This window comes from Brienomyrus brachyistius, chromosome 3 (genome assembly GCF_023856365.1).
Source record: "Brienomyrus brachyistius isolate T26 chromosome 3, BBRACH_0.4, whole genome shotgun sequence".
NCBI lineage: Eukaryota > Metazoa > Chordata > Actinopteri > Osteoglossiformes > Mormyridae > Brienomyrus > Brienomyrus brachyistius.
Genome location: NC_064535.1, coordinates 34,277,352 through 34,330,432, shown reverse-complemented (window position 1 = coordinate 34,330,432; position 53,081 = coordinate 34,277,352). Strand labels below are relative to the sequence as shown.

The 53,081-nt window shown below is 50.6% G+C and overlaps 1 protein-coding gene across 2 annotated transcripts; it reads right to left on the bottom strand.

Annotated features, from left to right (window-relative positions):
- Window positions 1–1,704: 1,704 nt before the first annotated feature.
- LOC125738028 (metabotropic glutamate receptor 3-like) lies at window positions 1,705–28,245 on the bottom strand. Of its 2 annotated transcripts, none has more exons than XM_049006504.1 (7): window positions 28,035–28,245; window positions 18,234–18,822; window positions 15,020–15,872; window positions 4,481–5,544; window positions 2,989–3,163; window positions 2,834–2,866; window positions 1,705–2,332 (listed from the first exon to the last, which is right to left on the bottom strand). In XM_049006504.1, exons 2-7 carry the CDS (start codon window positions 18,696–18,698, stop codon window positions 2,256–2,258), a joined length of 2,667 nt encoding a protein of 888 aa, XP_048862461.1. In that variant the 5' UTR covers window positions 18,699–18,822; window positions 28,035–28,245; the 3' UTR covers window positions 1,705–2,255. The 2 variants fall into 2 exon arrangements, with proteins under 2 accessions (XP_048862461.1, XP_048862462.1); XM_049006505.1 differs by lacking the exon at window positions 28,035–28,245 and adding an exon at window positions 27,260–27,486.
- Window positions 28,246–53,081: the final 24,836 nt, after the last annotated feature.

Below are 53,081 nucleotides of genomic sequence, written 5' to 3'. Positions count from 1 at the left end.
GGGGGCAGACTGACTCTGTCCATAGGGGGCGGCATGGGGACTGAAGAGTAATGGCGAGTGTTTGATGTCACCCCAGCATATCCTGTGCCCTCTCATCTTAAGGTGGCGCCCTTGGCTCTCTGCCCTGTGTTTTCAGTATCGCTGACACATAGTGTCAGTGTGTTAACACCATGTCATTGCTGGGGCGTCTGTTATGGCAGCTCTGCTGTTTCACTTTTTGCCACCCAGATGAACGGTCTGTAACGGTCTGTAACGTGCAGTAATTGTTGTGGCTATTGGTCTGATGCAACCTCCTTGCATGTGCAATGCTAGTGTCACAAACGTCTCCGAGAGACTGCCCAACACATGGGGTCTGTCACTGTCTCCACTACAGGCGTAAGGAAGGAAGAGGACAAAAGGAAACAGGAGTGGGAATCAGTTTATTGATGGACTCTCTTATTGCCCACAAAAGGTCACAGCTATTGCTTAGAACTTAGAGCTAACCCGGTTCGGCCTGAAACCGCTGTGTCCCACACCTCCTTTCCGCAGTCCTAGAATGGATAAGAAGTTCACAAAATGAAATATATTTCTGAGACACACCTTCCTGGAATGCATAAAATACAAGCAACCCCCCCCCCCCCACTTCAGCTGGGCTACAGACGTGTCTGACAGAAGTTTGTGAGAAGTATCTATTCACCTCAGGCTGGAATAGTACAGTTCGTACTCTGAAAAGCTCAGTACTCCAGCCTGCCCCCGGGGGGAGTTCAAAGAGACCGCGGTCCAAATAAACATTTCACACAGCCGACGCGCGCTGCATATCTCCTGGCTACAGAGCGGCCAAGTTGAGCAGAGCGGGCAGATAAACCCGAGAGCATGGGGGTGCAGTACCTGCGACGAGCAGCTGGAGTCTGACGCGACGCGTTGGACACGCTTTACATAATCCACCGCATCCTGCCTGGCGCCTCCCCACTACTCTGACTCCTCAGCTCCTAACATCTCTCCCTCTCTCACGGGGCTACAAAGCCTCACACCTCCTGTTGACTACACCCACTGACAGACACTAGATTCAGAGTGTGTGATGGGTAGTGTGTGGTTCAGTGGGTCAAGACTCTGTACCTGTGATCACAAGATTGCTGGCTCAAATCCCAAAGTGGGCCCCTGAGCAAGGCCCTTAACCCCAATAGATCCAGGGACGGGCTGACCCTGCTCTCTCAAAAAAAGTATGCTGCTTTCGATAAAAGTGACTACTAAATGAATGCTGATTGACACCTCCACTACTGCTATCCATAAAAAACAGGCAGCAAACGTGCTTTAAATTAATGTGTGATGATACGAGACTCTGCCTGAAGAACGCGAATCAGCTGGAAGACATGACAAGCACGAGATTGACGGGCGGCGTCCACATCCACTTGGGCTCCACTTCCTGCCTCTCCTGCCCTCCCTGAGGCTTGCTGTACAAAGTCTCCCGCAGGTTATTTATATCTGCTGCCCACTGTAGTCATCAGAGCATCATGAGTGGTTTCTGCTCAGAGATGAGCCGTCCTGCGTTACAAGCATAGAGCCGTCCATTGAACCCCAGGAAGACTCACGGGTACCGGTGTGGGTGACATGAGCCAAACAGGGGTCACCTACAGGTCTGATCATTCAAACATGCACCACCCATCCAAAAACACGGCCCCTGCATAAAACTACGAAAACACGAGTTAAGGCACAAAAAGCCATCGATAGACAGGGTTACGTTTTACTAATCATAGACTAATCAACACGACAGCGGAGGCATGACCCAGATGGGCGTAGTCTGTTCTTAAAGAAGACATGGATGTTAATAACACCGATTAGTAGGTTTTTATACACTGTGACACCTCCTGTAATATCGCTGACTTGTGCTGTTAAAACCATCAGTAACATTTAATGTACATGGCTTATTTACAATGACGTAGAAATGCGTACTGAATTAATTAAAAACAAAACAAACGGACACATTGTCTTCCCCGTAATGCTGACATGGCCCTTTAGTTATCCTTGAGTCCGAACTTATCAATGGCCACATTACAATGGGGGTTAGGGTTATTTACAAAGCATAAGAAAACTATCAAAAACAAATTCCCAGAAAAACAGACTATAAAGACTTTTCTTCTCTCTACAATGACCTCAGTTTATATGTACAGCCCTTAAAAATCGTGTGAAGCATCCTTCCTGCATGAGAGCAGCGGGGGCGACGCACAGCAGCCACCGGGCCACTAACAGTCTGGGAGCTGTGATCTGACGGTCGGCGCTCACAGGGATGAGGTGGTCGAGTCCACGATCTCCCTCCCGTTGCACACAGCGGGAACGAAGCGAGCGTTCACAGAGGCTGGAGGGAAAGGGAGGAGTTCGCATTGAGATCCTCAAATCTGCTCCAGCACCTGGGGAAGGTCAGAGATGCCACCTCATGTGGCCTGGCTAAGATTCATTGGTGAGGAGCAGTGATGGGGTTCCCCATAACTCATACCACACATGTGTGTTGGGACCCTGCGGTTTGGGGCACCCTGTTGGCCTAAATATTAAATAAATGCATTTGTTATTTAGGAGATGCTGAAATTGCATGTCCTGCTAATCACTTAGCCAGCTGCAAAATTCACACTTTGCACATGTGACAGTTTTTGAAACATCCGAGACAATAAACTCGCCCTGGTGGCATTAGTGACTGGTGAGCTAACTTACATCCATCCTAAAAAGAGATACAAAAAACATTAACTGATTTATTGACTGATTGACTGCTTGCTTGATTTATTACAACACTGGTATATGAAGCCATTATGCTAAAGCCTATGAGAAACCAGTATTCTGGATCTCTTGGAGAACATCTACTAACCTGTCATCCTGCCCACATCTGCCACCGCCGATGCTGAGATGAGGAAGAGGAGAGATAAAGGGGAGGTAAGTTTACCGAGCATGTGAACCTGATCTGAGCTTCAGGGCATGAAACCGCACCAAAGAAACATTCAGATGCTGAGAAGTTCCACCCACCGTGAGAGTAGGCCGGCCCAGGTCCCGCCACGCTGAAGCGGCTCATGTTCATCCGATGGCTGGTGACGTTCTTCTGCGGCTGGAACATTATGATGTGAACCTTCGGGGCGAACATGCAGCCAAGCACCACGAAACCACTCAGGCTGACCGAAATGCACATGGTGGTGGTCTGCACCTGCGAGGGTCAGGAGGTCAAGGGTAAAATCAAGGTCAGCAGCTCAGTTCAATCAAAAAGTCAGTAAAATCAAGGTCATCTGGTCAGTGTCAACTTAAAGGTTGATAAGATGGACAATTTAGAAAAGAATTCCCCTTTGCCAAAGTTTATTCTGTAACTAACTCCTGAACGAATCGTCTTTCAAATCACGTGTTTTCAGAAGCTTAATTTAGATATTTGTGTCTCTGACATCTACACTAATTAACAGACAAAATGAACCAATACAATTATCTGGTCATAATTATAACAAAGACCTCATTACCCTCTGCACCTCTGGATAACTAATATAAGAGCCACTTTTCAGTGTTAGCGGCTTTTGTGCTTCACACATTAGCGGAACGGTTAATTGCTCAACAATTATATCAGGTGAAGACCATCAAAAATGGAAGAGTGTTTGAGTGAGAGGGTCATCAAACCTTCATGTGTTGGCATTGGTATATAAAATACTGTGGATGGAGCCTTGGAGTGTTACATGCTAATGTCAAGCCCACCCACAGAAGCTTCTTAAATAAGCGCACACCTATGTCTCTAATATTCCCCTTAATTAGCTAACTTGTGATGTTTCTGAGACTAGCTGAGCTTGCTGCCACTGATTATTAAGAACTATGTTACTTTATTGATCCCTGTGGGGAAATTCTCTTTTCTCCTAATCCATCCTGCTCTCATGACATGCAGACATATTTGTAGGTGATAGCAAGCTTCAGAGTGAAGTGCAGCCACCTCTAGCAGGGGCCATGGAACTGGGGGTCATGCTCAAAGACTACATTTACCAAGGTGAGACTTGAACCAGTGACCTTCTGCCCACAGTCACAGAGGCTTAGCCCATTAAAACACACACTGCACCCAGTAATATGTTACATCCTTTTTTAATTCTCCATGGAAAATGAAAGTTAGATTTGTGGGCCTGATTTAATAATGAATTAGACTCATGAGCGAACCCCAAGTTCTCCACTATGAAAAATGGCTGATTGTCCAGTACAATCCTTGTCATTATTTAGCAGGTATGTCTTTAGCTCTGCTGCTGCTAACTTTGAATATTGACTAAAGTCTAAATATCGTCATGCAATATGTTGACACATCAGATGCCAATGTCTTAATGTATAACAACATTGCCCGATACCCAGAGGTGGCAATTTCAGGTCCAGAAAGTAAAAATCTAGACCATGATTTATTGGTCTAGATTTAACCAACCAGATGAGTCCTCTGTGACTGCGACTCTTTATGCTCAGCTGGTTGGTTGAAAATAAATCATGGTCAGGTCACGACTGTCCTGCTTACCCTGTAGTCACTGGACGTGACGTAGAAGATGGGCAGGAAAGCCAGCCAGATGATGCAGGTGGTGTACATGGTGAAGCCGATGAACTTGGCCTCATTGAAGTTTTCGGGACATTTTCTGGTTTTGAAGGCGTAGACGGTGCACAGGATGACCAGCAGCACATCGTAGACCAGGGAGAGCAGCATGCTAGAGTCGTGCACGTTGCACTTGAGGGTGACCGTCTCCCGCTTCTCTGGCAGCGTGAAACGTCGCGTCCCCGGTGGCTCTAGCAGCAGCCAGACAGACGCCAGGAGCAGCTGGACGGAGATGAGACTCAGGCAGATGAAGACCTGGGAGCTCGGGCTGATGAAACGTGGACGCTGGGCGCCGTCCTTCACACCGCCAAAGATGCGGGCGATGCGGTTGGTCTTGGTGAGGAGTGCCGAGTAGCAGACGGCGAAGGAGGTGCCCAGACCAAGACGGCGCAGGGCACAGATGGCCGGTGATGGCTTGGCGATGAAGAAGAACGTCATGGAGTAGGACAGGAGGACACCCAACAGCAGGATGTAGCAGAGTTCGCGGCCGGACGCCTTCACCAGCGGCGTGTTGTTGTGCCGGATGAAGACGCCAGCCACCAGGAGGGTGCAGACAAAGCCCATGCATGCAATGGCTACGGGCCCAATGGCCCAGGCATCCTCCCACATGATGTAGTCCTCGGGCAGGTCGTAGCAGTCCCTGAGGTCCTCACTGGGCCACTGGCCAGCACCACAGGGCACGCAAGTGAACTCATCGGCCAGATACTCGTAGGACTCGCACGCCGTGCAAATCCAGCAGCAGAACTCACCTGCTTGCATCTTCTTCATTTCATTGCGAGCACAGGGGTCACTGCACTGTGAAGTGGGTGCCGTGAGGTGGGGCCACTGGATGAGGTCATTGTTGAGGGTCAGCGTCTCCGCCCACTCGCCGACATGGACGTAGGAGTACTTGTCTGCTGTCTTCTGATAGTTGAAGATGTTATAGCGGCCTATGCCATCTCCATAGGTGTCAAACTTCACAAAGTTCTCGATTTCAGGAGGGGAAAATGGTGCTGGAGAACAGAAAGCAGATGGTTGTGACCTTATGAAGCAGCTATAAGAGCAGCTTGGAACATTTCCAGTTTTGATGGTGTGTTAAACGGGGTGTGTTTATCGTTTCTGGGCCCCCTGCCCAAAAAGTCAGTTCCCCCACCACGCCCCCAACTTTTCAAAGCATCAATAAAAGGCTCCTATGTAAGGAACACATGTATTTAACATTTACTGTTGTAACTGCTTGAGATGAACAGGAGGACTCCAAACCATAGGGGCCAAAGTGGCAGTAAATCACGTCAGATTACATAGTAATTAGGAGGTGAAAAACTGTTTCTGTTCATAGCCACATTTTATTGAGGTAGGTTTCCTTTGAGCAGACCATTAAGCACAGATGTGTCATAGAAGTCACACTAGGTACTGGATTTAAGGCACTCAGTACAACGCATCCAGGTTAAAGTACACCATCAGGAGAGAAACGGAGCCCTACCGATTGGTCAGGGATGCCAGATAGATTGTATTCTAAGATTTGTGTACCTGCCCGTGGTTTCTCCTTCTGCGTGTGTCTCTGCGTGTGCGTGTGCCTCTGCCTGTGTCCCTGCGTGTGCGTGTGCCTCTGCCTGTCTCCCTGCGTGTGTGTGTGCCTCTGCCTGTGTCCCTGCGTGTGCGTGTTCCTCTGCCCGTGTCCCTGCATGTGCGCGTGCCTCTGCCTGTGTCCCTGCGTGTGCGTGTTCCTCTGCCCGTGTCCCTGCGTCTGCGCGTGCCTCTGCCTGTGTCCCTGCATGTGCGTGTTCCTCTGCCTGTGTCCCTGCGTGTGCGTGTTCCTCTGCCCGTGTCCCTGCGTGTGTGTGTTCCTCTGCCTGTGTTCCTGCGTGTGCCTCTGCCAGTGTCCCTGCGTGTGTGTGTTCCTCTGCCTGTGTTCCTGCGTGTGCCTCTGCCTGTGTCCCTGCGTGTGCGTGTTCCTCTGCCCGTGTCCCTGCGTGTGTGTGTTCCTCTGCCTGTGTTCCTGCGTGTGCCTCTGCCTGTGTCCCTGCGTGTGCGTGTTCCTCTGCCCGTGTCCCTGCGTGTGTGTGTTTTTCTGCCCGTGTCCCTGCGTGTGCGCGTGCCTCTGCCTGTTTCCCTGCGTGTGCCTCTGCCAGTGTCCCTGCGTGTGTGTGTTCCTCTGCCCGTGTCCCTGCGTGTGCGTGTTCCTCTGCCCGTGTCCCTGCGTGTGCGCGTGCCTCTGCCCGTGTCCCTGCGTGTGCGTGTGCCTCTGCCAGTGTCCCTGCGTGTGTGTGTTCCTCTGCCCGTGTCCCTGCGTGTGCGTGTTCCTCTGCCCGTGTCCCTGCGTGTGCGCGTGCCTCTGCCCGTGTCCCTGCGTGTGCGTGTGCCTCTGCCAGTGTCCCTGCGTGTGCGCGTGCCTCTGCCCGTGTCCCTGCGTGTGCGTGTGCCTCTGCCCGTGTCCCTGCGTGTGCCTCTGCCAGTGTCCCTGCGTGTGCGCGTGCCTCTGCCCGTGTCCCTGCGTGTGCGTGTGCCTCTGCCCGTGTCCCTGCGTGTGCCTCTGCCAGTGTCCCTGCGTGTGCGTGTGCCTCTGCCCGTGTCCCTGCGTGTGCCTCTGCCTGTGTCCCTGCGTGTGCCTCTGCCCGTGTCCCTGCGTGTGCGTGCTCCTCTGCCCGTGTCCCTGCGTGTGCGTGCTCCTCTGCCTGTGTTCCTGCGTGTGCGTGTGCCTCTGCCTGTGTCCCTGCATGTGTGTGCTCCTCTGCTGAATTTTTGTAAGGGTGGGGAAATGGATGAAGGCAGGGTTTAGAAGCAGAAAAGTGTCATGGCTGTCATACCGCTGTAGCGCAATCATGCGTTTGTGGTGATCCTCATGAAAACAAACCTACTGCGCTGCCAGTTTGAAAGTACAGCACATACAATTTTGAACAGTATATAATACGTGATAATGATAATAATCTGCTATGTTACTGGTTTATGTATTTCCTATACTGAACATTTTAATTGTTATTTTGCCTATACCATATAGCCTAGGTGTGTAGCAGCTTATACCATCTTGTTTGCTGGTACACTTTGTGATGTGCGCACAATGGAAACCAATGCGTTTCTCAGAACATATTCCCGTATGTATACGTTACTGCATATGTCACTAGGGATCAATGTAGCACAGGTCATGCAGGAAGTGCTGCGTCCCCTAGGTGGCAGCACTACATTTTACAAATGCTTTAACAACAAAGATGGTTCTCAACAGCACTGAAGGGGGCGCTGAAGAGCATCTGCGAGAGCCAGCGGGGATAAACCCACCAATTAAAACCTTGCAAGTCAGAAACAGCTGAATAAGAGCAGTTTGGAATCATGGCGATCTAAGGGCATAATTAGCAGGAAGATGCCGCCTCTGCTGGGTGTAATAGCTCTTAATTAATCAGCACTCTGCTGCAGATTATGATGCTGTAGGAATGCCTGATGCGAAATTCCTGCAATGTTTTGTAACTGTCAGTCTGAAATATACCAATTCAGTCCCTGCTTTCACAGGCAAGAAGGCCAGCGTTAGAAACCCTGCAGCTGGTGACGTCCAGGATGCCCAGAACCAGTGGCAGTGTCCAGTACCTCTTAGACCTTGCATGTTTGTGTTAGCTACAAACAGTTCCTACAGTAAATATTAAGCAAACATGTCCTTACTGAAATAAAGGTATGGTTACTTAGGAGATGCTGAAGCAGCCTGTTCTGCTATCTGGCTAACTAGCTACCATCTTCTGACTGTATTTGCTAGCTATTTATTAAAATTTTTGAAACATCTGTGGGGGTCCCAAAGTGACGTTTTGAGTGGGACGACAGGAACAAAAGAACACGAAGCAGAACTGTGCTTAAGCAGGGTGATTTGCAGACGCATTGACCCAGAAACACGAGGATTTCTGTTAGTAGGAAGTTGTTTGTGAGATGGAGACACCCTGCCATTCAGCACAGGCTCTGGATGGGAGAGAAGCACTGTGGCTCAGACACACCATGCTCTCAGAAAGATGGAAGGGACTAGGGGACGCAGGTCCATATGGAGAGCCTGGCACAGAAGATGGCAGGGCCTGGTACATGTATGACAGCCTGGAAGAGATGGCAGAGCCTGGCACAGGAGGCACAGTCTGGTACAGGTGGCACAGCCTGGTACAGGTGGCAGGTCCTGGCACAGTTGGCAGAGCCTGGCAGAGATTGTAGAGTCTGGTAAAGCCAGAGCCTGGGCACAGGTGGCAGAGCCTGGCACAGATAGCAGAGGCTGGCGCAAATATCGGAGTCTGGAACAGGTGGCAGAGCCTGGCACAGATGGCAGAGCCTGGCACAGATGGTAGAGTCTGGTAAAGCCAGAGCCTGGGCACAGGTCGCAGAGCCTGGCACAGATGGCAGAGGCTGGCGCAAATATCGGAGTCTGGCACAGGAGGCACAGTCTGGTGCAGATGGCACAGCCTGGTACAGGTGGCAGGTCCTGGCACAGTTGGCAGAGCCTGGCAGAGATTGTAGAGTCTGGTAAAGCCAGAGCCTGGGCACAGGTGGCAGAGCCTGGCACAGATGGTATAGCCTGGTACAAGTGGTAGAACCTGGTGCAGGTGGCCCAGCTTGGGATAGATGACAGACTTTTGTATAGGTAGCAGTACGTGGCAAAAGTGGCAGAGCCAATTGCAGGCATGAGAGAGTGGCACAAGTGACATTTACACAGAGCCGAACATACAGGTTCACATTCCACATCCCCGTAGAACTTGTTTGACAGTGAGCCTGAAATTGAACCCTCTAGCAGGGTAACGTCTGTCCTGAGTAACCAGACGATGCCTTTCATCAGTGAGCTCACACCATTTGCTCGTAAATCCTCATGAAAGCCTGACACATGTAAGAATGCAGAATTTGGAGGACAGTCATAAAAAATTAAAAGAGCCTTCAGACAATCTACTGTAGAGATGCTCAGAAATTCATTAACGAAAATGCTGCTGACAACAGACTCTCGGCAATACGATGTAATAGAACATAATCCTACCATGACGAGTAAAAGTCCCTAATGAGATCAGGTAGCTAACCTCCATCTGTCTTTCCCCAGTCCATGTTCTGCTGATCCTCAGCCTGTCCCAGGAAAGCACAGCCAATGAGGCAGGGCACAGGATGGCTCTCTGCTTATCTTCATTATAATGAAAAGATAAACTTAAACCTAGACCCATTACTATAGGACATACTAAGACAATTTTTCAGCCCAGCGAAGGGTGGCCGTGCTAAAGCATGCTAATATGTGTTACCGGCCCTGCTAAGACATGCTAAGATGTGTTAGCGGCCCTATTAAGACATGCTAAGATCTGTTAGCGACCCTATTATGACATGCTAAGATGTGTTAGCGGTACTATTAAGACATGCTAAGATATGTTACCAACCCTGCTAAGACATTTTAAGATGTGCTACCAGCCCTGCTAAGACATGCTAAGATGTGTTAGCGGCCCTATTAAGACATGCTAAGATCTGTTAGCGACCCTATTAAGACATGCTAAGATGTGTTGGCGGCCCTATTAAGACATGCTACGATATGTTACCAACCCTGCTAAGACATGCTAAGATGTGCTACCAGCCCTGCTAAGACATGCTAAGATGCGTTAGCAGGCCTGCTCCACAAAGCCTTGTCTCTGGAAGGCCCTGGTGAATACATGGCCCCATTTTAGTGAAGTTCCCAAGCCTGAAGACTATCTAGACACTCTATGCGTCTGGGTCCTTGTGGCTGTGTGTGCGGCTTGTGATAAGGAGCCAGAGGAGATGCATCATCGCCGCTTAGGCAAGGCCAAGGAAACAGCGACTTACATAATTGTTTGTTAAAAAGCCAAAAACCATTCATGTCTCTGAATCTCTGTGTACTGCAGCCAAATTCCTCAACATCTCCAGTGTTCACACAAAACATTATGTCATGAGCAGATTGAGGCCATTATGCACTAGATGCTCTTCACTGTCTCTCCCTCTGGGCACACTCCGATCAGCCCTGATTGGTGGGCTCGGGGCCATAGCTTAGCCGTAGCTTAGCATGTTACAGTTTACAAAGTAAACAGAACTCAGCCTCTTACAGAAGGTTTAAGAAGGTTGTCTTGATTGGACTGCAGCCGAGAATCCAATTTAAACCTTCAAGCCTGGCAGCAGAATCTGACGTGTTATGCAATTGACAAATTGAGCAAAGCTGGGAAGATCTTATGGCTGTTTTTGGGCCTAGAAGGGAAATGATGTTCCCATAGTGACCCTGAAATCGGCTTTACAGGGGTCCTTAAGAGACCCGGGCGTGTCTGTTTGCGCGTTTGAAGGGCACAGTGCATCTCAGCAGACACATTCAGTCACCCGCGAAAATAAGGCTTTGGCCAGTTCTCTGACAGACTCATCAGACCTTCCAAGAAAACAGACCAATCCACCTTTTGAATTCTGGCCATTCCAGGACATCCTCCGATTTCATAGCTAGTTCCCAGCATGCAGTGCAGCATGTCAGTAATTCCCTACTTGCAATAAAGAACTGAACAAAGATTATGCATCACATTAGATGAATAACTAATGAATGTTCCGGAGCCTTCTGGCCCTTTAAGATGTTTTTGAAAGGATGATGAAGACACTTGCTATGTTCCCCTGGCTGCCTAGAACGCGTCTGGTCTCCAGGCCAGGGACTGATTCATGTGTACCATGGCAGTGTTGAGCTCTTCTGACTCCTGCAGGCGACTTGCTTACTGCGTCAGTCTGTAGCTCCTACTGGGGTCACCTGTCTCTCTGCAATGAGCTACCAGGTCTGCAGTGTGTCATTCAGGGAGACACATGTAAATCACTAGACTTCTGCTGCAGGGACGACAGTAGTATGCTCAAGGCTCAAGTGATGCTCCTGTCTATTACCAACTGATCCGTAGGGCATATTAGGCCTCTTTATGAAAGTGGGTGTGGTTCAGTGGATTTGGTTTTTTGTGGCTGTGAACAGAAGTTTGTTGGTTTGAATCTCAGGAATGGCGGAGTAGCCTTGTCTCCTTCTGGTGGTTCAGCAAGGTTCTTGACCTCCTGAAAAATGCTCCAGGGATGCCAGATATATGACTGACCCTGTGCTCAGACCCCAAGCTTTACTCTCACCTCTCACCTATATGTATGTGTCTGCATTAAAACAGAAAGCATGATGGGATACGTGACACCTAGCATACTTGTGCATATAAAGCCTCACTCTCATATTTAAGGTCACAGCTGTGCATGACTAAAGTCCTAGTTGTTTGCCCAGACAGACACAGCTAACTTCCTGTAACTCGGCACTAATCTGCGCTCAGTACCGACAAGCTGTTGTTCACCTTGCCACAGTAATATCCGCCGGAGCAGCTTGTTTCATTCAACCATTCATCTTCATCCTCCGTTTGTGGCCTTGGATCCACGGTACGCGTCCTGCACCAGATGCTACGCATTAAATGCGGCTCCCACAGCGACACGCGACATCCTGCTCTAATACTGAGCGACACGCTTCAGCTCTTCATCAGTCTCCCTTGCTCCCAAAATCAGGAGCAAAGATGCACGCCATCATCAGCCTTCAGCCTGGGACTAAGGTTTAATCCGTAGATTAAGATTAATTAGGCTGAGTATCGTCTGAGCTCAAAGGTCGGGAAGGTTGGAAGACTGGGTAAAGTTATGTTCAGATTTATGGGGGATATATACAGTCTTGGGGGGGGCCCTTTGGTTTTATATGACTTTTCCGTTAATTAGTTTTCTGACGTACTTGGACCCGTCGATCGATCTTTAGCCCTTAGGAAATCACTCCTGCCTGTCGGGGGCTGCCAGTCTGCTATGAGGCCATCAAGCTGTATGGCTCAAATAGCTTGTGGGGATTTTTAATGTCCTTTAAGAAGTTTCCTTGGTAGTTAAAGGCGGTTTAAATCAGAAGGCAGGTTCGGTAAGGTGCAGGAAAATGGTCCGTAGAACAGACACAAGCAAACAAAAGCTTGGTGTTTAAGTGTTGGCTTTAACTCCAGGGTTTCAGGGATAAAGGGCAGGTTAGAACGTGTCGCGATGCATCACACTTACAGCAGATGCCAAAAAGGAACAGAATAAATCCATACATGTCTTGAAAACACCCGCTAATCCCGTTAGATGTAAAAATGTGAAATTAGGTATAGTTTATATAATGCTTTGTGTGATCTATAAATGTTTGCGGATGGAAAGCTGTTTGAAAAGACAGCTGGCATGTCACACAGAAGCAATATGAAGCAGTGCCGGCAAGTAACAGGATTGCAAGATAAATTCGGAGACACGACAGAAGTAAAAATGAAGATGCGAATGACACAATTCCTTCCAGAATATGTTTCAGAATCCTGTTTTTTTTTTTTTTTAAATGTGGGTTGACACCGGCTGAGCATGTTAAAGAACCGGCTAACTCTCAAAGTAAGAAAATGAAATATTAATCAAGCACATGACAGGCGGATGGTGGGAGCAGAGCAAGGCAGTGTGGTGGTAGGGAGGGAGAGCAGCGTAGCCCGACAGTGCGTCTGCTCACGTCCCGACAGGAGGGGAGATCAAGGACCCAGCAGAGAGGGGATGGGGGGGGATAATCAGACATAAAGAAACAGATTATTACCAGGCAAAAAGAGCCCCTGTCAGAGAGGGTCATCCTCCTCCATTACACCCACCCCCTGCCTGTCAGGTCCACCCTCCACCTGTAGGCCCTCCTTCCTCCGTAAGGCCCCCCTCTCCGTTAGGCATCCATCACGCCCACCCCCCTCCATTAGGGCTGCCCCCTGCACACACACTTGTGTATCTCATATTCCCTCTCCATGGCCTCAGCTTCCGGAAGCCATTTACTCACAGTTACTAAACTGCGTGTTTAACCTTATGAGCTTAAAAACAGCGAATTGTCACCAGCAGCAGTTACTGCAGCCTAATTAACATTTACTTATTAAACAGGCACTTTTGTCGAAAGTGACGCAAATTTTTTAGAAAAATTTGTCAGCCGGTCCCTGGAGCAACTGGGGGCTAAGGGCCTCAGTCAGGGGCCCAATTGTGACATCAGTCTGCGGGCCATGCGATCTGAATCAGTGACCTTCCCATCTCTTGCTTTTCTATCTATCTGTGACTTCACCTCAACTCACGGAGAACAAAACAGAGACGACTCATGAGGCCTCTGGGGGGGGCGGGCTGGGTGAAGGTTATGGGCTCACCATGAGCCGCTCAGCTCAATATCGCCCTCCGGCTGCCTCACTGCGGCTTTCGGTGCAACGCGGCGTGGCAGAACAAACATCATACACAGGAATACTAAACGTGTGAGCAGAATACATCGCATTTATTGGCGCGCCTTTGTCGCGGCAGCAGATGGGGGGGTAGGTTTGGCGTGTGTGGGACCAGCAGGCCGGAACACACTCCGCACTCTCCGAGGAGCACAGCCCCCACCTCATCCCCCCTCCCTGGCTCTCACGGTTCCTGCGTCACGGTTCCAAAGACTGTCACCTTCTGTGCCTGCAAGATGCCTTAATCACCCTCCTCACCTCTGCTTCCTTTCTTTCTAGGGGTAATGGGGGGGGGGGGGGTATGCTCTGAGCTGTGTCACACATGTAACAGACCCCACACGTGGACATTGCCCCCCCCCCACACACAGCCATGCACAGGAACAGCTGTGGGAAAAGCTCTCTGTTTTCGATGTGAGACCCTCGCTAACAGCTGGTGCCATGACCGATACCTTCTTCAGTCGTGTCCAATCAGCCCCTGCTTCTTACAGCCGCCTATCTCACCAAAGCGACTGCGGTTCCTTCCGGAACCAGCAAACTTCAGGCTACGTGGCGATGACCTTAAGTTTTATGCCCCCTGCTGCTCCAACATCAGTAATTAACATCTCTGGCACTACTCTGCGTTTGTCTGCGTTAATTCGCCATCCCCTTACCCATCCCGGTTTTTCACCGTGCTGCTTATCTCCCACATACGAAGATTCTTTTCCTGACAAAAGAAGTTAAAAGTGGAGCCATGAAGCAGCAGGACTGTCATCTGCTTCCCCTTCCTCTCCAGCTTCAAACGCATGGAAGTCACTGAAATATTTACACTATAGTTCCAAAGGTCACCCTGTAGGGGACTCTGAACTTTCCCGCCAGAGATAAAAGCCTGGCAGCGACGCGGGAATTTAAAAAGGGCGCTCCCTCCAGCGTAGCCACGCCCGTCCTCCCTGCCGCTCCGTTGTGACGTCGCCATTCGCAGCCTCTGACATAAGAAGTTGGAGAATTTCGAAGGAAACAATCGTAGGCCACACTTGTGATTTCTCTCTCTCCTTCTCTGCCGCAGAGCAGCTCCTCCACCCACCAGCAATGCTGCAGCCGGGAGGGATGTGGCGTGTGTGCATGCAGATCTCTGCTACGCCTGCTGCATTCGGCCGGCGGCACAATGCATAAAGCTGCATAAAGCCTCGCTGTGCATGTGGGCCAATTTCTGGTTGTCTTGCTTGTGTAACCTGCTTACAGTGGAGGCACAGTGACTTGTTGCCCTGCTAGCACAGCCTTCTGCCCTCCCCCCCCCCCCCCCCATACGCACCCCTGAAGTTGATGTTGAGCAGGTATTCCCTGTAGAGCCTCCTCCCATCCAGTGCTCTCATGCTGTCGCACAGCTGCGTCGTGTTGGTGCACAGTGTCCGCTGCATCTTGTGCAAGGCGTGCGCCAGGGCGTACACCGCGTTCACCACGAACATGATCTTGGACTCGGGTTCAAAGTTGGAGCTGTCGATGGCCAGGTGCTTGACGCAGGGCCTGCGACTGTCCTCCCCGCCCAGCGTGCACTGGAACTTCTGTTCCCAGAAGTCCTTGTACCAGGGGTTCCTCCTGTTGTTGACCGGGTTCAGGTACTGGAAGTAGCGGTTGAACTCCTCAACGGGGTGGGCAGCCAGCTCCAGCGTGATGGCACCCTCGGCCACCGTCTCGTGGCCCTTAACGATGCTCTCTTGTGCCCCCCAGCCATCGCTGGCGATCCAGGTGAAGGTGACGATGAGGCGGGCGGCGGCGGCCAGCAGCTCTCGGGCGTCATCGCTGCGCATGAAGAGCACGACCACGCGGGCGTTGGGCTTCTGCAGCAGCTGCCGGATGACGGCTTCGTACGACTTCTTGGCGTTGGAGCGGCCCACCTTCTCAGAAGTCGCGATGCAGATGTTGCGTAGCCGCGCCTCCTGCTCGAAGGCCTCGATGCCCGTCTCCCCGTAGTCACCCTCGGATGCCACCGTCGACACGTACGTCCAATTGAAGAAGCGTAGGATCTCTGCCATGGCCTTGGCCTGGTAGAAGTCGGGTGGCACCGTCCGGGCGAAGTAGTCGTAGCGGGATTTGTCGCTCAGCTTGGCGCTAGTGGAGGCGTAGCTGATCTGGGGGATCTGGAACAGCCGCAGCAAGTTGGCCACCTGGGAGCATTGCATATTATATGTTACACATCACATATTACACATCACATATTACACATCACACATTGCATTTTGCACATCACATATGACACGGCCCGTTTTGCACATCACATATGAAACGTCACGTTTTGCACATCACACATTGTATATTACGTATTATATATTGCTATTAACTTATACAAAAATGACATATATGTTTTTAAGAAAAACAGCTCAGCGGCCCAACAAACATATTACGCTTCCGACAGTGGGATTTGAACCAGCAACGTCCCCATGGTAGGCACATTGTTCAAACCTGCTGAGCTACACAGAACACCCCCAGGGGACAATGGAGGATCGACATCCCCAGAAATCAGAGGTGGCTCTCCCTTCATCCCAGTTTCCAGAAGAGAAATAATCAGGTCAGCAGCGGTGGTGTTTACCACCACTCAAAGCACGCATTGACATGGGGCCCTAAGGTTTGTGGGCCCCCTACTGGCCACAATCAGTCACTACATTGGACACTGGGGAGGGCGTGGGGTGGTCCAGAGAGAGCAAACCCAGTCCTGCACATCAGGTGACTTCCACATCGTGGACCATGTGACAAACCGTGCTTAACGAGTGTACCTAATTAATTATCGTATGCTGAGCTGTTCATTTAGCGACACACACATTTCAGGCCACCTTACGTCAAAATCATTTCCCCGGTTTGTTTTCAAAGAGCTAAAAAAGACATTAATGTTGATGAGGAATGTGTGCAAATTGCAAAAAGGTGCACGGGGATGTGGCAAATATCTACATAAACCCTCTGAAAACAAATGGAATAAAATTTGCATTACATTGGCCTTGTGCATTTTATTTTCACACCACCTTTACAGGTCAGAATGATTTAGTTCCAAGGCTCATCCCCACAGTGAGGCTGGCAGGTGCGACCTGGGGGTCCGTAATGAAGAGCGTATGGGCAGGAACCAGACACACCGTCTGACAGTGCTCTGATCGGCTCCGGACCTTACCTAACGAGCGTGTTTGCTGTTTCTGGGGCCCTACTACTGGCACTGTGACCCCCCCCCAAACCCCTCTGGATGCTTCAAAACCTAAATCAGTAACTAATGAGTCCGAAGACCATAGGTATCGAGCCGGTTGGCAGGAACACATTTCTTTAATGTTCAGTGTAGCGACTGTTTGTGGCCTACAGGAAGTGACTGTGGCCCAAACATGAGGGTCCCACACAAATGCGTGGTTTGAGTGGTGAAAAGTGCTCTTGTTAGTTAGAATTAATAACGAGGCGAGGGAAGGTAAGGGCCTGCATGACGGCCTGCAATGGCTGCCGCAGGAAGCGAAGGGGCTGCTGAGTGTCGGGCGGCACAGAGCCACGCGGCGAAGAGGAGAAGGGCAGTGTGGCGGGGCGGAGGCATGGAAAACAGGGCAAGAACAACAGAGAAGACAGTCCAGGGGGCCAGTGGGGGGGGGGCGGTGGGGGACAATGGGCCATTGTCAGGAAGGAGAGATGCACATGACTGATGACAATGGCTGTCTAACAGGAACAAGCACTGAGGTCATCATGGGAGCAGACAGGGTTACTTGGAACACAGCGGGGATTAAGGATTCCTGGGCAGACTGGGTGGGGGTGGGGGGGCACTGTGTCGGCATGGCGATGGGAGAGAGAGTGGTTTATGCAAACCTAAAGCAAATGGCTCCCCTGTCCTATGTCAAACAGTACTACAATGAGCATGCACAATACGGGCATGGCAATTTAAAGGGCCGGCACACTCTTCTGTGAGGGGCGGGGGGCTTGGGGGCCTGATAACACCAGCAGTGTTTCGGAGGTGACACCGATCCTGGCCTGAGAAATCCTGCGAATGCTATAGTGTGACCGGCTCTTTAATGACCCATTTAATGTCAAGGGAAACATGGCGGAGACTCAGAGGGCTTTATATATGACCTGAACACAGCACTGCACCACCACTCACTGCACCACCACTCACTGCACCACCACTCACTGCACCACCACTCACTGCACACATTTGCTTGGGGCTCCCGAGGTTTATGGCCTCCGTTGGCCTCAGACAGTCGCTACACTAAATATTTTGTAGACCCACTCCTTATTTAGGAGATAAATTCTGCTAACCAGTGTTCTGCTAACTAGGTAGTTAGCTATGATCTTCTGACTCTACTCATTAGATATTTATTTAGCTTTTGAAACATCTGACTGGGGGGGGGGGGGGGTCACACAAACAACAAACCCAACTCAGTAGAGACGCCGCAAAATGTCATAATGATGGTGGTTGGAAGGTTCCCCCAGCAAGCTGCTCCTTCAGGAGCAGAGAGCAGAGTGTGGTGCAGCACACCCACCACAGGCTCCTCCCGCCGGCTCGCCCATACCTGTATGGACACGCTGCTGTAGGAGCCACCGATGACGCCGGCGATGGCCAGCGGCACGTTGTCCTGCAGGGCGTACGACCCATCCGGGCAGATGAACTCGGTGTCGTCCACCTTGGTGAGGGAGGCGCGCACGAACTCAAGGGCCTGCTCCAGCGCGTAGGTATCACGCGAGCACGTGTCCAGTATGTGCACGCCCAGCGTGACGCCTGGCAGCAGCGCCGGGTCCCGGTTGATCTCATCAATGGCGAACAGCATGGCCTCCAGCCGCTGGATGCCGCGGCCCTCGTTGATGCGGCCGCACTCGTCCGCGCCGACGCCTTTCTCATGCACCGGGAAGAGGCCCCCCAACACCAGGTCACCGTCGATCTTGATCTCCCTTCTGGCGAAGCCCGAGTCGCTGTGTAGGAGGAGAGGCCTGCCAAAGAGCGCCACCAGGAGGACGATGTGGAGGTGGCAGGGCGGCATGGTGCAGAGGGGGCGGTGGGGCACTCAGGAGAAGGAGGAGTGCATGGGGAGGCCGTCAGCTTCGGCACACGGTATAAGGAGGGGCCACACTGCACTCAGGCATGGAGGACAGCAGTGCATGGACCTGGAGGAGAGATCACCAGCACTGTTTATCACCACTCTAACCACACAATTGCATGGGGCCCCTGAGATCTGGGGCCCCCCTCTTGGTCACACACAGTTTTTACATGATGTATGAAATAAACGTTCCCTCTTAGGAGATTCTGAAGCAGCATGTCATGTTAAGCAGCTAGTTAGATATAGTCTTCTGATTCTACTCATTAGACATTAATTTTAGAAACATCTGGGGGGGGGAGACTCCAAAGTGACTCTTTCAATGTGGCCCCAGAAAAAGCAAAGCCACTACTGAAAATAATTAGGATGCATCTGACAAGGGCCACATCAGGACGGCACGGTCTTCGTTAATGCTGATTAGCGTTTGGAGGCTAACTGGTCCGTTGGTTTCCTGATGTGCCCCAGTCCCGTGAGGTGCCGGTCGCCACGCACCACCGACACGTTTCCTGTGGCTCGCTCTGCCAGCATGTAGGTGGCTTCCTTTGTTTCACATTTCCTCCATTCCCAAAATAACTATTTCCACGTCCTCTGAAGGGTTTTACATAAGACCTAAAGCACCCGCCACCGATGCAAGATCAGAGCGCCGCGCGCTCAGTGTTCCGATCCGGGGGCTGGCGCAGCCTCCTTAATCCCGCTTCATCTGCTAGGCGGCACCGCGGTGCATGGAGACAAAACTGTCTTTGCTGTTAAGGAGCACATCTGCAGCAGCTGGACCGGAGCCTCATTAGGGAGGACGTGGGAGATACTGAGAAGTTCAGGCATGAGGAGAACAGGGCGCCGACATTCAGAAGCGACCGGTGATGTCACATCGAGACTGGCGTGGGCTCAGGACCTCAGCTGCTAGGCTCAGAGACAGCTCTGTGGTAACTGGACCGAGACTGACGACACGTATAGCCACAGGGCCAGAAGAATGTAAGAATAAACAGCAGATGCAGGCATCGATGGTGCACAGCAGAAAAAGGTGGGGAGTGCGGACAGCAGACACAGGCGGCGAGTGCGGACAGCAGACACAGGCGGCGAGTGCGGACAGCAGACACAGGCGGCGAGTGCGGACAGCAGACACAGGAGGCGAGTGTGCACAGCAGACACAGGTGGCGAGTGCGGACAGCAGACACAGGCGGCGAGTGTGCACAGCAGACATGGGGTGGCGAGTGCGGATAGCAGACACAGGCGGCGAGTGCGCACAGCAGACACAGGCGGCGAGTGCGGACAGCAGACACAGGCGGCGAGTGTGGACAGCAGACACAGGTGGCGAGTGCGGACAGCAGACACAGGCGGCGAGTGTGCACAGCAGACATGGGGTGGCGAGTGCGGACAGCAGACACAGGCGGCGAGTGCGCACAGCAGACACAGGCGGCGAGTGCGGACAGCAGACACAGGCGGCGAGTGTGGACAGCAGACACAGGCGTTGACTGCAGACCACAGAAAAAGGTGGGGAGTGTGCACAGCAGACACAGGCGGCGAGTGTGGACAGCAGACACAGACGGCAAGTGTGCACAGTAGACACAGGCGGCGAGTGTGGACAGCAGACACAGGTGTTGACTGCAGACCGCAGAAAAAGGTGGGGAGTGTGGACAGCAGATGTGAGGAGTGCAGACGGCAGACGCAGGTGGCGAGGACCTTGAAACTGCGAATGGCTTACAACCTCACATACATCAAACAAAGACATCTTCGTTTTCCTTTAATTCTTTACACATAAAAAAAAAATCAAGGTTCAAAAACAACTCCTAGGAAGCACGATGAGTTTTAAGAACATGACGAACCTGTTTTGCTCTCTAATCACAGGGAGGTGATAGCGGAGCCCCGAATCTGTGGTGAGCCTTTGGCCATTTAGTGGAGCCCCAAATCCGTAGTAACCCTTTGGGCATTTTGTGGAGCCCCAAGTCCACCGCGAACCTTTGCCAGTTTAGCAGCACCCAGAATCCACAGTGAACCTTTGATTGTTTAGCGGAGCCCCAAAACCACAGTGAGCTTTTGGCAATTTAGAGGCCGAATCTGCGGCAAGCCTCTGAAGCTGCCGGATGTCTTGTCCATTTTCCTGTTGACCGTCTCTGCTTCGAATGCTTCATTTCACCATCTTTTCATTATCGGCTGTAAAAAGCACACTTGACTCCAAGGCCCTTTTTAATTTAATATACAAATGCTTGTTTAGTTGGTCTTTCCTGCAGAATGAATCATTTATTTTGTCGTGCGGAGCACTGCATTAAACTCAGGATGGAATTAAACGTGACTGCGGCCCCTGGGGGTCTGGACTGCTTCGCTGTTGCCTGCTCCTGTCTGTAGTGCATGTTAATAAACAGATCTTCAGGACGCCTCTAAAGACTCGCTGACACATCTCCTGCCAGATTCTTTGGTAGATCTGTCGCCATGTGTGTCAATCTGTGTCTGTGTGCCTCTCTGTGTGTGTGTATGATTCTGTGGGTGTGTCTCTGAGTGTACGTCTGCGTGTGTTTCTCAGTGTGTGTTTCTGTGTCCTACTGTATGAGCTAATCACAGACCCACATGGGAGTTTCTTTGCCAAAAAAAAAATCACCATCGTTATGCTGCAAAAAGCCGCAGGTTCTCCGGTTCTCCCCACCATCTCCTGACCAATTACTCCTGATAGGGTGAGATGCAGGACCTCATTTCCGATTGGAGCTGGTGTGAGTGATCTCAGTGGAGATACGCAGGAGGTTCTGCTTTCATCATCAACCTCCATCATGGTGGATGTACCTTTTCTTAGCTCTGACAGCTGTTCTGTTAACAAAGACGACATTATGTCATTTTGACTTTATGACTTAAGCAGGAAAGAAGGATGATGCAGACCTACTGAATGCGCCTGATGCTAATGGCTGTTAACGGTCAGAACGGTAGGAGGATGGTCTGAACACCATTCCTAAATGTAAGGGATATACATTTCCTGCTGCTAGCACTGAATGTGCAAAATGATGATGGCTGTAAGTAGGAGGTCAGAACCAGAATGCGAGCAGGTGAGCGTGTCCGAGCCCCTCAGCCCGCAGAGGCGGCCCGCTTTGCCGTTCTGAGATCCAGCAGGCAGGGGTCTCCGGGCCCTTTATCAGCGTCCTCCCCAATACCCTACAGAGATCCCGCACCCCTCTGACCCCGAATCTTATCAAGTGAAAACTGCCTAGTGCTGATTTTAATAAATCACTGCTGGAACTGGCAGGCGTGTGATAAAATGGTCATCGCTGGCATTCAGGAGGAAAAAGCTTATATATACGATCATTCGCATAATTCTTGTGTTTCTGGATTCCTTTGGTGTAAACGGTGACAGCTAGCAGTTTGCTTGCTAATAAATGCGAATTTACCATATGTGTAACACTCTTGTCATTTCTTGTCTAGCTAATGATTTAATTTAGTCAAAGATGGAAACTATAAACTTTATTATCAAATATTAGCATCTTAATGGCATAAGACTGGAGACCATAGAGAAAGTGAGCGTCGTCTGTACCTCTGCTCCTCACCCTATCAATTTATCGAATAGCTACACAGTGACTGACATAATCTGCATCAGCGCAGTTCTGCAGTGGGTGGTATTATGGTAATTACTGGGGTTTACAGGGTTGCGAACTCGCATCTGGTGTGACACGCTTTCAGGCTTAAGGTGATGATACAGAGGGCAATTCTTTGTACAATGTTGATGGGCAATTGCCAACCAGGTGACACAAAGGGCAACTCATCTGGATCTGGATGAATGCAAACGGCTCACTGCCGATCAAAGTTTTCGAAACAGAAATTTGTTGTCTAATATCAATGACAAAGTTCCTGAGCAACATTGCTCAGCAACACTGCCCGGCAACACTGCTCGGCAACACTGCCCGGCAACACTGCTCAGCAACACTGCCCGGCACCATTGCTCAAAAACTTGCTGAAAAACAGCTGACCAAAACTGACAAATCATGAGCTGATTCTCCAAAGGAATGTTCAACGTTTACCTTTTAAAAGTGGCTGCATTAGGGTAAATGAATCCATGTCTTTAACTGCCACAACCCCTGCTGTTCTGAAGTGAAATGTTTAGGTCTGTTTGCAACAGCTCACTGGCCACTGTAGAATTTGATGCATCTTTTCTGCTCTTCAGAATAAACAGAACAAATAATTTTTAAAAGCATGTATTTAGAGAGGAATATTAATTAGATATGTCCTGAATGAATACAGGGAAGAGAAAGCCAAACAGCCTGGGCAAAAAAAATATATATATATAAATTAAAGACCAAATGTGACTGGTGTTCCTAGATCTGGTCTTGTAAATGGGGAGATACGTATCAAATATTCATGAAGTGCCTGTTTAAAGCTTTGGACACAATGAGACAGAGAGCAGAAGGTCCTTGGTGCTACAGGGAAGGAGGTATGAAGCTCCTTCAGATGCTGAGAGCCTGATCTCCTGGCTGCGGTAGTGACTGTGAATCAGAACAGGTGGTTCTCATCCTGACAAACGTCAAAGGGAAGCATGACCGGCATTCCCTGAAGCACCTCCCTTGTAATCCATCCATCCATCCATCAATCCATCCATCCATCCATCCCTCTGCCAGAAGCTTACCTGCTTCAGAGTCATGGCACACCTGAAGCATCTTCTTCACCATTCATTCATCTACATTCACATCAAATCAAACATCCGTCATTAGACTATTAAGAATAACCGAAAGCTTACTGTCCCCAGCCAGCCAAACATCAAACTACCTCTCAGAAGTAAACAAGATAATAATAGTGGAACATTCTTTTTTTATGCAGACAGAGAGACGCTCTGATACTGTTCCAGGTCTCCCGGGAACGTTTGAATTTGGGGTTGGTAAGCGAAGTTCTACATGGGAGCCGGCCTGGCCTTGGACTCCATGCGGAAGGTGCAGGGCTGCGGATCCTGACCTCTACAACTGCTGTGAATAATCAGAAGGATCCTTGAATGGGCAGGGCGCCCTGCAGCATGCTAGCCGTTATGAAAACACCTCAGCGGAGGTGCGATAGCTCCCGTTCTGCTTAAAGAAATCTAGATGCATGGAAGACAAGTGTCACACCTTAGGCTTTGAAAACCAGGCTTATTTTTGGATTTAAATAGGATTAAACTTCCTTTCAGAATGATATAACGCCACTGAACTAGTACGTATAATCAATATGGATGTAAATGACGTTCTACACTCTATTTATAGCCCCCAGGTTCCCCTGTGTTGCATTTCCTGTTTGATCTGCATCATGCTGCTTCCGGCTTTGGGTGTCTGGTAGTGTCTGGCTCAAACGGTTGTGACACTGCATCTCCAATTGGAAGGTTGCTGGTTCAAATTCCTGGGCTGGCAGAGTGATTCCACCGTTGGGCCCTTAACCCTGATCTTTGGAAGGCCTGGACAATCTATGGAGATATCTTCGGCTGCAATTATGAGCCAAATGCTTGGCTGCTCTCTGCAGACACTTTATTAAAACCTGCTTGACTAAAGGAACAGGAATCTTAAATAGCTTTTTTTCCCATTCAGGCATTTTAATTGCAAACGCGACACACACATACTGCGGAAAATCCCACAAATCCAAATGTAACGCATGCGACCTCCGCCAGGCACAATGGCTGCTCATTTCCTGAGACACAGACTTTGGTGCAGTTGAATAGAGTCATTCGACTCAAAGGCTTTGGCCTGCCCTACAGATTAATGAGAACTTTCACACAGTGACTTTGCACACCCCACGGGCCCCATTTACTCTCAGCTCTGCATGGACACCTGTCCCCTGCCTGGCCCCTCTAGGCTCTACATGGACACCTGTCCCCTGCCTGGCCCCTCTAGGCTCTACACAGACACCTGTCCCCTGCCTGGCCCCTCTAGGCTCTACACGGACACCTGTCCCCTGCCTGGCCCCTCTCAGCTCTACACGGACACCTGGCCCCTGCCTGACCCCTCTCGGCTCTACACAGACACCTGTCCCCTGCCTGACCCCTCTCGGCTCTACACAGACACCTGTCCCCTGCCTGGCCCCTCTAGGCTCTACACGGACACCTGTCCCCTGCCTGGCCCCTCTCGGCTCTACACAGACACCTGTCCCCTGCCTGGCCCCTCTCGGCTCTATACGGACACCTGTCCCCTGCCTGGCCCCTCTAGGCTCTACACGGACACCTGGCCCCTGCCTGGCCCCACTCGGCTCTACACGGACACCTGTTCCCTGCCTGGCCCCTCTAGGCTCTACACGGACATCTGGTACCTGCCTGGCCCCTCTCGGCTCTACACGGACACCTGGCCCCTGCCTGGCCCCTCTCGGCTCTACACGGACACCTGGCCCCTGCCTGACCCCTCTAGGCTCTACACGGACACCTGGCCCCTGCCTGGCCCCTGCCTGGCCCCTCTTGGCTCTACACGGACACCTGGCCCCTGCCTGACCCCTCTAGGCTCTACACGGACACCTGGCCCCTAACTGGCCCCTCTCGGCTCTACATGGACACCTGGCCCCTGCCTGGCCCCTCTCGGCTATACAAGGACACCACACAGTGCTAGGCCACTGCTCCATAATCTATCAAGTGCTTCCCATGCCACGCAGGAAAGCGCTAAGTCTCTGCTGTGTCCTTTAGAAGCAGCGGGCAGGAGAAATACTCGCTCGGGGTCTATGCCCGCCAGCATCTGCAGGACCCTTTATGGAAATGCAGTGAGAAGAAGCCTAAGGCAGCGAAGCGTACTGTTACTAGTCGGACAGACAGCAATATCTCACCTAGAACACGCATACAAGAGTAAGGGAGATTCATACAATTATGTTTATACTGCATGGGTAGTATGTACTTGTCTTCAGGCAAAGCATTATCTGCTTCATAAATACAAAATCAGACAGTCTGTATCTGTGAATGTTGAACTTAACACAGAGATGCTGATAGGGAGATGAATGCAGCATAACAATTCCAAAACTGCAGCTTACATCCCTCAGCTATACCTGCTGCTACAACTGGACACCTACAGAAGCCATTCCATAATAAGCAGACTATCAAGGGATACATCATCTCAGCAAAGTTCAGCTCCCCCCGCTTTCACACACGTACCGGTGTTTCGACACAAAAGTGAGATGATGCTGGGGTGATGGGGGTGCTCGTCGAGGGCTGTCGCCTTAGCGACGGTCGCTTTCTCACCTGGGTGGCATTTTATCGTCAGATCCCCGTGTTTGACTGCCGGCGAACCGCAACTCTTTCCCGCACGCTGTCTGCACGAGGATCCGTGGGATGGAATCTGCTTCTTTGGATATCTGCAAGGCTATTTTCCGCGAATAAGCTGAAACATGCATCAGACCGAATGGATCCGTCAGCCCAAAGCACGCTGTGCTGCTCCTACTTTGCTCAGAGGCTTCATTAACAGGATTCGTCATTGCCACTGAGGTACGGAGCCGTCCCCTCCTGCCTGATCCGCCGGACACAATCTCCTCGACCGCCCCATTAACTTTGAGGCATCCGGCCGCAACGCAGACTCCCGTTACGTGCTGACATGGATGCTGAGAGCACCGTGCAGGTGTTCTGGTGGCCCACGCTCTCTGCTATACAGCAAGAGTGCAGTAACACAGGGGCGTGCATCAGAATGACCGGCTCCACCTTCTCGCCATCCACGAGAAGATGTGCACACATCCTGCATCTGTAAACCCAAACATCTGCGATGTGCGGAGCATGACTCTGCACCTCGATTTCCAACGCTGATGAGACCTTGTCCAAAGATCCCCAGAGGCACCTAAATCACACCTCAAGCGAGAATATTGTCGGAGCGGAGCTTGATTGTAAAAGGATCTCCACCCGCGGTTTGGTTATGTAAGGACTGAAAGCTCCACATTGAGCTGACAGGTAAACAGAGCCAGTCAGGCTAATTTCACTGCTTGTCTGAATCGCTTCGTTCTCACGTAAATAGCTGAGCTTCTCAGGTACACAAGTCTTTAATTCTCACGCTTACTCCCTTTCTTCCTGCCTCTTCAGAATCCTTTGATCTTTCCCCACAAATGATTTTTCTCACCTTTTTTTCCTCCAGTCCCAAGGCAGGAATTGAATAATAAATAAAAACATGAGAAGTCTGCATGCCTGGCCCTGGTTTCAGTAAGATAAGTAAAATCTCACTAAAGATGTCCTCTCTAAAGCCATCTCACTGTCATCGAGTCCGTAACGGTGATATTGAAACACCACCTTCTGAAGTTAGGGACAGGGGATGGATATTACCGCCTTCAAATGGAATGAAAAAAATCAGCATTACCATTCCTGGCAGATTCTACTGGCGTAAATAATGCATCATTATCATACATCGAAGAAACGCTGGTGTAATATTCAGGTGTTTGTATACTGGAGACACATTTGAGAATAGACAGCATTTACAAGCAAGAGCATTTTTCTGCAGTGGAGCTCTGACAACAAAACAATGTTAACTTTGAAGGGAGGCAACAGGAATGTGAAAAAGCATGCAAGATTGAGCCAGCTCCTCGGTTTTTATAAGATACATCGGGTAGGACGGAATTCCCCAAACCTGATATTGCTGTTTGCAGTCAATGTAGCTGCTTCAGCCTGGACATATCGCGCGCACAAGCTTCGTAGTCAGGATGCGTTTGCAGCACTTTGCTCGCAGCTCTAACCCAATACTCTGCTTGACGGTGACCCTTTTACTATGGGCGCCTGTCACAGCAAAAGCCTTCAATTCACGCCGTGAACCCGAGGAGCAGGCTTCAGGTCACCGGTTTGAATGGACTGAAAGGCAGGTGTAGCGGGGTCTGCTGTTATAGGCGTGGGAGCGGTACTGTGGAGCTCGCAGTAAGACTGCTACAGCCGCATGTGCATCGCTCCGTTACTGATATGTGACATGAATATGACAGCGATCGCGGTTCCCATCTTCCCCGTATGTTACATAACATCTGAAATGTACCTTCGTGCTGCGGAAAAACAGTGAAGACAGTTTCCCAAGTCACCAGTGAATGAGAAAACGGCACAATGCACCACACTCCCGCATATTTATTTTATACTAATAATTATGATTATCACTAATTAACATTCTGTTGATAATTCAGCAACGAAAAAAACCTTCACCAAAATATCCTAATCAAGATTATATACATGCAAGCACAAAGGAGTTCACCGCGAATGAAATACAGCTAAAAAAAAAAAAAAAAAAAAAAAAAAAAAAAACTGCGTGAAAGATTTCCATTGCATTCAGTGGCGATTAAGAGAGTAACTTTCCAGCAGCAACTTATCAGCAGTGCATCTCAAACTGGTGACCAGGCATTTATTACACAAAATCACACACATACCTTCTCAGCAAGGCGCGAGCCGTCATTTAAATAGGACTTTTCTGTTAATCCCGCAAAGAGGCGCTTCCCATTGAGAGCCCCCTTTCACTTGTCGCCTGTTTCGCCTGATGGTCTTACTCACTTCACGGACCCAACGGGTCCCGCTACCTGTCGGGGATGCTTCTGTCTCCTAGCAACAACAATCGATCCTGCAGGGATGCCGGATCCTCATTGGCTGAGAGAAGAAGCGTCTTCCCCTCCCACGGATATTATAAGGGTGCATATGCACGCGCGCACTTTATATTTTAATGTACCGCTATGTACCGTTAACTAGAGGGCATCGGCACTGTCTAGTATCTTACCCCCCCCCCCCCCCCCCCAAAAAAAAACAATTACTCAAAGAGCAAGATATTCTGAGAGCAACTGTGTAATTATTTGGTTCGTTAAATACTACTGCTTTCTTTAAATAACTTTATATCCTATATCAGTCAACAGGTTTTTATTAATCGATCGTAAAAAGGAAAATAGCGGGTGGGTGAAACGATAGGTAGAAACGCCGGGTAACACGGAAAACAGGCGTCATTGGAAATGCAGTCTTCTGAACAAAGATGTGTTTATTTTTGTTGTATAGCCTGTATATGATAAAAACAAGTACGTAAATTTACGCATACTGAGACATACATTTTATTAATTAGTAAACCTGCAAGATTAACGTGAGAACTCTCCTGCACTTTCTTGCATTGCCTTGATTACACAACATAAATGCTTTTCGGCAAAATATCGCTGGAGACTGGCTGAGGATGGAGCTAATCTCATTCTCCCCGCACTGGCTGAACTCTGCGTTCCAGCAAAGGTACTCCCCAGTATTCCCACCTTTACCTTGTTAACAGGTGGGAAGTTTAAGTAACACAGCGCATTGGCAAGTTTCCATCCATCCATCCATCCATCCATCCATCCATCCATCCATCCATCCATCCATCCATCCATCCATCCATCCATCCATCCATCCACAGCAGTAAGTAATGAAGGAGGCTGGGCCACCCTCAGGCAGGGGCGAGCTGGTGAATATCTAAAGATGCTTGGAGGCTCTCTCTGCCGACACCTCCGCTTTGGTTAAGTGCTTCTCCTTCCTGCCCCTGCAGACAGCTGGGCTTGCGATGATGTAACTAATGTCTGCTTTCTGAAAAACCTGCCCAACCTGTTGAGATGAGGCAGGATGAAGGGTCACTTAGCCACTCGCTTCTTAGAAATTATCCATGTATAAACTTTGAACTTGCTAAATAAAATTGAGGTGTGAGGGTTTGTGTCACAGTGGTGCTGATGTCTGAGGCTGTGTTGACTCACAGTGTCATCACTAAGGCTGACGGGCTCCCCAGAGTCCGTGTGTCTGACAGACTCCCTGAATTTGTCAGCCGTGTAAATGGCTTAACAGCGCAGCCCCAGTGCGAGTCCTGGCTGCTTCTTCATGACTGTAACCTCCAGGCCAAGTGCCAGGGTCCAGGAATGTCATTATCATGCGGAAAGGGCCGCTAGCAGCTCACTCAGGCTCAGTGTCGAGTGGGACGTCCTGCTTCCTGACACCAAGCGATCGGAGCAGAAAGGAGGCCACCAGAGCGGCCCAGGGAAACCAATCGGCACAGGCTGCCCTCCGGAGCAGCTCGATGTGCCAGTAATTAAAGCGAGCATTACACGCTGTATGGCAGAGCCATAAAACCTACAGCTTAGTGGGGAGATGGTGGAGGACAGGGTTTAGGCACCCAGCGCTGGGGAAATGCCGGGGGGCAAGAGCTGGGGATTCGGTGCTGGGGAGATGCCGGAAGACAGGAGCTGGGCGAAGGGCAGTGGGGAGATGGTCGAGGATTTGGGGCTGGGCGCAATGGCGAAGGACAGGGGCTGGACTCCGGGCAGTGGGGAGATGGCGAAGGATAGGAGCTGGGCGCTGGGCAGTGGGGAGATGCCGAAGGACATGAGCTGGTTGCCGGGCAGTGGGGAGATGGTGAAGGACATGGGGCTGGGCGCGATGGCGAAGGACGGGGCTGGGCGCCGGGCAGTGAGGAGATGACGAAGGATAGGTGCTGGGCACTGTGCATTTGGGAGATGGTGAAGGACAGGGGCTGGGCGCCGGGCAGTGGGGAGATGGCGAAGGACAGGGGCTGGGAGCCGGGCAATGGGGAGATGGTGAAGGACATGGGCTGGGCGCCGGGCAGTGGGGAGATGCTGAAGGATAGGAGCTGGGCGCTGGGCAGTGGGGAGATGGTGAAGGACAGGGGCTGTGTGCTGGGCAGTGGGGAGATGGCGAAGGACAGGGGCTGGGTGCCGTGCAGTAGGGAGATGGCGAAGGACAGGGGCTGTGTGCTGGGCACTGGGGAGATGGCGAAGGACAGGAGCTTGGTGCCGGGCAATGGGGAGATGGCGAAGGACAGGGGCTGGGCGCCCGGCAGAGGGGAGATGGTGAAGGACAGGGGCTGTGTGCTGGGCAGTGGGGAGATGGTGAAGGACAGGGGCTGGGCACCGGGCACTGGGGAGATGGCGAAGGACAGAAGCTTGGTGCCGGGCAGTGGGGAGATGGCGAAGGACAGGGGCTGGGCGCCGGGCACTGGGGAGATGGCGAAGGACAGGAGCTTGGTGCCGGGCAGTGGGGAGATGGCGAAGGACAGGGGCTGGGCGCCGGGCACTGGGGAGATGGCGAAGGACAGGGGCTGGGCGCTGGGCAGTGGGGACATGGCGAAGGACAGGGGCTGGACGCCGTGCAGTGGGGAGATGGCGAAGGACAGGGGCTGGGCGCCGGGCAGTGGGGAGATGGCGAAGGACAGGGGCTGGGCGCCGGGCAGTGGGGAGATGGCGAAGGATAGGGGCTGGGCGCCGGGCAGTGGGGTGATGGCGAAGGACAGGGGCTGGGCGCCGGGCAGTGGGGAGATGGTGAAGGACATGGGGCTGGGCGCGATGGCGAAGGACAGGGGCTGGGCGCCGGGCAGTGGGGAGATGACGAAGGATAGGTGCTGGGCACTGTGCATTTGGGAGATGGTGAAGGACAGGGGCTGGGCGCCGGGCAGTGGGGAGATGGCGAAGGACAGGGGCTGGGAGCCGGGCAATGGGGAGATGGTGAAGGACATGGGCTGGGCGCCGGGCAGTGGGGAGATGCTGAAGGATAGGAGCTGGGCGCTGGGCAGTGGGGAGATGGTGAAGGATAGGGGCTGGGCCCTGGGTAGTGGGGAGATGGTGAAGGACAGGGGCTGTGTGCTGGGCAGTGGGGAGATGGCGAAGGACAGGGGCTGGGTGCCGTGCAGTAGGGAGATGGCGAAGGACAGGGGCTGTGTGCTGGGCACTGGGGAGATGGCGAAGGACAGGAGCTTGGTGCCGGGCAATGGGGAGATGGCGAAGGACAGGGGCTGGGTGCCGTGCAGTAGGGAGATGGCGAAGGACAGGGGCTGTGTGCTGGGCAGTGGGGAGATGGCGAAGGACAGGGGCTGGGCGCCCGGCAGAGGGGAGATGGTGAAGGACAGGGGCTGTGTGCTGGGCAGTGGGGAGATGGTGAAGGACAGGGGCTGGGCACCGGGCACTGGGGAGATGGCGAAGGACAGAAGCTTGGTGCCGGGCAGTGGGGAGATGGCGAAGGACAGGGGCTGGGCGCCGGGCACTGGGGAGATGGCGAAGGACAGGAGCTTGGTGCCGGGCAGTGGGGAGATGGCGAAGGACAGGGGCTGGGCGCCGGGCACTGGGGAGATGGCGAAGGACAGGGGCTGGGCGCTGGGCAGTGGGGACATGGCGAAGGACAGGGGCTGGACGCCGTGCAGTGGGGAGATGGCGAAGGACAGGGGCTGGGCGCCGGGCAGTGGGGAGATGGCGAAGGACAGGGGCTGGGCGCCGGGCAGTGGGGAGATGGCGAAGGATAGGGGCTGGGCGCCGGGCAGTGGGGTGATGGCGAAGGACAGGGGCTGGGCGCCGGGCAGTGGGGAGATGGTGAAGGACATGGGGCTGGGCGCAATGGCGAAGGACAGGGGCTGGACTCCGGGCAGTGGGGAGATGGCGAAGGATAGGAGCTGGGCGCTGGGCAGTGGGGAGATGCCGAAGGACATGGGCTGGTTGCCGGGCAGTGGGGAGATGGTGAAGGACATGGGGCTGGGCGCGATGGCGAAGGACAGGGGCTGGGCGCCGGGCAGTGGGGAGATGACGAAGGATAGGTGCTGGGCACTGTGCAGTTGGGAGATGGTGAAGGACAGGGGCTGTGCGCCGGGCAGTGGGGAGATGGCGAAGGACATGGGCTGGTTGCCGGGCAGTGGGGAGATGGTGAAGGACATGGGGCTGGGCGCGATGGCGAAGGACAGGGGCTGGGCGCCGGGCACTGGGGAGATGGCGAAGGACAGGAGCTTGGTGCCGGGCAATGGGGAGATGGCGAAGGACAGGGGCTGGGCGCCGGGCACTGGGGAGATGGCGAAGGACAGGGGCTGGGCGCTGGGCAGTGGGGACATGGCGAAGGACAGGGGCTGGACGCCGTGCAGTGGGGAGATGGCGAAGGACAGGGGCTGGGCGCCGGGCAGTGGGGTGATGGCGAAGGACAGGGGCTGGGCGCCGGGCAGTGGGGAGATGGCGAAGGACAGGGGCTGGGCACCAGGTAGTGGGGTGATGGCGAAGGACAGGGGCTGGGCGCCGGGCAGTGGGGTGATGGCGAAGGACAGGGGCTGGGCGCCGGGCAGTGGGGTGATGGCGAAGGACAGGGGCTGGGCGCCGGGCAGTGGGGAGATGGCGAAGGACAGGGGCTGGTCGCCGGGCAGTGGGGAGATGGCGAAGGACAGGGGCTGGGCGCCGGGCAGTGGGGAGATGGCGAAGGATAGGGGCTGGGCACTTGGCGCTTAACCTTGGCTCGTATAACCATTTCCGGCACCTTCTCCAAGCCTGTATAATGTCAGCATGCGGCAGCCCACCGGTTGACCCCTGCGATTGGCTTTCTGTACGTATCTGTGTGCTTGTGGCCCAAACATCCATCCCCCGGCTTCACGCTTCTAAATCGGTGGCTGCTGAGATAATAAGGACTTTGTTGCTGGCCGGTGTGGTGGCAGCAAAAGGGCCCTTTGTCCCATCAGCCGGGGTGACAGTCGCAGCAGCTTCCTTTGTGCTGCTTTCGGCTCCGTCAGGCTCGCCCCCCCCCCCCCCCCGGCAGTGGCGGGGCCCAAAGAGCTGTGTTTAGCCATGAGGTTGGCGAGAGACGGGGGCTGAATGGAGCAGGGCGCCCCCCCGGAACGCTGCTGCTTTGCAAAGGCAGCCCTCCCCGCCAGCTCTCTTTGGGAAGTTAGCGTGTGTTGACTCCAGACTTTCCTCTCACACCGCGAGTCCATCTGTTCACGCTGCAGTCGTGTTATCCCAGGGGGGAGGGGGGTTCCACTTCCAAAAACAGTTTTTTTTTTACGTTAAACAGAGCAGTTGTGTTGTTGTACGATTTACACGGTGCCCGGTTTCTCTATTTTGAAAGATATGCTTCATTCACGGAGGAGACCAACTGACTTCTGGAGGAAGTTTCTTTTTGAGGTGGGGGAGGGATTCGAACCCCTTCATCGTATGAATGATGGGCCAGCTGATGAGCTGCGCTTTTCCGTTCCTCATTGGCTAACCAGCTACGCAAGACCAGCAATCATCATCATGATGAAGAGGAATATGACAGCTAAGTAAACGGGAGGGCACTTCCTAGGGGTTATGGGCAGCCTCTGTGTGTGGTGGGGCGGGGGAGGGGTGCTTGGCTTGCTCTTCATCTCTATATCTTTCACAATATCCATACCCCATGATAAAATCCCACCGATTGAGACGAGAGGCGGCCGTCTCCCGGGGGAGGTGGGCAGCTTCTCCACAGATGCATGTCCCCCCAGGGCACACCCCAGGTGTCTGGCCGTCCTTTTTCGTTTTGAAACAAGGCGTTTCTGCGGCTCCCTGCAGATTCGTTTCTGCTCTAAACCCAAAGGCAGAGTTTCAGTGCATTTTTTGGGCCAAAAATGAAGGCTAGCAGATTTGAATTTCAATGTCTTGACCCTCAAAATGTGAGTAATTGCTCACATACTAAACACAGCTGGGATACAATGTGTGCCTGTGCAGGTGGGTGCACGGACCCTTTTCCTTTCCATTTAATTTCCATCCGACAGTGAGGAATACGTGGGGGGGGGCACTGAGTAATATGGGGATTCACACCTGTAGGGTGCAGGTCTCAGTCTGGCAGGGCCACGTGTCATTTGCCAGCGTTGCTGTTGGCTACGTCCACTGCTGCCGGGGACCTGGCCTGCGAGCTCGTGGGTGGGAGCATGTGATAGACAGACCCCCCCCCCCCCCCAGCAGCGTACGGCAAGGGCTCACTGCTCTCCCTGGCTCAGACTCTGAGTCATTGCAGCTGGGCTGAAAGTGAGCAGATGATGTGACACATGCTCCATGACATTGCAGGCATGGGGGCCTGTGGTCTCACTTCAGGTTTCAGTCTGGAGCCTGTAGGCCTCACTTCAGGTTTCAGTCTGGAGCCTGTAGGCCTCACTTCAGGTTTCAGTCTGGAGCCTGTAGGCCTCACTTCAGGTTTCAGTCTGGAGCCTGTAGGCCTCACTTCAGGTTTCAGTCTGGAGCCTGTAGGCCTCACTTCAGGTTTCAGTCTGGAGCCTGTAGGTCTCACTTCAGGTTTCAGTTTGGAGCCTGTAGGCCTCATTTCAGGTTTCAGTCTGGAGCCTCTGTTCTCCTACTCCACTTAACCCCCCCTCCCAGCCCACACTCGCCCATCTTCTCCTTCCTTGATCAGACTGCTTTTATCCATTTCACTTAAAAAAAAAAAACACTGCATATCTCAGCCTTCATTAGTTGCCGGTCATACTAGCCCTCCAAAGCTTATTAAATATTACCTTCCCATTCCCTGGCATACATCGGCTGCCCTGGAATCCTGACAATTCCTTTGACGTATCCGGCTGTACGGTCAGATTTTTCTATCTAACAGGCTTTTTCCGTCCAACCTGCCCCCATGGGGGGGGGGGGGGGGGGGGGCAGCAGCTCTGCCAGGCGAGGCTTCACTTTTTAAACACTTTTTTTTTTTCAAAAAAACAACCATCACGCCGATCTCTTACCACTCCTTCCATACTGGTGATGTCCTGTTTACCAGTTTGCTGCCTGTGGTTGAGTCTTTCCAGTGGCATAAACCATGCTGAGGGGCTCTCTGCTTGCATTCAGAAGAGGTGATTCAGGAACTTTCCAGGTTCTTCAGATGACAATGTGGAAGGGAGAGGCTATGGTAGATATGGTAGTGCGGTCCCTGGAGTTCCGAACCCCACACAGTTCCTCTTCTGTTTTATGCAGACTGCTCAGACACGCCCCCTGCTGGTGGACCTTCTCTCTGACCTTCGTCCATGAAGATGCCCCTTTCTGACATGGCCCACAGGGAGCACCGTATCCCCGGAGAGCCACCGGATAATTCAGCTGGGCTTCCTCTGCTCCGTTTTTGTCAAGCGATTCCCCGTGGAGCAGGCATCTGCCGATTCTCAAGCGGGGGCCGCCTCAGGGGCCCCTCCTGCTGGGCCCTAGAGCCAGACCAAGCCTGGGAGGAGGAGAGAATCATAAGGCACACAGACACACACGGGCATACACATACAGGTGCACAGACAGACAGGCGTAAAGGCAAAGACACACTTACACGCACAGGCATACACACAAACACTCAGAGACACACACACACACACAAACAGGCACACACACACAAACATACAGACAGACAGACGCAAAGGCAAACACACACACACAGGCATACACACACACAAACCCATATCTTAACTTGAACTTGTTGGGCATTTTTAATTTTTCGATTGCAGTCACAGATTTTTCTAAATTAAGTTTCCATGTGTTAGGACCAAAAAATGGTCCCAAAAATGTAAAAAAAAAACACACTGTGGGGCCATTTGGTTATGAAGCAGGAGTGCTATCCCTCTGTCTGGTAGTGTACTGTGAATTTATGAAGTTGGCGTGATTATTGCTCTGGAGTATACGCCTGAAGGCTTAGTAATGTTAAATAGTTTGTCATCTCGCACTTAAGTGGAGTAAGCGAGTGTTTTTTGAATCCCTTCATGACCGTTACCACAACTAGCTCATAATCTTGCTCGTAAATTTACTAGGGCTCCGACTCACTAGCTATTTTCTGCGTCGTTCTTGATTTGAGCTTTTGAGACAGTTTGGACAACATGATAATGATGATAAAATAATAATAGGTCAATAATACAATATAAAACTATAATGTAGGCTGTCACGATCACGCCGGAGATAAGCGGCGATCGTGCGGGTAAGGAGCAGGCAGGCAAGCGGGATACGGGAAAACGGGGTTTTAATAAGGATAAGCGGGTCAGGGAACACTGGACGGCAACAGACATCAGGAAACATCAATGACGGACAAGGGAAACCGGGGAGACCAGGACTTAAATACACAGGACTAATCAAAGTAACTAGACAAAGCTGGAGACGATCAGGGAAATACACGTGGGTAATCAGGGGGCGTGGCACACACGAGGAGCGGACGAGCCGGGTATGACAGTAGGCTATATCAATTAGTGGGAAAAGTGCTCATTTTTTGACACCATGTAGAACTGGACTGAGAAAGGCCTTCAAATCCAAATACAAGTTAACTGTATAAAATTGGTTGAAAACAGGATGCAGAATCGGAATTAAAATTTGAATTTAAGGAAGAGGAATTAAAATGGAATTGAATTCACAAAAGTTGCTATACATAGTGTAGCTGGAGGTGTAAAAATACAGTTTAATATTTCAATTTGAACTACAGATAAATATGTTAAAAAACACACAGTATTTACTGATGCCCCCCTGTTTGGTACCTGCCCGAAAAGTCTATGCATGTCACTGCAGTTCAGAATGCCACATTTGTCATGTCACCTATAATGAATAACTAATTTAACTGTCATTTTGTGGAAGAGCACTTCATGCTGTCATACAGGTAACCCTTCACGAGCCTGTCCATCTGACAGCCCACGGACACTCACACGAAAAGCTAATGCAGGTGAATCTCCTCGCAAATGCTAACAGAGATCAGTCGCTAAATATGCAAAAAACAAACAAACATTTGCCCATGGAAAAAGATTTAGAGGGCCAACATAATCCAAGGTTATATTGTTAGGATAGGCTAAAGCATGCAAAAAAATGCAGCTTTCTGAACAAAGGGGAACTTTATTATGAACAGAACTCAAAAAGAACTAGAAACCAAAGAGACCAGGGGTCTAAACAAAGGCAGGGAAGCAATACTAAAAAGTCAACTTAACTTTGACTGAACATGAGGAAATGCCTCAATGTAAATAACAAACTAATAATTTTCAGCGACTGGAATGTGAAGAAACACAATGAAGGTAGAAGTGCTTTGTTTTCTTTCCCATCACGGCCTCGTCACCGTGTGCCAGCGGCTGTAGTTTTGCTGAGCTGCAGTTTCTGGGTTCTTAACTGAAGTCATTAGCCGTGGCTGTTGGGGACTCCCACTATCTCCTTAAATGTAAGTAAAACATGCAATGTAGGGCCCTGACAAATATGACATGGGCAGTTCTTTGTGAATGTTGGGAACACTAGTTGAAAAGGAGCTGGTGGACAATAATTAGCCAATAGCTTGTTTTCAAATAAACAAAAGTCATGCTTACTAAGTAAGCATGCATCTCCAAAAGCCCTGTTGCTTAATCTGCGGTAGATAGCACTGTTTCAGAAGCTGCACGTCCAACGTTAAATGACAGGACACAGCCTGCGCTGTCTGCGGAGCGGCCAAGGTGCTGTTTACAGTGCGCTCTCTGACGGACGTCCGTCTGCCACACAGAGTCCTTGCTGAGTCTCTCAAGAGACCCGATCCGAGCCTCCTTGACCCAGTTGGATGTAATTGGTTTAGGAAGTCTCTCCCAGCCCTGATCATGTAAGACGAAGCTTAATGAAAATATCTCCGCAGTCAGAGTGCCATTATTGCTTCATAACTCAAATTATTAGATGAACAGCTGTGCCGTGAACCTACAGAACATGAAAGTGTCCCAACGGGCCAGAACAGCCGAGTCAGGTGTCGGTTATTTTCCGAATGAATCATAACGTTTTCAGGAGAGCCGGTGCTCACAGGGACCAGCGTTGCGATTCCATCCCGCGGTAGACCTGCTGCTGTGGGTGGACCTTCTCAAGCTGTATGCTTGGCAAGCTTGTATCAATGCAGAAAAACAGTGTGCATCTTAGGGGACCCTGTCCTGCACTTCATCAAGGATGCACTCAGGCACCAGTCTAAGCTGTCCCATGGGCTTAGCCAGTGAGCGCTCAGACACTGATTGCTAGCTTCAAACGAAAGACTGTCAGCCAGGTATCCATGGAAATTTCTGGGTCCCGTTTAGCCTCTATGTCCTGGATGCCGCCCAAATCCTGCCGCTAGGTACATCTCACTGTGAAATGAGTGTTATGTATTCGGAATGATGCGTTCTGCCAGGAGGGTAAGCATGACTATATATGGTATATATACATACGTGAAAATCAGTCATTTATTTCTCCTCTAATAAAGTTTTCAGTTTCTGCTTTAGTAGCTTGGTAAACAGGAGGCTAGAGGCTAGATATATCAGATTAGGATTTGGGGCATTGAGTGTAGAGTTTTGTTGATTTTTTTTTGAGTCGTGGGATTTGGATTTTGTTTTGAGCTGATGGGATTTGGCTTTTCAGGAGACTGTCATTCTCTGTGATCCATTCCTCAGCCAGAACCAAACTGGGCCATGAGGCTGGTCCTTCTGGTCCTGGTGAAACTCACTCACCGCATTCCTCATTTTATGAATGTTTTCGGTTGAGTTGTGTGGTCTTGTTGATTTTACTTTCCTTAGGTTTTCATTGATCTCCTCCAGACTTCAGTCTCCTCCAGGTATTGGTCTCCTCCAGGCTTCGGTTTCTTCCTGGCTTCAGTCTCCTCCTGACTTCAGTCTCCTCCAGGCTTCAATCTCCTCCAGGCTTCAGTCTCCTCCAGGCTTCGATCTCCTCCAGGCTTTGGTCTCCTCCTGGCTTCAGTCTCCTCCAGGGTTTGGTCTCCTCCTGACTGTAGAGTAAAAATATGTATGCAAAAAACCAGCAAATTCATTTATGACTCTGTAAATATTTTATATCTTGATCTCATTGAACCTCATTATCAGACCCCTCTGTCTTGAAGAGCCTCCAAGACAAGCCACTGTCTTTTAGGAGTAGCTCTGAGTTTCCCGCAGCATTTTCTGTACTATCTGTTTTTGTAGTGAGACCTGACCTGTCTTGGGGGTGATGTCTGCCTCAGTGGGTAGGATTCTGAACGGAAGGTTGCCAGTTCAAATCCCCCTTCTGCACCTGAACCAGAGCCTTGTCCCCCACTACTGACCCAGCTTTGTGATGAAAGTCTCTGGCAGATAAATAAAAGGTCATAATGTAGACAGACTCCCGAGGGAGATGTGATGGTGAGTTTGAAGCAACTGGTGAGGAGTGTGTAAGTGTAAGCGAGTTTCTCAAAGATGGGAGCTGGAGGGTGGGGCTCCCACATGCTGCTCTGCTCTTTTCCACCATTTTAATTAGATGTAAGGATGGAGAGATGAGGGATGAGTGTGTGTCTGGCTCAGGTGTCGAGTCAGCGGTCGATGGTGGGGGGGGCGCTATCTTTTCGGCTACGAAACAGTTTTCAACAGCTTGATAATTATCCAGGCTAATTACAGCCCTTTCCACACAGCTTGCTGTTATCCAACAGCCACCCCCCCCCCCCCACCCCTCCACTCCGCTCACTCCGACCCTCTTTTTTTGGCAGCATGCAGGACGCCCCCGATCTTCGTGCGGACCTGGAGCCCCTATGGCTGGCAGCATGGTGTGATTTAGGGTGAAAGTTTAATGACTTTACTGTGGTAAGCAGAGCTGCAGGACCCAGTCCAGACCCGCTTCGGTGCCACTTCAGGGCCGACAGTGTGTTGACGTTCTCATTTTGTGGGCCTGCAGAAACTCGCAGGTTCACCATCTGAGCTTTAAGGAATTTTACTGAGAATGGAGAGTCCCGTCAGATGACAGCAGCACTGCACCTCTGGTTGGTTTCAGGCAGAATCTTTGTTTTGAGGCTCTCCAGTTATTCCTGAATAAACCTGAACTTTTAATATTAAAATCAATTTTATGGCGTTCAGGAAGTCGAACATACACCCTTGGTCTGCTCCGTTTTCCGGCAGCTTCCCCTTGAATAAATCATTGGCAGTAAGGTTCTGGGCACATTGGACCCCACAGGAGGGTCCGCTAACCTGCGGACCTTACCCACCGCCCGCAGGAGATGACCCAACACACACCGGATGGTGTTGGTGGACATGCAGTACCTTTGCTAATTTCCTGTATGTGAATCGCTCACGATGAAGGTTCAGCCTCAGATCTCGTTCAGCTCACAGATTATTACAGCTCTGAACAAATAAAGAGTGAAAGTTCACAGAAAGTGACAAAGAGACAAAGGGTGAATAAGCAGAGACAGGACCTTAATGTCCACAGTGCCTGAGAGTGATAGAGCGTCTCACCTTTTGAGGGAAACATTTTAAGAGCCAATGAGCTGAGGAATGGCTCCATGGGTTACATTTCTGTGTCTGTGTCTCTGTCTGGAAGGTCTCAGGTTCAAATCCTGTGTTCAGCAGAGTAGAGGTACCTCTGTTGGCCCTTCACCCCTTGAAAAATAGGTAAATGGGTGACCCTGTGCTCAGACCCCAACCTTCACTCTCACCTCTATATGTGTGTCTCTGTGGAGAGCATGACGGGATATGTGACAGCTGAAGCATTCCTGTCTGTATGTTTCCATACAAAAGCCAAATACAGATTCATTTCATTCTGTTCCATTGTCACAGCATATCTATTCACTCGGTTTTGAAAGATAGTTATAATTGCAGAAATTCCTCCGGTGTGAGGAAGCACTCTGTAGTAAGGTGATTATATAAGTATGTCACTGAGGACTGATTTGGTGAGCAAAGCAGGTGGATTTTCTTTGTCACTAAAGTGAAATATTTTAGGCATGGTGCAGGTCAGAGGCACGCACAGAGCCGCTGAGGGGGCACGGTGCAGGTTAGAGGCACGCACAGAGCCGCTGAGGAGGCACGGTGCAGGTTAGAGGCACGTACAGAGCCGCTGAGGGGGTACGGTGCAGGTTAGAGGCACGCACAGAGCCGCTGAGGGGGCACGGTGCAGGTTGGAGGCACGCACAGAGCCGCTGAGGGGGCACGGTGCAGGTTAGAGGCACGCACAGAGCCGCTGAGGGGGCACGGTGCAGGTTAGAGGCACGCACAGAGCCGCTGAGGGGGCACGGTGCAGGTTAGAGGCACGCACAGAGCCGCTGAGGGGGCACGGTGCAGGTTAGAGGCACGCACAGAGCCGCTGAGGGGGCACGGTGCAGGTTAGAGGCACGCACAGAGCCGCTGAGGGGGCACGGTGCAGGTTAGAGGCACGCACAGAGTGTGGGGGCACGGTGCAGGTTAGAGGCACACACAGAGCCACTGAGTATGCGAAGGTACACTTTGCTCTGCTTCCCACAAGCCCCCACGATGCCCCTGCTGCCTGCGTCGATGGGCTCTGACTCACCCCGCAGACAGACAGAGAAATGACCACTGTGTCTAGTGCTTGGGGATTGGATGCTCTGCTTTTACACATTTGAAAAAGTATATCCTATTGGCATTTGGTGAGTGAGAGCAGTGCGAGGAACTGCCGACCGATGCGCAATACTCACTGCTTTCTCCCGAGGGGGTGATCGTCTCAATTCCCATTCCCTCTCTCATGTGTCTGCCTCTCCCTGTCCGCATGTGTGCCACCTTACCCTAAACATATTTGGGTGAACTGGTATCTCCAAACCCCCTACTGCATCCCTGTCTGGTTAGAGTTCAGTGACTGAATGTGTCCTCTGATAGACTGAGACCCTTTACTGGATAACCATATATGGAAACTTGAGTGATGGATGTATATTAATCCAGCTGTAGCTCCTGTAATTGTTTTGCTGCTCATGATGGTAAGTGCAGCTATATTTCCATCCATCGATCTTCTTGCTGCTCTATTCAATTGTCCTGAAAATAAATGATTATATCGGCATTAGTCATATGTATCAGTACATAGGAGTGTGTGTATAAACATCCATTCATCCATCCATCTATCCATCCATCCATCCATCCACCCTTCTTCCAACCGCTGACCTTGGTCGACCAATGGTTGTTTCTGTCTTGGATGTCATGTCCTGCTGACTGTACTGATCTCTGTAACTGCATATATCATTGACACTGAGTTGTAACAGAAATTGGATTCCTAAAGCTCTGTTTTATCTCATGATTAGTTATCTTAGCTCCACGATGCTCACTCTTCTCGAGAGAGTGAAAATTACAGTAGCTGTAAAATCCACACTGACGCCAAGGCAAAGCCCCATAGTATCAGGTTCAACGTTGGGGTAGCTGTGCTGTTTTGTACCATTTTGTCTCTGTAAGGTAGTGTATATATTATTTATTCAGACACTATGTTCTCCGCGCTGACCATTTTATATCATTGGTGGTGGTGGTGGTGGTGGGGGGGGGGGGTTGGAGCCCCACTTGGAAGCCCTCTGCTATCAGCCCAAATGGAGGGAACTGGCAGGGAACAGGACGTGGGGGGGGCACAGCGAAAGGCCGCTTAAATGTTGGCTCAGTGGAGTCAGGAAGAGAGAGCGTCCAGATTTAGACTGAGACTGGTAATTAGGCGAGCTGGCTTAGCGAGTTGGGCTTCACGGGGTCTGGCTGTGGGCCCATCATCCCGGGAGGGTTGGGGGAGGGGGGGGGCGTATTTCTGCCTGAAATATGAATATAATAAATCAAAGCTCGCATTCAGTATGAGTTTTCTGTGCTATTGTAGCGGGATCATTGCTGCTAATTGTGAAACACATTCCCGTATTCTGGGTCAATGTGCAGAAATTCAATCATGCAATGACGACACCCCCACTTTAGGTCTCCCCTGCCGTGGATAGCACCGGGGGGAGGCGGGATTTCGACCAGCAGTAGAATGCGCTCCACAGGAGCGTGACGCACATGGGGCTAACAGACACACGCTGATGGGCGCAGTCTCACACCGTTCCAGCGGAGGGGCGTAAATACCAGACCGGGGCTCCATATGACACTGGAGATGTGATGCTGGCGATGTGACATGGCTCGTCAATCCAGTGAGACCGCGTCTCCTTTCTTATTTAAAGAGACACAGAGCTCTTCTACTCAAGCCCAGTAGAGAGTGCTCGCTCTGTCCTCCTGACCTTAATGTAGACATTTGCTATCTGTCCACTCTCACTCATAGAAGCAGTAGTTGTCCTCCACCTAATCATCCTGAAGCATAAAATATGACATCATCCTAGGCTTCTCTTCAGCAAGCTACCGAAAGAGGCAAAGCCCCACCATGCATTCGGCTGAAAGTTCTTTCTTGAAAACAAGGAGACTATCCTTGAAGCATTTCTTTTGGCAGTTTGTCCAGCTCGAGTCGCTGAGTCAGCCGTTCCCCCCAGCCCAGTCCTCGGCCCTCTATTCAATATAATACAGCAGATCTGTACTACAGTCCGCTCACTATCAGATGCACCCTGTTCAGCTTCACCCCTACTACCTGTCGTCTCCAAATGGGACAGGCTCTGACTGAAATAGGGGACTTGCCAGAAAATATTCCCACCCCCACAGGTGAAGCGGTGCTTTGTTGTCTAACAGCAGCTGGCGGCAACACTGCCCCCTCCTGCTCATTCTATTAGTGTACCTCTCTTTGTTTTTTTTTTAATTCCAGGGTCGTTTTAGCCTTACGGCTTCAACAACAATAATTCATTAGCATGTTCAGATGAAATGTCCTCTTGTCTCATTGTTTCAAATGTTCATTATTCAAATCTAGGGATACAATTGCCCTCTCCAGTATGAAAATCTGAGCAGTATGAAAGCCGGTTACTATAGAAACACGGAGTTTCCGCCGAACAGGCTGTTCATTAGCCACTAGATGTTTCTGGTCAGGCATGCCCAGTTGCTCACGGTAATGCTAGCTTGAGGCCTACAGAGCCCCCCCAGACCTTGAGGCAGACGCAAGGTAGAAGACGTCATCACAAGCTGGCCAGGTGGGTAGTTGACACAACTCGGGTGCTTCTCAATTCCAAGAACGTAAAGATTTGCAGTCTTGGCAAGAGCAACTTGCCTCCAAAGAATGAACTTAGGATGCAATGAATCATGGGATTGTTCTCATTTGGCAAGGATGCAACTGATGTACCCTTGATATTTGGGGCAGGAAAAACAATGACATCTTGGGATTTTTACTTCTGAAATGTTTCTTGATATGTGTTCTCGCATACCCATTTTAAGTTATCTTCCACTGCAGAAGACCAGTTATAATGCTAAGAACAGAAGTAGAGAGGACAGTAAAAGTCATCACCCAATGGAAATCATTTTATGTCATCTTAGAGGGAAAGGGATTGTGATAATTTTTTACGTTTATTGCAGTTTATTTTTACATGTAAAATGAAAGTGAGTCTTCAGTTACAGTCATTCCAGCAACAGGGGGGATTTGCGGAATCCAGGTGGGGGAAGCGGACCTCCATCCTTCCGGCTTCCGTAATAAATGGTACATCCAGCTCAGGTTCACGGCAAGGCCCAGATCCGGAGCCAGACAGCACAGGGCATCATGGGAAGGGCTGCCAGGCCATTATGGGACAGCTGGGGGAAACCACACCAGCTTGAGGAGTACAAGCGAACTCCACACACACCCAAAGCCTTTTGGGAAGCAAACTGCTTAGGAGATGTGGAATGGAGGTGTCCAGGACTAGCTCCTGGATAGTGGCCCTCTTCTATCACGTTAGCAAGCCGCTTAATCTGAACAAATGGGCTCTGACTGAGCTCCAGAAGTGTCTTTAGATACTGCTGCTTGCTAAGTGACTAATCCCATTTTACCATGTCTAATTTGCAGCTGTACTAGTTCATTATGCGGTTCAAACTCTTGTAGCCTCAAGATAAATCTTATTAGTGTTTAATTAGTGTTAAATGTATTTATACAATAAGCTGCTGTTCATCCGCTTTATTAAGACTTATATAGCAAGCATACAGAGTCCTTACGGCATATCTGTAGATGCAGGTTAAGGTTCCTGCCGTATCTAAGTCTTATTAGCGGAAGACAGCAGAGCACATAGCCTAGAAGGATCTGCTAAAAGCAGGCAGGAGTCATGCTGCATCCGGAACAGGATGTTCAGAATCGTTTGGCTGTGCGCTGCCTCTCATTCTCACTTAACAGTTTCTTTAGCAGTTCACTTGCTTATTTTAACTGCAGAAAGAGAGGCGGGGCTAAGGTACCTGATGGGTCATGCTGGTTCCTGAGTCTTTACATTGCATTTTTAGCAGACACTTTAATCCAAAATGATGTGCAGTTGAGAAAGCAGGATGAGACAGGACTCCTTGGGGTTAGGGTTAGGGTTAGGGTTAGGGCTCAGGGGCCAGTTTCAGGCTTTGAATCCAATCAGAAGCACAGAATCATAACCCAGAGAACCACTTACAATCCCAGAGAATTAGTGGGGCAGTTTTCCTTGTCTTGTCCGCTGTGTGTTTTCAGATTATTGTCCCGTGTGGATTACAAGCTGCCACAGGCCTGGGTCTCCCCATGTACAGGCTCACCTTCAGATAAGGTCACTCACAGCTGAAGCTGATCGCTGAGTCTGTCCGTCTCTACGAGCTCACGCTGAGACTCGCTCCTTCATCGCGGCTCCAACGCTCATGTAACTGAGCTCCTGGGCTTGCTTTCAGGTCCGCTCCGTCTTTTGCCTCGTGTCCTGCCATGTGCCGACTGATTCCCATTCAGCCCACGATCTCATCCAGTCTCTCCACCTTGTCTGTGTTCCACATGGACGGTGACGCCGGTCCTCTCAGTGCTGAGTGCTTAGAGCAGCTTGTGCACGTGGAAAAGCCACTCTATGTGTGTGTGTGTCTGTGTGTGTATACTGTATATGTACACTGTGTGTATATACTGTATGTGTATTACACTGTATGTGTGTATTACCCTGTGTGTGTGTGTGTGTGTGTGTGTAAACTGTGTCTGTGTATATGTACACTGTGTGTATTACACTCAGTCTCCTGGCATGCACTCCTACAGCTTCCAATAGGGCGGCAGCAGAGAGCCACGCCTTCAGTCTCCCCGCATGGACTCCCACAGCTTCCAATAGGGCGGCAGCAGAGAGCCACGCCCTCAGTCTCCCTGCGTGGACTCCCACAGCTTCCAATAGGGCGGCAGCAGAGAGCCGTGCCCGCCGACTCCTGGAAAGCACTCCTGCAGCCTTCCCATGGCAGGCCGCACAGCTCCAGCTGCTGTCATCGAATCCAAGAAGTGGGGGTGCCGTGGGGTTGCCCGTTAGCCCCATTTGGCAATGGTTGCCTAATTAACTTGTGGAGTTAGTGCTGTTGTCATAAACAGAACATGTTGAGTGTGGGTGATGCTGGAAGTTATTATATGCTAATAGCCAGCCGCGGGGACGCTGCTCACCCCTTGCATGTATGCAGTAAATAAATCACAGCCGTCCCTGCAAATCACAGATATGCAGCGTGACGAAAGATCATTCTAGAAGTGTACTTAATGCAACTTCGAATCATTTTAAAATCCTTAACTTTAATCAAATGCTAATTTGCTTAATTAATTGAACCTTGTTTCCTAGATTTTGAAGCACTGCATTTTGGAGGTCTTTGCAGTGAATGTGCTGAATGGTGTGTCCTGACTCTGGGGGGGGTGAGTCTTTGTGGTGAATGTGCTGAATGGTGTGTCCTGACTCTGGGGGGGTCTTTGTGGTGAATGTCGTGACTCGGGTAGAATCCTGAGTCTTTTTCTTACGCTCATGCAAGTAATTTTACAGCAAATCTATATTATAAACCTAAAATGAGCTACATCAAAAGCATTGGGGTAGTTTGTAAACCATACAGACCATTTGCAAGGCAATAAAACTGCTACATGCTTGTAAATGTGTGTGCATGTGTGTGCAGACTTGTCCCAAATTGAAAATCTCAAAGTTGCCAACCCTGGGTTGTGTAAGTCGCTGTTGTGGCTTCAGGTCGCTGAAAAATGCTACGTGGGCAGTCTGATTGCTTCTGCAAGCAAATCCAGCATCCCCCACATGGCCTCTTGGGGGCACCTCCGAGTCTCAAGGCTTCCCTTAATGACAGAGCTCTTTAATGATGAGTCATGGGTCGGTCATTTCACTTCGAAAGTACGTTAAGTCTGATGTGCTGGCTGATTCAGTTGCAACTCAGTCCTTCTCATGTGTAACAAAGTAAATATGTGTTTGTTCCTGTTTAGCTTCCTTCATAAAATATTCTCATGCAGAGATTATTAGCTACTTGAGTGTTTCAGGTTAATAAACCATTAAAACCGGTCATTGAAAGCCTAATTGACATAACATGACCAATGTTTAATAAAAAATCTGCCTCATTACCAGTATGTAAGTATTAGTTGATGCTTGTATGGCTTCTGTCTTTGCATCCATATACTGTACAGTCCATGTTGTACATATATCTGCTGGGACAAGGCAGGCAAGGCTACATTTAAATGATTAATATTCACCCATTTTTATGCTTTATTTTTAATTTAATATATAGCTCCTGTGAATGGGCATTGCGTGTGTACATGTTTGTGTCTTTCCTCTGTGTTTTACAAATCACCATGAAGGTGTGCAGGGCTCTCAGGGGAGACACCATGCGGCTTGTGCAGAGATAGGGCACCGTGCCGATCCAGGCTGCATCCGGGCCTATCAGGGCTGCATCCGGGCTGCATCCAGGCCGATCCGGGCTGCATTCGGACCCATCAGGGCTGCATCCGGGCCGATCAGGGCTGCATCCGGGCTGCATCCGGGCTGCATCCGGACCGATCCGGGCTGCATTCGGGCCCATCAGGGCTGCATCCGGGCCCATCCGGGCTGCATCTGGACTGCATGCAGGCCGATCAGGGCTGCATCCGGGCTGCATCCGGGCCCATCCGGGCTGCATGCAGGCCGATCCGAGCTGCATCCGCAGGCGGCGCACAGCTGGGGCTAAGAGCGTGTCACTTCCTCTGTCAGGAAGGCTCTGAGGTCAGCAGCTGTCAGGTTCTCTCTCCCTGCTGATTGTAGTCCAGCCATCGGCGCATCATAGAAGCCAACAGGAGAACCGGCTCTTAAAGAGATGATGTGACAAAGGACGCCAAGGGGTGGCCTGTGGACCCTCTCCTCCGCACGTTTAATCGGCCGCACAAGGAAAATGGCTTCCTGTAATGGTGACTTGGCAGCAAATTAAGAATTTAAACGTGAACGAATCATTAATCTCATGACTTATGTAAGTCAAATATTTATTAGGCTTGATGAGAAAATTCATATTTCAGATGTAATTGGTTTCAGTTTTTTTTGGTTATCCATTGTCTGCGGACACATTGCAGAGCATGCTGGGTGAGAGGATGCAGAGCCCAGAGCATGCTGGGTGAGAGGATGCAGAGCCCAGAGCATGCTGGGTAATTATGGGGTGTCTGTATCTCCTGTTGTTGATAGCCTTCTTTACAATGAGGCTCTTTCTTAGTGCTATCTTATTATCGCGCTACTGAATAACGATCCTCTGAGCTTAACAATGTTATTATTCTAATAAGTCACCTCAGTAGAAGGCATGAAATGTACAAATCAACAAAATATTGAAAAAATTCTGGCTTCATCCAAAATGTCCCATCCAGTATGAATGAATTATGAATTACAGCATTAGGCTGCGACCTTAATCTGACAACTATTATGTGTCAAATATTAAGTAGTGTGAGCTTTTAAACATCATCCAATTACCACTTTGATTGTCTTCATTTAAGTCAGGAACTGACGTGTCATTTACATATTTAAATATATTAGCATGTTTATGAGGCCAGAACAGAGCTAAGTTAGTGGTCAGTATGGCCACAGGAGTCCCTGAAACCGTATTTGATAACAAACAGTTTTATAAATTTGTTGATGTTCTGCAATGAACACACTGTAGTTGCTTTGAGAAATATCTGTCACATTTAGACAAGTGCATTTATGGAGACCAAATAGAATTTCTGGTTCATTAAGATAATCTCTAATAACTGAGTAGTACTTTAATTTTGATACAAAAAGCCCCTCCCCCCAGAACAGGCCGCTTCAGCATCTCCGAAATAAGTAACGTGTTTATTTAATATTTAATATAGTACTTCTGACCACCAGGGGGCCCCACGCAGATTCACTGCCAACGTACCATGGTGATATAATCTCAGAAAGCACACACTGTTGCACTTTGACTGTGGCTGCTGCTTTTTCCTGCCGGATCTCGCTCACTACATGAGTCCACAGAAGGTCAGTGTCTAGCAGTAAATATGCTGCAATCGCAGTTTAATCAGAAATGCTGCTGCTATGTGACCCCTTCTCAGCGCAGTCCTTTGAGCATCCCACACATTTTATGGAAGAGGCTGGGATTAACACAGTTAAATCCACGACTGTGTGTGCAGTGTGTTGCTCTCCCTGCCGTGTGTGTGCAGTGTGCCCCCTCCCTCTGCTCTGTGTGTGTAATGTGTCTGCTCTCCCTGCTGTGTGTGTGTAGTGTGTCTGCTCTCCCTGCCATGTGTGTGCAGTGTGTCTGCTCTCCCTGCCATGTGTATGCAGTGTGCCCACTCCTCCCTGCTCTGTGTGTGTAGTGTGTCTGCTCTCCCTGCCGTGTGTGTGCAGTGTGTCTGCTCTCCCTGCCGTGTGTGTGCAGTGTGTCTGCTCTCCCTGCCGTGTGTTTGCAGTGAGCCCCCTCCCCCTGCTCTGTGTGTGTAGTGTGTCTGCTCTCCCTGCCGTGTGTGTGCAGTGTGTCTGCTCTCCCTGCCGTGTGTTTGCAGTGTGCCCCCTCCCCCTGCTCTGTGTGCAGTGTGTCTGCTCCCCCTGCTCTGTGTGTATAGTGTGTCTGCTCTCCCTGCCATGTGTGTGCAGTGTGTCCGCTCTTCCTGCCGTGTGTATGCAGTGTACTTGCTCTCTCTGACCCATGTAGTTAATATTACAAAATGGATGGATAAAAAACACCAAATTTCTCTGCCCTATCAGTTTTAATGATGCATTCATTAATGGACACCGCTTGTCATCAGACAAGGTGAGATGCACCCCGGAATGGTCTGTTAATTGGCATGTAGATGTCAGCCGGGTGTTTGACCCAGATCGAGGGATTTGCCCATAGTTCGCTCTGTGTGACTGACTTTGCATGGCCATTCAGCCATGAAAGCCCCCACTGGAATGGCTCAGGAAAGAGGTATTTTAATGTTTACAGGGGTGGCAGGGAGGAACATGTGATCAGCCTCAGCAAAGGGGACGTGTGTCACCAGGAAAGTGGCGGCTTTGGAGGGGCTGTACATCAGATGGGCACGGGGGGCTTCATTTCTCCGTCAGTGTCTGTTAGCAATTTGTTTGCGGCATCGCACTGGCATCTCACTGGCATCACACTGGCATCACAATGACATCGCACTGGCATCGCACTGGTAGGATGGCTCTTATTGTGTCCACCACTCATCGCTCATGATGAAATTACGGTCATCTGGCCACTCAGGTGCTCGGTGGAGACAGAGCGGTGATATCCTGCCGGTTGGTCGTCACAGCGATCTGGTACCCAGGAGCAGAGGGCGCTGCTGCCCCCCCCCCCACCATGCACCATAAAAATAGCAGATGTTATTACTGCCTGTTATTTTTAAAGTAATCTTGGATTCACACTCTGAAACCCACCTCCCACCCCCCAAACAGACACTTCATTGAATGGGTAAACACTGGCGACCCCTAATGCGCTTCGGGTTTTAATGAGCTGTCGTTACTCTGGGGCTGGGGGCCCGGGGGGGGGGGGGTAATCTCCGGTTCAGGCATAAGCGAGGCTGTGCTCAGCCACTGATACACCTGTGCTGCACCTTCACAGCCTCCTGAGGCTGCTTCTTAACTCTCACTTCTCCAGGCTTGTCAACTAACTAGCTCCCCTGTCACTAACATGCCAGCCACCCGCTGACCCCCTAACTTGCTCCTCAAATTGCTTCCTCAGCTACATTCTGCTGTTATTTCACTATGTTTTTCCTTTCAGATCAGTTTGGATTGTGTTTTTGAGGTTTCAGGTATTCACCATAGTCCTCCTCTTCACCTATAGTTCTTGCCTTTCAATATAGTCCTTGCTTTTTATGACAGTCCTTGCAATTTTCCATAGTTTTCCACTCATTCCCCCCCCTTTCATTCTTCGCATATAAAATTATTGCTAGACCACTGCTAAATATAACTAGACTTTTACCAAACTGGATCTTGAGGAAATTCAAGGGTTTCCGGCTCATTATTCCAAATGTGCCTTTTATTGCCTGCGGTTCAGCCTTGAATATGTAAAGGAAATTAAAATGTTAACACTGAATACATGTAAATTGAGTTTTAAAATCATTTTTGTTTTTATTTTTGGGGTCCAGCCACTTCCCTGCAGAGGGTCCTTTAGCGTGAGGGCCCCCCCAGTGGCCCCTAAATCTCAACATCAGCCTTTTCCCTTCAGAGTAAATCCGCACCCCCTCATTCCGACAATCAACTGACAGCAGGAGGACTTGAACTGCGGTGTTTTTAATAAAATTTTGCTCCCCCTCCAGAGAGAAGGAAGTGCTCGTCTTCAGCAATATCACAAGACAGCAGACACACAAAGAGGACACAGGAACACAGATAAAGAAATACATGCAAAGGGAGCCATCCATCCATCCATCCATCTTCTATATTTATAAATATATCTTGGAGAATTCCTAGCAGTGCATGATCGCTGTATACAGTAGTTATACTATATTCACAGTGGGTTAGGATGCTGTGCCTGTCATCAGAATGTTGCAGGTTCAAATCCCTGGGTTGGCAGAACGATCTCACCCTCGGGCCCCTGAGCCTTAACCCCCAAGTAGTCCTCTTTGATCCTGCTCTCTCAATTGTACATCACTTTGAATAAAAGCTTCTGCTAAATCATTAATATAAATATCAATTACGAAAGCTAGCATTTGTAGATTTATAGACTTAAGCACAAACTTTAGCTGTTGAATTGCCCACATGGTGCTGGATCAGTTAATATCGATCAGCAAAGCCATCTCCGACACATGCTGTGTCTTCTGAGGAAGTTTACCTGTGATTCTCACTCGTGTTTGGGGACATGGAGCGGAATGACCTGACATTTGTTAGAATGTGACTGCCTTCTACAGTGACATCATTGCCTTGACGGTTTATAAACATGAGTGAGAAGTCTGATGCATGAATGTGGGTGTGGGAGCGATGAGAGCTGTGGGCCGAGGATAAGGGGAGCCCAGGGAGAGACACTCTTGTGCCAGACTGGGAATAATGGGCAGCAGCCATTCCTCCAGTACGGGGCACCAGTGGGGCAGAAGGAGGGGCGATCTCAGCTGCCTGATTACTAAAGAGAGGAGCGGGTTTGTTCTTTGTAGAGCTCAATTGAAACCTCGCTTGTTTGATCCACACTCCTTAAGTTTTTGAAAATAGACAAAAAAGACTCATTTGGGGTGATGAGAAACGCAGAGGCTGCATATGGCAGCGGGCTGAGGCTGCGAGTAAGTGGTGCTCACCTGGGGCTCCACGGCCTGAGTGTCGGCACGGCGACTGCCCTCTCCGGGGATGGCGCGCGGAGCGGTCCACGGGCATGTCTACTGCATGTCGCGGCGTGTTAATAGGTGTGGGGAGGGAAACACCAGCTGGTACTGGCCTGAAAATAGAATGGAAAATGTGCTTGATGCACCCCAGGAAGATCACCTTCAGAAAGCCATGTGAGCCTTTCTTGAGGGCCACGGCATGAACTGGGACGTCTCTGGGTCTGTTTACAGCTGAGAGCCCAAACTGCCCAGTCAAAATCATAACCAGAACACATGTATGGCACACGGGGCGAGCTACACCTCAGCATCCTTTAGTTCATGGGACTGATCGACGAAGTCTGCTGATGTTCTGCTGAAGTTCCCTGAAAGAGAGAAACAAGAAATGTCCTTGAGGAGGTGGTGAGCCGCTTGATTTTATGAAAACGGGTCAGTGCTGGTTGGACTCCGGTTCGTCACGTTGCATCGTGCCGCAGAAGCTGGCCGCAGGACCGCGGCGTCCCAAAGGGCCATAGC

Excerpts from the sequence above, each read along its gene's own strand:
- LOC125738028 (XM_049006504.1), bottom strand. The coding sequence starts at position 18,698 with ATGCCGCCCTGCCACCTCCACATCGTCCTCCTGGTGGCGCTCTTTGGC. Across the intron at positions 5,545-15,019 it reads GCTCAACATCAACTTCAGGG|CACCATTTTCCCCTCCTGAA; the intron begins GTGCGTATGGGG and ends TCTGTTCTCCAG. Across the intron at positions 3,164-4,480 it reads TCACGTCCAGTGACTACAGG|GTGCAGACCACCACCATGTG; the intron begins GTAAGCAGGACA and ends TGACCCTCGCAG.